Source organism: Lytechinus pictus, chromosome 3 (assembly GCF_037042905.1).
Source record: "Lytechinus pictus isolate F3 Inbred chromosome 3, Lp3.0, whole genome shotgun sequence".
Lineage (NCBI taxonomy): Eukaryota > Metazoa > Echinodermata > Echinoidea > Temnopleuroida > Toxopneustidae > Lytechinus > Lytechinus pictus.
Window position 1 is genome coordinate 78,125,939 of NC_087247.1, and position 72,089 is coordinate 78,198,027.

The 72,089-nt window shown below is 37.1% G+C and overlaps 1 protein-coding gene and 1 long non-coding RNA gene across 2 annotated transcripts; both read right to left on the bottom strand.

Annotated features, from left to right (window-relative positions):
- Window positions 1-1,685: 1,685 nt before the first annotated feature.
- LOC135153786 (uncharacterized) lies at window positions 1,686-3,968 on the bottom strand. The gene is made up of 3 exons (XR_010293292.1): window positions 3,840-3,968; window positions 2,847-2,991; window positions 1,686-2,467 (listed from the first exon to the last, which is right to left on the bottom strand). It is a non-coding gene; the product is annotated as an uncharacterized LOC135153786 (long non-coding RNA).
- Window positions 3,969-19,757: 15,789 nt separating this feature from the next.
- LOC135153473 (cubilin-like) lies at window positions 19,758-38,430 on the bottom strand. The gene is made up of 6 exons (XM_064096101.1): window positions 38,417-38,430; window positions 37,904-38,080; window positions 31,995-32,173; window positions 22,427-22,669; window positions 21,788-22,004; window positions 19,758-21,435 (listed from the first exon to the last, which is right to left on the bottom strand). Exons 1-6 carry the CDS (start codon window positions 38,428-38,430, stop codon window positions 21,297-21,299), a joined length of 969 nt encoding a protein of 322 aa, XP_063952171.1. The 3' UTR covers window positions 19,758-21,296.
- Window positions 38,431-72,089: the final 33,659 nt, after the last annotated feature.

Genomic DNA, 72,089 nt, shown 5'->3' on the forward strand with positions numbered 1-72,089 from the left:
TACAGGGAAATACGGTTTTGTAAATGACCAGCTCAGATGTCTGATACGGGTGATAATAGTTATTATTTAATGAATAATGATTATATAACAAATAATTGTTCTTTATAATATTGGTACAATCGGCGTCTCATATATAACGTGGGATCTAACTCAGCTCGACTCACGTTATCTTGCTCCATGCTACCGATGCACGTCGTGTCCGACCGCGGCCGGGTCCGGCCGCCTTGGGGCCATTGCATGCAGGCATGTCCGCATATGGGAATGATACGATGTAATATCGATGTGGTAGATATGGCAAGTTCCGACTCGGAGTCCTCGTATAAGACACAGTAGAAGTCCGGATCTATTCTAAGTTAGTTGAGCCACATGGCTGATTTGCTTGTTTGTTACATGTATGTTAAAACAGTAGTCGAGTACATTTCATTTTAAGGCACTTAATTGCCGGCTTAAAACGAAACTCGAATTTCAATTTCATTTTATTTTCCCTGCATGTCTGTCCCATTGAAGACACCGTTTAAAAAAAATCGTACCGAAATAAAAAAAAATCGCCAAAAATTCAAAACGCGAGTGATTACGAACCCGCACGCGACGCGAGTGATTATAAACTCCCGGTAAATATACCGATATTTATTATTATTATTATTATTATTATTTAATTTTAAAGAATTGCAGCTCATCTCCCTATTGATATCATGAACACAAGCCTCGAGATTGTTTACAGTATCAATGGCATTGGTCTGGTTAGGTAAGAATGATGTCTACAGTTGGATATCATCTGCATAACAATGATACTTAAAACAATGGCATCTTAAAATATGTTTAAGACCACCAAAGTAAAATGAGAAAATGGTTGGGCCTCTGACTGATCCCTGCGGTACACCGCAAACTAATTCAGCAGGACCGCTCTTTGAATTATCGAAAAAGACTACTTGAAACCTTTCAGATAAGTATGACTTAAACCACTCAAGAGCTATCAGCCCCAAGGGATCTCAGAGTGTTTAGCGTAATTGTATGATTGATAGTGTCAAGCACTGAAGAAAAGTCAAGTAAGAGAACAGTAATTTTCCAATTACCCATGTCTTTCAAGATGTCATGAGATGGATTGACAAGCAAAGTCTAAAAGCTATGATACACTCGATTTGCTGACTAGTGATTGACCAGAGATCGTTCTCTTGCTTATATTCTGATAGCCTTGAAAAAGGCTATCACACACATCACACTAGACATGCCAATTATTTGTATATTCCTTTGCTAAAATATCAGACTTTACGAAAGTCAGTGAAATATTCCGGAGTAATAACTTGGAATGCAATACCAGTTGACATTAAAATGTCCCCATCTATAGCCTCATTTAAACGAGAATATAAAGAACATGTCATGAAGGAATATTAAGTATCAGTAGTAATGTAAACAATTTCCCCATCACAATTGCATATGTACCCCCCTCTTTATTTGTACTACTCACTATGGTATTGGAGCTCAGCCTGTGAAAGGCCAATGACCTATGCTGGCTCCCCCATATCATTGGTATTTTATTTATATGTCATATGTTTTATATTGATTGTATTATATATTTTACGAGAATTGGAAATAAATGAAATGAATGAAACGACAGAAACTAGAAAGAATTGAAAAGCAAGCCTCTAATCTAAATTTAAAATAACCAAGGAAAATGGTTGCTTTGTAGACGAGAATGAAGATAGAGTCCTTGAAAAAGCCAAAGAGATCATGACCAATGAGAACAATGCCCTCAATAATATCACAATTTGATGAGGTCAGGCGAACGTCTGAGATCCCTTCCCTGCAGAAACCCACGCTTCGTAAACTCTTTCGTTCCAGTTTCAATCCGTGCATTTAATAGCCATACTTGAAATTATATATACCTCCCCCCTTCCTGCCTTTATCTTAATTTCTCTTATTTTTGCTTTTTGATTTGTCTGTTTACTATATGTATCTTGTAATATTTTGTGTGTATCACGTGATATTCTAAATCATTTTGTGCGAACAAATTGAATTTCCATTTGTACCCGATTGCAATTGGACAATAAAAATATCTGAATCTAATCTTGCTACGTAAATACGGCCCTCTCCATCCTCTTGATCTCAAATATAGTTATAAAGGAGACATGTACAGCACGTACATCACCAAGATTGATCACACTTATATACATTTCGCCGACACATGCTTCCATTTTCACTGACTTGTAAATTAACGTTTTCCCATTTTTGTAGGCATCATAATTGATAAAAAAATATTCAGTCGATTAAATGCATTATGCGCATGATGCAAAAATGTATCGTAATAAACAGATTTCGTCTAATGGGGCATAGTTTGGTTCAAATAACTCACCCTTAATACAAGTACGACCATCCTCATTTAATAGGAAACCATTTCCACAGAGACAGGTGTAATCATTAGGTCCTGCTCCAACACATAGGAAGCTACACGGGTTGCTACTACATGGCGCTGTCAGTATGAACAAAAAAGGTTCCATTAGCTGTAATATTAATAAGTATTTTACCACAATAGACGTTCCTATTCAAAAGTAGTTTTAATTTTCCCTTAAAATTATACATCCCGAATATATGTTTCTTGCACGTTTTTAATTTAATTTTCATCGATTCCATGAACAATAATACTTCCGATAGACTATACTTAATTGTCAGCTTTCCAACCAACAAGTTTTTATTAAATTCTTAACCATGGTAACACTCACATTATATCACATTCAAGATTTATAAATTACTATAATGTTGATAAAGTTGTATTTTTTGCCATACTGTATAAGGTGATTTCAGGCAGCTGAAAGTTCTAAAATGAAAAAATAGATCGAATATAAACTTACAATATTCTTGAGGCTGTTCATCCGGAGCGTATGTTACAACACTGTATGGATCATAATCTAGATTAAGATTCAGGAGTTCTTCACCACTAGCTTTCATAAGTACTATCATTTTCTTGATGACCTTTGCTGTAGTGTAAATGAAGTTCTTCAAACAGAAAAACAAAAACTTGACTAATACACTGAAAGAGGGTACTAGTCCTTATTGAGCCTTTAAATCAGACCAAATAATCATCGAGAATGGTTACAATGGTTATATAGGCCTACTGATGTGTCCTGTCGAAAATATTATTGTTGACATTTTGATACATTCAAGATGGCATTAATACCAAAGTCCTTTATGAATGCCTTACAAATGCCAAGTCGTTCTTGCAAACGCCGAAAGAACCCTCTTTAAAAAGCTGAAGGCGTTCTTATTAACATCGTATGAGTTTAAGGCTTCTAAAATTGACTCTCGACCCTACAAAATAACGCGTGGTTCTTACAATGTTCTTACGACGTTCGCACGGTCAAATTACTAACAGAGATGGTTTCGTGTGACTTTAAAAATCTTGGGCGAGAGACGTTCTACCTAACGATTGGTCTGAGAACGGTATGCGAACACTGGTTTTGTATGCCCTCCTTAAGAAAATCATATAAAATGTTCTAAAATTCGTTCGTACGGTGTTCATAGCAGCTCTTAATTGTATTTATGACCGAGGGCCAAGGCTTAAGCGAAAATCTGAAAGGTCATAGCTTTCATATTTTACATCCGATTTTGATGAAACTTTAAGCGTTAGGCTTCTTTGATTTTTATTTTTTTATTCAAATCAACTTTTTGTTGGGGTGGCCTTGTCCTTCAACTTTTATATACGTAGCAGTTCTGCCTCGTTGCCACGATTTCTTTTTATTGATAAACCAATTACATGTTTCTATTTATAAACAAAAAAAAATTGTAGTTGATCGGGTATAAATTCGAATTTTAGATCAAACTGTACTTTGAGATAACGAACTTACCCCTGAGATGGTCAAATCAAAGAGTCCTATATCATTTGCAGTGTGCATCAATGTCCTTCGATTTGCCCCTTCAATGCTACAGGATTCGATGCGGTTGGAAGATGGTTCAGTATCAACCCAAAATACCCTGTCATCACGAAATTTAAAAAATATCAAAAAGGAAAGTTGAAGAATTATATTTGAAACACTATAATATAATATAATAACACGATAATATATGTGCTGTCAATATCCTTGTCACAACTTTGCGTACTAACTGACTAATATCTGGGTAAAGAATGAGATACAAATACTATTCTTTTTCTTTGATAATTTTCTTCTTTGATAATTGTAAAAGTAATTGATTAAGAATAACTATATATGTGTGTGTGTGTGTGTGTGTGTGTGTGTGTGTGTGTGTATACATATATATATATATATATATCTACCCTTTGGAAAGGGTAGATAGCTCTGGGGAACCTTGATTTAAGCTACGCCTACCATTGTTCTCTTCATCCATTTATTTAAGAATAAAATAAAAGAGTTGCCAAAGCTGTAGTACATGTATAACTTCAAATAATTATATATATATATATTGTAACGAAATGAAAGGTTTATTTAATTATCAGTGTTGTTTTGGAACGGCAAAGAATGTAGAATAATTTTTAACCCATATTTATAGTTGTATAGCGAAATTCAGTAATCGCTTGTAATCGATTATGTAGTGATTTTCTGTAAAAATGTAATTATGCCTTTTTGCTGAGAAGTATCGAAGTTTACAACTGTATAATTGTTTTAGCTCTTTATGTTTAATAATTTCACACTGTTTGGATACACAAAATAAGTGACAATCACCATTGTTTTACTGAAAAGATTTATTCTATGATTTTAACTATTTTTAAATAGTGATACAATTTTATGGCCTGACAAGCTCCCTCCTCAATCGATGAGCTAGATCGATATAGGTCTTCTTTATGCTCGATCACAAACCAGGCTCCTAGGCCTACAAGTCGTATTTGCTGCCCGAAACTCTGCTCAAGTTCTGTTTGATCCTGCTGCGCCAGGGTGAGCATGTATTCTAAGTAAAGTTTGAAGATAGAAATACTTTGTTGTTATGCCTATAATTATGTTGAGTACGGAGCTACAGAATGCATGGTCTGAAAAGCAGAAGCACGAAAGTGTTGGAAGTACTGACTGGAAAAAGTGAGAAGTACGGAAAATACTGACTTTACCGAAGTACGGAAAATACTGACTTTACTGAAGTACGGAAAATACCGACTTTCCTGAGATACTGAAAATACTGACTCGAGAGAAGATACGGAAAGTACTGAGTCGAGAGAATAGACGGGAATTACTGATCTTACCGAGATGAGTGAGGATGCTTGAAAGTTCTTACCAAGATACTGAAATTACGGAAATACTGAATGCTGGGTATTCGGTCTTCAACATGGTTGTGCGGTTCCACGAGATATGATATAAGATATTGTGAAGGAGTAAAGAGTCAGAAGTGAAGAAAGACGGACTTTACACCAACTGGTTGTATATTGCAGCCGAAACGAACCAGCTCGTCAGGAAAGAAAGTCGGTTCGGCTACACGTGGTGTCAGGAGTGGGATAGTTGGTGTAGAAGTTCAGAAATGGATGTCAGAGGACAAAGAGGGCGTGCGGTATCGCCAGCTGAAGTGATGGAGAGGTTGGAAAGCAGTATGGCGGAGATTGACCAGATGATGGCGGAGTTGCGAACCAGTGTGGGGTTCACGCCATCATGGGGGACTGATGAGGCAAGCAGTAGGCAAGGGCCAAGAGTTCAGTTCCAGTCTTCACCAATTGAAAACTTCGGAGCAACAGCACAAGTACCGCAACCCACTAGTCTTGAACAAGAATTTCACGGAACCAGGCTATCAAATACACAACACAGACCAACAGCACAGTTGAGAACCGAATCAGAAATAGTCCAGGATAGGCCCCATAGAAACTTGACCAAACCTTGTTTTTTTATATATACAATATTTTTTGATGGTTTCTTGTCAATTCGAGGGTGCTGATTACGAATCTGGATGATGCCACTCGTGTAACCTTGAGCATTTTCCGCAAATTGGCAAAATCCAATATGGCCGCCAAAATATGCAAATTACCCATGAAAATCCTAAAATTGTCCGCACATTGGCAATGAAATGCATGAAATCGTGTGGCAGGAGTGAAATACTCTCTGAAAAAATATTTTTTGACAAAATATTTATTTTCCTGATATTCAAAATGGCCGCCATAGGCCATTGTATACTCTATTATGTGCAATATGAATAGGGAAAACTAATTTTCACAAAAATTAGCACTAAACCGCAAAAAAAATAGCGATGTATGAACGAAGTAATATATGCAAATCATCATTACTAACGAGATATATCATTTATTATGTTATATATGGGGATATTGCTGTATTTTGATATCTAAAATACAATGGCAATGGCCAGGGCAAAAAAAAATGACAAGAGTGAGCACTAAAATGCATATTATTAAGATAAACGAGTGGAATGCTGACTAAAAACATCATTGCCATCATTGCCATTAATATGCCATTTATGTGATAAATGCTGTATTTTGACATTCAAAATGGCCGCCAGCCATAGGCCCTATATTTATCATGTACAATGCGAATGGACAAACTAATTTTCACAAGAGTGAGAATCATAAAATGTATATAACTGTGATATACGAGTAAAAATATTGTCTTAAACATGATTTCTAACTAAATACATCACATATTGGTCGTGGAGGTAATAAATGCTGTACTTTGAATCCAAAATGGCTGCCATAGGTCCTAAAAGTATTGTGTACATTGTAACATGGGACATATAACTTTGACAGAATTTGGCTTTGCTTGACTCTAAATATTGCATATAATTGTGAAAGGGTGAAATATTGTCTAAAACCATGGTTTCTACCGAGATATATCATATCATGTGTAATTAAGTTGATAAATGCTGCATTTTTAAATTGAAAATGGCCACCATAGGGCCTTATCGTGTAATATAAAATTTGAGTGGAGATAAACAATGTTCACACAATGGGCATATGGCAGCCATTTTGAATGTTGAAATACAGTTTTTATCACCTAAATTACATAAGATATAATATATTTTGTTATAAATCATGTTTTCAGACAATATTTCATTCATACATCACCATTTGGCCAAGCAAAGCCAAATTCTGTTGAAATAATTTGTTCCCATTCACATTGTGCCTAATACCATAAGGGCCTGTAGCGGCCATTTTGACTTTCCAATAACAGTATTTATCACCTAACTGGCAGAATAAATGATATATCTTAATAGAAATTATGCTTTCAGACAATATTTTACTCATTGATCACTATTACGTGCATTTATGGTGCTCACTCCTGTGAATATTGGTTTCCCACTTTGCATTGTACATAATACTGTTAATGTCTATGGCGGCCATTTTGAAAGTAAAAATACAGTATTTAACACAAACTTGAAACCTGAATGATATATTTCGTTAGAAAATATGTTTTTAGACAGTATCCCATTAATTTATCAAATATATATGCATTTTAGTGCTCTCTCCTGTGATTTCTTTGCTCCTCTTTCTCATTGTGCATCATACTTTTAGGGCCTTTGGCAGCCATTTTGAATATCAAAATAAAACATTCATCACATACATGGCATATTAATAATACATTTCGTTAACAATTACGTTTTTAGTCAGTATTCCACTCGTTTAATCTTAATAATATGCATTTTAGTGATCACTCTTGTGATTTTTTGGCCCCCATTGCCATTGTACGCAATACTGTTTGGGCCAGTGGCGGCTATTTTAGATATCAAAATACAGAAATGTTCCCATATATGACATAATAAAAGATATATCTCGTTAGTAATGATGATTTGCATATATTACTTCGTTCATTCATCACGATTTTTTTGCGGTTTAGTGCTAATTTTTGTGAAAATTAGTTTTCCCTATTCATATTGCACATAATAGATAGAGTATACAATGGCCTATGGCGGCCATTTTGAATATCAGGAAAATAAATATTTTGTCAAAAAATATTTTTTCAGAGAGTATTTCACTCCTGCCACACGATTTCATATATTTCATAGCCAATGTGTGGACAATTTTAGGATTTTCATGGGTAATTTGCATATTTTGGCGGCCATATTGGATTTTGCCAATTTGCGGAAAATGCTCAAGGTTACACGAGTGGCATCATTCAGATTCGGAATCAGCACCCTCGAATTGACAAGAAACCATCATAAAGTATTGTATATATAAAAAAACAAGGTTATGCCTCTTCTATCCTGGACTAAAAATCCTTTGTCAAGTCAACCGAATTATCCTGATGTAAGATCAAAGAAACCAAATGTGATACCAGATCGGTTCGATGGTCGCTCGCCAGTTGAAGACTATATCAACCATTTTGAGGCATGCATTGTAGTGAATGAATGGGGAGAATCCGAAGCGATGAAATATCTGGCAGTCAGCTTAAGAGGTTCTGCTGTTAAATTGCTAACCCAGAAAACGGGAAGAAGACTGAGTTACTGTGAACTGGTTGACAGAATGAGAAAAAGATATGGTCCAGGTGGAAAAGCGGAAGTCTATCTCGCCGAGTTGCGACAGAGACGGAGAAAGCCTAAAGAGACCCTCCAGGAATTAGGACAGAGTGTTAGAGATATGACGGCTCTCGCCTATCCCGAATTCGATGAAGACGGACAAGACCGGTTGGTGAGGGGGCATTTCCTAGATGCAATTATGGATAGTAAGATTCGGGAAGGACTGTTTCGCTCGCAACCAAGATCATTGGACGAGGCAATAGAAGCTGCCCTGAATACGGAGGCGTTCCTAAGGATGGAAGGAGACAGGAGGGACTACCGACAAACCAGGTACAGCCGAGCTGTTTCAGGGGTTAATGCCGGAAACCCTTCCCCTACTGAAGAACCCTCATGGGTTGTGAGAATGAAAAAGTTCCTTAAAGATCTCATTCTGGAAATGGAATCCAAAACTACTGAAAGGCCAATACAGAATACAGCATCTCATGGAGCTGGACAGCAGACCAACCGGGAAAACAACAATTGCTACAATTGTGGAGAATCTGGCCATTTTGCTAACAAGTGTCCACATCCTAGGAAGGAGAAAACAAGTGATCAGACTACTGAGAGACGATGTCACAACTGTAACCAAACGGGACATCTCATCAAGAATTGTCCAAAGTCAAATGCTCACGTCTCCATGATCACATCTGAATCCAACACGGATGATATCCATGAAGAAGTCAGTAATAAAGAGCAAGAGCCGGATGACGGAAATTTAGGAGAGAACAATCCTGAACCCGGCCAGGCTAGAGTTGGAACATCAGAGGATGCCAAGAGACAGGGTTTGTTCGTTAATGCGAAGCTTAACGGGCAGTCAGTAAAATTTCTGATAGATACTGGTTCTTCACATACTCTAGTATCAAACGAGGTATACGGCAACATCATTGAATCAAGGAGACCTCCTCTTCGTAGAATTACAGACATGGTTTACCAGGCAGACGGTTCACCGCTAGAAACAATGGGGAGAGCATCGATCGTCTTAGAAATTGGAGGTATGGCGGCGGCCTCCGAAGTCATAGTAGCTGCGCTGAAGAATCAAGGAATCATTGGACTGGACTTACTCATCCAGATGAATGTGGTACTAGATCTCAGAATGTTGGAGTTGAGAACTCCGAAGGGAACCATAGCATGCCAAGATCACGAAGGGAATTCATTTTGCTGTAGAATTGTTGCACAGCAAACAAGTACTATTCCGGCCGGCTGTGAAGTCATTCTACCAGGCGAAGCTAGGAACACTAAGTTCCTTAGTGGTTCGGCTTTACTGGAAGGACCGCGAGATGGTACGGAATTACTCGGTAAAGGTTTGATGGTTGCACGAGCTGTTGTAAGCGCCGAGGAAAAGATCCTCCCTGTACGGATTCTCAACACAACCCAACAACATAGAGTCATCAAGAAAGGAACTTGTGTAGCTAGTATGACATCTCTGAAGAAAGAGGAAACCACGGGCCTGGACTCATGTGGTAAACAACCTACGACTGGCATACCAGAACACCTGACTGATCTATTCGCTAGAACCATGCACAATGTCCCAGTAGAATATCAGGAATCCATATCACAGTTACTAGGGGACTTCAGTGATATCTTTTCGAAGGGTTCGTTTGATATTGGGAGAACTGACTATGTGCAGCATAGCATCAACACCGGAGATACACCACCGTTTCGACAAGCACATAGAAGATATCCAGCCCAACAGAGGGAAGAGATTGAACGGCAAGTTCAGGATTTGCTGCAACATGGTTTGATAGAACCTACTTCTAGCCCATGGGCATCAAATGTAGTGTGGGTATCCAAGAAGGATGGAAGCAAGCGGTTTTGTGTTGACTACCGCCAACTAAATGCTAGCACCATTAAAGACGCTTACCCGCTACCAAGAATAAGTGACACCTTAGATGCGTTAGGCGGGGCGAAGTGGTTCTCCACATTAGACTTAGCCAGTGGATATTGGCAAGTGGAATTGGACGAACAGGCAAGACAGAAATCTGCATTCTTCGCGAATGGAGGGTTATATACCTGGCGCGCTATGCCTTTCGGGCTATGTAATGCGCCGGCCACGTTTGAAAGGCTGATGGACCGAGTGGTAGCCGGTTTAAAGTGGGAGATCTTGCTTGTGTATCTGGACGATGTCATCGTGTATGGCAGAACAATAGAAGAAGAACTGACAAGGCTGAGAATGGTATTCCAACGGCTGAAAGAAGCAGGCCTTAAACTGAAACCATCAAAGTGTCATCTGTTCTGTAGAAGTGTACGATATCTCGGACACGTCGTCTCGGCTGAAGGTGTGAGCACAGATCCAGAGAAGATAAGCTCTGTACGTGACTGGGATTACCCAACTTCTGTATCAGAGCTCAGGAGCTTCATGGGTTTAGCATCCTATTACCGACGTTATGTCAAGGGATTTGCAGAGATCGCCAGACCTTTGCATCAGCTTATGGAAAAGAACAGACACTTTGATTGGACAGAAGAATGCCAGTCAGCTTTCGATCAGCTTAAGGAGAGACTCACCACCTCGCCCATATTAGCATACCCTGAGCCCGATGGACAGATGATTCTGGACACTAATGCTAGTGATTTTGCAGTAGGTGCAGTCTTGTCTCAGATCCAGGATGGGCAAGAGAAAGTAATTGCGTACGCAAGCAAGACACTCAAGAAAACTGAAAGAAACTATTGTGTCACTAGGAAGGAATTACTTGCCATCGTCATCTTCTTGAAACATTTTCGCCAGTACTTATATGGACGTCATATCACTGTGAGAACCGATCACGGATCTCTCAGGTGGTTGACAAGTTTCAAAGAACCCGCCGGACAACTTGCCCGCTGGCTTGAGGTTATTTCAGAGTACGACATGGACATCATTCACCGACCTGGAAGGAACCATATTAATGCAGACAGTTTGTCCCGACGACCATGTAAGCAGTGCGGGCGTGAAGATAGCAAAGCAGACTCAGATCCAGAACAAGTACGGATATTGATACTGAGGAAGAACAAAAAGAACTCAAAGACCAACAGAGAAGTGATGTCGGGATCAAGCCGGTAGTACAGGCCAAACTGGATGGGCAGAAACCAAGCGATGCCCAAACATCTGCCTGGCCAAGAGAAGCTAAGCGTCTCTTAGAATACTGGGATTCACTACACATCAAGAATGAAGTGCTCTACCGCAGGTGGGAGTCAAGTGATGGGGAAATAACCAGGTGGCAACTTGTGGTGCCCCGAGTCATGGTACAAGAGATGGTGAAAGAAATGCATTCTGCTACTACCGCAGGCCATTTCGGCATCAAGAAGTGCCTCGAGAAAGCACGATTGAAGTATTTCTGGGTCGGGATGACAGAAGATTTCCGATCTGGAATACGCCAGTGCGACATCTGTGCAAAAAGAAAAGCTAGCGGAGTACATACCAGAGCACCCTTGCAACAACAAATAAGTGGATCTCCAATGGACCGTATAGCCCTAGACATCCTTGGTCCGTTACCCGAATCTACAAATGGCAATAAATATGTCTTAGTTGTTGGGGATTATTTCACTAAATGGATGGAAGCATTTGCTATACCTGATGAACGAGCCGACACCGTGGCAGAAAAGCTAGTGAAGGAAGTCCTCTGTAGATTCGGAGTCCCCTCAGTCATCCATTCTGACCAGGGCCGAAACTTCGAGTCGGATGTATTCAAAGAGGTATGCCGCCTGATGGGTGTAAAGAAGACTCGGACAACGCCCTATAACCCGAAGTCCGATGGCCTAATTGAAAGATTTAATCGGACTCTTCTCAACACGGTTGCCTCTATGATGAATTCAGAGTCGCATTAACGTGACTGGGATAAATATATCCCCTTTGCCACAGCAGCATACCGGAGCAGTCCTCAAGAGTCCACTGGAGAAATTCCGAACATGCTTATGCTAGGAAGAGAAGTCACCTTACCAATAGATCTGGTAATGCCGCCCACCCCACTAGATGAAGAAGTTAATACGGACTACGCCTTCAAACTCAGAGATACACTACGGACAGTACATGAAAGAGCAAGAAGAAACCTAAAGGATGCTGGAAGCCGACAACGCACTCTATACAACAGAAGGGCATCCGAGGCCGACTTCAACGTGGGGCAATATGTGTGGCTCAGAAAGAAAACTAGAAAAAAAGGAGTATCTCCAAAATTGGAACCCCGATGGCTCGGACCGTTTCTTATCGTTTCGAAGCTCTCTGCTGTCACATTTCGTCTTCAACAATCTCCTAGATCTCTACCACTTGTGGTCCATGCAGATCGCATGAAGAAATACCAAGGTGTTGAGCTTCCAGTATGGCAATTCAGAACAACCAATAACAACTAAACTTACAACGACCACAGTTGATGATTATTCACCAACAACAAACGTATTTCTGCTTTGACCATGCACTCTGTCGCTTAGATGTAAAATAAGATGAAGAATATGAAATTCAGCTGTTTTGTTTCACGCTACAAATTAAATCAAATATCGGGCCCAGAATTATGACCAATTTTATGCTCTTCTCCAATTTGCATTGCAGAAGATGGTGAGTGACGACGAGATTAGCATTTCCAGCAAAGTATCACACAATGAATTCTCCTGTGGGGAATGCAGCAAAACGTTTGAGAAACTGGCACAGCTTAATCGCCATCACCGGGAATGTCATGTGAAAAGATTCAGATGCACCAAATGCGATTACAGATGTGGAAGGAAGGGCGACCTGGAAAGACATGAAGCGACCCATGCAGAGCCAGTCCCAACCAGAAAGTATGGAAAAACTCCAGTTCACACTCCGGCATCTAGGTCCCGTCTAGATAGGTCACCAGTCCGACACCGGAGCCCTAGATCTCCTAGGGATAGCGGAAGATATTCCCACTCAGCACCTAGGCCATCAAGAAGTCCGGAAAGGTCTGTAAGAAGTGTCATTCGACGAAGAAGCAGAAGCCGCTCTCGGTCACCCGCATCTAATACACCTAAATCTTCTCATCGGAACGACTGAGGGAAATCTCACCAAAGATTTAGATCTGCAGAGAAGACTCCTTCAAGGTGCTGCGACGCCAGTTGCCAGACAGGAAGACGGAGAACTCCGGAAGCGCGTCAGGAATCTGACAGCTAAGCTGAGGGAAGCTGGACATGATGGGGGATCGGTTTTGGAGTATACCACATCATCCATCAAAATACCCAGAGATGTGATCCTTACACGTAAAACTGAAAGATATATCACCAAACAAGGAGAGCTCGTTGAAATTTTCACAGAAGAAATCAAAAGAGTGCCGGATGAACCATAATTCTATATAAACTGAAAATGACTCTCAAAAGACTCTTGCATAAAATGCAGAATTAAACAAAACGGAAAAGGACTCTTGAGAAGAAAATTCTGCATCGTTTGTTGTAGCCTTTTAATGTATGATGATGTTAACGTTTGTGTACATAGAAGTTGTATGTAGTTTAGTTCATCTTTAGAAATATTGTTTACAAACTCAGATGGAAGGAAAAAAAATCATCTCGAATGTTATATCCATAGGAAGTTTGAAATTAGAAAATGCGGAGTGGTTATCTTGCTCATATTAAACATGATAATTTCTTATGGAATTGTTACAAAATTTAAAGAAACTGAATTTGCAAGTGTTTCTTTGCTAGGAAATTGGACAGCTCGGGGACCGAGCTTTTCGAAGGAGGGAGTTGTGTAACGAAATGAAAGGTTTATTTAATTATCAGTGTTGTTTTGGAACGGCAAAGACTGTAGAATAATTTTTAACCCATATTTATAGTTGTATAGCGAAATTAAGTAATCGCTTGTAATCGATTATGTAGTGATTTTCTGTAAAAATGTAATTATGCATTTTTTGCTGAGAAGTATCGACGTTTACAACTGTATAATTGTTTTAGCTCTTTATGTTTAATAATTTCACACTGTTTGGATACACAAAATAAGTGACAATCACCATTGTCTTACTGAAAAGATTTATTCTATGACTTTAACTATTTTTAAATAGTGATAAAATTTTATGGCCTGACAAGCTCCCTCCCCAACTGGGCGTTGTGGCGTGCGCCTGTAATCCAAGCTATGTGGGGAAGTTACAAATTGATGCAGAGGTTCGAGCCCCTGGTCACGTCTTTCGGATGGTGACGTTAAAGGTCGGTCCAGACGTAAATAATCATATCTGATTGATACACGTCTGACAAAACTCAAATACACACACACACACACTCAATCGATGAGCTAGATCGATATAGGTCTTCTTTATGCTCGATCACAAACCAGGCTACTAGGCCTACAAGTCGTATTTGCTGCCCGAAACTCTGCTCAAGTTCTGTTTGATCCTGCTGCGCCAGGGTGAGCATGTATTCTAGTAAAGTTTGAAGATAGAAATACTTCGTTGTCATGCCTATAATTATGTTGAGTACGGAGCTACAGAATGCATGGTCTGAAAAGCAGAAGCACGAAAGTGTTGGAAGTACTGACTGGAAAAAGTGAGAAGTACGGAAAATACTGACTTTACCGAAGTACGGAAAATACTGACTTTACTGAAGTACGGAAAATACCGACTTTCCTGAGATACTGAAAATACTGACTCGAGAGAAGATACGGGAAGTACTGAGTCGAGAGAATAGACGGGAATTACTGATCTTACCGAGATTCCGAGATGAGTGAGGATGCTTGAAAGTTCTTACCAAGATACTGAAATTACGGAAATACTGAATGCTGGGTATTCGGTCTTCAACATGGTTGTGCGGTTCCACGAGATATGATATAAGATATTGTGAAGGAGTAAAGAGTCAGAAGTGAAGAAAGACGGACTTTACATCAACTGGTTGTATATTGCAGCCGAAACGAACCAGCTCGTCAGGAAAGAAAGTCGGTTCGGCTACAATATATATATATATATATTGTGAAAGAAATGGACAAAGAGAACAACGGTAGGCGTAGCTTAAATCATGGACCTATAAGAAATGGACGATTAACGCGGGCATTCTTTTGATGCAATCATAGTCGCCGTATCCTGATTATGTGCATATTAATGAGAACATACAGGTGTTTTGACAATAGCGGCTACCAAGGCGAATCTAATCTTTACAAAGAAATCTTTTTCCTCTTCTTGGCGTTTGTTGGCTGATGTCCTGTAACAGATTATACCTTTCAATTACGATGGTTCAGTTTTGGAACAGCAAATTGAGAAGCAGACGATTATTGTGCTATCAAATATATTATTATCGATTTGCACACTTCTGCACACTCATAATGACCTTACTAACAACGAGAGGGGGACGACCCCTACAAGAAACCCACCATGTTTCCCTGGAATATTATGAAGAAATTTTTAAAATGTGATTATAAGTTACAATCAATCAATTTCATTTCAGCCTCTATCTCGAAATATTCATACATTTTCCCAAATAAAAACCATGGAACTAAGAAATTTATTTATATACGAGAACTGTACATTAATTTCAGAGAATTTAGGTAATTTATTACCTTCTGCGCATGCAATTTGTCTAATGTTAAATGTCTAATCACCGAAAGCTTCTGTAACTCATGTTTAAATTGACGGCGACCATGATGGTATCACAGGAGATAAAATATGAAGAGAATGTTATTCACATGACAATAACAGTCAGATGTTAGTGAATTCATTAACTAACCGATGAATGTCCAGCTTTCATAGGTCCATGCTTAAATCAAGGTTCCCCAGAGCTATCTGCCCTTTAGAAAATTTGGCAATGCCGGTGCCTTAACCACTAGACCACAGAGACGGGTTAGTGGCTAGGGCGACCCCGATCCGATTGACCGTCAGATAGACAGATTTATATATATATGTGAAGTTATACATGTACAACAGCTTTGGCAACTCTTTTTGGCAACGCCTACCATTGTTCTATTCATCCATTTCTTTAAAAAAAGAGTTGCCAAAGCTGTTGTACATGTATAACTTCACACATTTGTATACTTTCTCCCATACATGTACTGTATCAAAGCAATAGCTTTGATCCAGCTGAGGCATGGCGGCTTGTCATTGTTCAAAACCCACCTTCACCCGACAAAGGAAATTATAATTGGTATAGTGTCGAATATCTGTCTATCTGACGGTCAATCGGATCGGGGTCGCCCTAGCCACTAACCCGTCTCTGTGGTTTAGTGTTTAAGGCACCGGCGTTCAAAGCTGGGGGCCCGGGTTCGATTCCCGGCAGAGACATATTTCGGCATCACTAATTTTTCCAAAGGGTAGATAGCTCTGGGGAACCGACTGTCAACATTTGATATCTCTACTATTTTATCAAATAAGTTTTATCATTCTCCAAAAATATTAGGGTAACCACAGCTACTGCTGTGCGATGCATGCTTATGAAAAGAATCATAGGCAGACTTGGTGGGATTCGACCCCTAAGGGCACTCCAGTGGTCTAGTAATCCAGAGGTCGTGGGTTGGAATCCCACCCGGTCTGCCTATGATGTTTTCATAGGCAGGCATCACGCAGCAGTACATGTGGTTACCCTTGCGGTATTGTTGGCAAAAGATATTTCATTATATTTATCGACCAACGAATGAATCCTTCGATTGATGTCTACTATTTTATCTTTAGTCCGGGTTATAACTGAGCAAGGTGCCACTTGGAGAAGGAGAAATTTTCATATAGTGTCTCTAGACCAGTTTTTTGCGCTGAATATGAATATATGAAGTAAACAGGCTGTATCCTGAAAATTAACCTGTGAGGGCGCTTTTTTCAAAATGGCCGCCATATTTTCCGAGAATTTGAATTTTCGTACATAGATTTCGACATAAGCGCCTTTTTGCCTCAATGGGGGCTCCAAAATTGTGAATTTTCAAATAAGTAAGCAATAATGACAAAGGGGCGGGGTGATTTAAACAGCCCTCTCATGGGGATATGCTTTTATTTTCGAGCATGTCTTTATAATAATAATAATAATAATAGACAGTTCTTGTATAGCGCATAACACATTATAAATAACGTCTCTATGCGCTTCCAAAGGACTTGGATATTATTAGCCTGACTTTAGCCCCGCAGCCTTTTACAGCGCTGGGGCATTTCAAGGAATAAATTCCTGCCAGGTACCCATTCACCTCACCTGGGTTGAGTGCAGCACAATGTGGATAAATTTCTTGCTGAAGGAAATTACGCCATGGCTGGGATTCGAACCCACGACCCTCTGTTTGAAAGTCCGGAGACTAATCCACTGGGCCACAACGCTGTTTAAAGCAAAGCCTTTATTCTTTTCTCTCCAAGTGGTTTCAAGGGTGAAAAAAGGCAGGACTATATATCAGAAATGCCTTTTTGCCTCAATGGGGGCTCCAAAATGGTGAATTTCAAGAGGGGGGGGGAGTAATTTCGACAGTCCCCTGAAGGGAGCAGGCTTTTATTTGCCGGCGCTTCTTTATATGTGCCTGATAAGGCAAAACCTATTATTTCCTCCCTAAATGGTTTCAAGGCAGTAAAAGTGGAAGAACTATAAATCAGAAACGCCTTTTTGCCTAAATGGGGGCTTCAAAATGGTGAATTTTTCAATAAATATGCAATAATGCAAAAGGCATGGGGTGATTTCAATTGCATCCCGGAGGGGTAGGTTTTTATTTACCAGCACTTGTTTATATATAGCTGATAGAGCAAAGCCTACTCTTTCCTATCCAAGTCATTGCAAGAAAATAAAATTGGCTGTACTATATAGTTGAAAATGCCCTTTTGCCTCAATGGGTGATTTAAAATGGTGTAATTTCCAATACACAGGCAATAAACATAATATATAGGGGGAGAGGTTGACTATGACAGCCCCTGAGAGGGCTAGGTTTCGATGTGCAAGCGCTTCTTAATAATATGTACCTGATATACCAAAGCCCATGCTTTCCTCTCCAAGTAATAGCAAGAAAATAAAATTGGCTGTATGATTATAGTAGAATGCCCTTATGCCTCAATCATGTCAATGGGTCATCCAAAATGGTGAAATTGCCAATAAATTTGCAATATACATGATATAGAGAAGGGGGTGGGGTGACTTAGACAGCCCCTGAGAGGGCTAGCGTTCGATGTGCTGCGCTTATTTATGTAGCTGGTAGAACGAACTCTACTCTTTCAAATTAATAAAATAAATAATAAAGCACAAACGCTTTTTTGTCTCAATGTTGGGTCCAAAACGGTGAATTTCCAAATAAATTAGCAATAAGCAAAAGGGGAGGGGTGACTTTCACAGCCCCCCCCCCCCAAGAGGGATATGCTTCGATGTGCTACTTCTTTAGATGTAGCTGGTAGAACAAAGCCTACTCTTTTCCTCTCCAAGTGGTTTTAAAGTAATTAAAGTCGATGTACTGTATAACAGAAATGCCTTTTGCCTCAATGGGTGCTCCAAAAAACAGTTATTTTTCTAACAAATAGGCAATATACAACAATATGATATAGCAACGGGGGGGGGGGAACTTCGACACCCCATCCCCTAAAAATGTTAGGCTTCGATGTACCAACATTTTTTTTTATGTAGCTGATAGAGAAAAGCCTACTCTTAAGTCTACAAGTGATTAACTAGTGGATATAAAAAATAGCATTTAAGTTTTAACTATACATTATACATACATGTATTATACATGTTATACGTATTAATCAATGGAAATGCATACAAAAAGCGACATTTCTGAAATTGAAGTATTCAAGTTTGATACCTTATAAATTTGCTAAAAAGAATGATACAGAGTTGGAATTTCATGCACATGATAATAATATATTAATAAAGTTTTCAGGAACATTTCAAGGTAATTGATTAATTTTTTATTGAATTATGTAAAATCATGTATTTGTAAAAAAAAAAATTTTTGGGAAAAAATTACAAAAAATGCAGTTTTCTACTTAAAATCTCAGCCAAATGACCTACTTATCCCCTATAAATAGTACCAAATTGTAGGGAATTTATTTTATGGCAATTAAATGCTTATGTCAAAATCTATGTACGAAAATTCAAATTCTCGGAAAATATGGCGGCCATTTTGAAAAAAGCGCCCTCACATTTTAATTTTCAGAATACAGCCTGTTTACCTCATATATTCATATTCAGCGTAAAAAAACTGATCTAGAGGCACTATATGAAAATTTCTCCTTCTCCAAGTGGCACCTTGTTCAGTTATAACCCGGACTACTTACATCGATAGGCAATTCCATAAAATTATCAACCTTTTTGTTAGCCCGTCTACTATTTTTCTCAAGTCTTCCTTTACTTTATAAAATGACTGAGTCTTGGTCCTTTGAAACATTACAGACTGTCAAAAGAACAAGAAATGAGAGACAGAAAATTTCATGAAGGTCCCACATATAGGGGGTCGGAAGCACATCGAATTATCCTGATGTATTTTCTTGTCTTTAATGACCGATTGATTGGACAAACTTTCTCGCCCAGAACGCATGGAATTAGGTATGACGTCTGTATCGGCTTAGCCAACCAATCAAAAAAATCTTATGCTTATTGTACATAAATCCAATATGTTTTTGCTTTTTACATGAATCTCAACAGTCCTGAGTGTGATTAAAGAGCAAATAAATATTTTTTTTAAAGTCATCTACAGTGCGTATCAAAAAAAAGTTTACACTTTGAAAAAGCCCTGGGAATTAAAAAATATACAACATGTGGGTAATTTGTTCACATATATTCCTGGGTTTGGGTCTCATCTATCCAATGAAAGTAAACGTTTTGACAGAATGTTACACTTGAGTGAGCACTGTCCATTTTTGTAAAGCTCGCAGAAAACTATTTGCGCAGAAATGCCCGTTTTCACGCTGTGTCGAGGGGAAAGGGCAAAATCAAACTTATCCTGCAAAACATTTCTCGTACATTTCCCTTGCACTTTTAGTCAATTGAAATAAAACGGATACATTAAAGCATTTTAGAACAATTTTGCCACCAAAATTGAAATTGCAACACTTATTAAGCACAACCTTTACCCTTTTTGTGCCAGCTGGATCTGAGGACATAACTGAATCTTACCAAAAGTTTATATCAGACATCTCTAGCATTTGTTTTTATCATTTAATGTGGGTTAACATTTCATTTTTCATTTAATGCTTGCTTCTCCAGACTTTTCCCTAGCTTGACAGTGATAAACAAAATGAAAATCAAGCATAAGCCATTTCATGTGGAACACAGCTCAGTGCAAAGCAAATACCATCACGATGGTCTTGGTGTGAGGGGGAGTGGGGTGGGGCACAATGCACTCTTCGAAGTGTTTTTGGCAATGAAACAAGTTAAACAAGTAAAAGATATCTTCAAATCAATTTTATTAGCTAAATTCAACGTGTTTTTCATGATTAAGGTCTACTTTTATTCGCATAACTATTTCGAAGTTCTACGCAAATCATTTTTCACTAACTTTTCAAAAGTAAGTGGTGCTCACTCAAGCGGAAATATTTTTCGACAGTTATATCGTCATTTGCTTAAATGGACCTGTACCAATGTTAAAATATGGAAAAATCCTCAGGATATTACAAATGAATAATTTTACATGATTTTTTGTAAGTGTAAACTTTTTTTGATACGCACTGTATATGTAGATGGGCACATACACTTTCACAAGTAAGCAATAATTGTTAAAAGTTAGAATATCGCGAATCTAATTTTGGTAAAATCATAATCCTTCTGGATTGTCTAATTTTGGATCATAATCATGTTTATTTATCCACTCGTATTGAGAGATAAATTCATTTTTGATCAATTTTAACGCATTTTGCTTCGGTGAAATTACACAGTTGGGGTCTATGTCATGAACTTGTTAATAAATTGTAAAACACGTAAAAATTGTTCATCAAACTTAATCTCTACTTTAATTAGAGAGCGGTGCCTCCCAGCGAGCGAAATCTCTTATTCAAAACTTGACCATTTCTCTTTAGGTTCCGTTTTTAATGTACTTACAAGTCATCTTTGTAATCAATTGTTATTCCAGAAGGCCTTACAATGTTTGTAAAAACCATCTCAAGACGACCTTCTCCTGCTAGATTACTCCTTTCTACTTTTGGTCTCGATCCCGAGTCAGTCCAAAATAGATATCTGAAGGTGGGAAGGTTGAAAAAATGAACTCGTGTTTTTTATATGTTATCATAATTATGAAAGTCACTTTATAAGTATTTAGATACGAGAATTGGGATAAATACAACTGAATTTTAAAGTATCAGACAAAATACCACTGCCTTTACATGAACACCCCCCACCCCCCCCCCTCCCCCCCCCCCCCCCTCTTTATTGCAAACTTATCCTCCGGTCGGGGAAAAGTTTGTAATAATTCATCATGTTTATTGCAACTTACTGTACATGGTTTGTCAAAGATTTACATGACGTTTCACCGTACACTTAGTGATATATTTTGTCGCAGGACTTTTATTAGTCATTAATATTTTCCTACCCTCTTGATGGATGAATGGCAATGCCCGTAGGAATATCAAGATCTTTATCAATAATCAGTGCGTTACGCGTTCCATTTGCGTTATTCATTATTATCCAATCATATGCTGCGTCAGTCCAGTACACATTGCCTGTCAGCCAATCAACTGCGACTCCTGTAACGCTAGATGATGTAAAAGCGTAGTAGATCTTTGCTGTTCGGTTGCTACCCATAGAGCCTGAAAAAATAAATAACACACATTGAAATAAATTTAAAGGCCCTTTTCGCTAAAATCTGAAGTTTACTAGTTATCTAAATACTTAATTAGATATGATTACAACACACATAAGTTGTGATAATGGTTACTTTTTATACGAAGGCCATTGTCATAAATCAAACACATTACAATAATGTTTATTGCGATATTTCTTATTTAAAGGATTGATATCATATATACAAACATACATGTATTGCGATATTGGATCAAGTTTACAAATATAGTTCCTAGCACAAAGGTTGATTGAGAGATCATCCTCTTTTCAAATGCGCCAAAGATCCATCATTTATACCGCCATCATGACATAACTCTTTGGGCCTAACATCCTCCATACCCTTTTGAGCAAGTACAGACTTTTGAACAAACTGAAGAATGAATATTACCCTTGATCATGGATTTCCTTAGACCACCACTCCAGATGAGTTCATGCTGACCATATCGCGTTGCTAGAGCGGTCCAGTTACCACTTGCAGCTTGGAAGTAGAAGGTGGTTGTGATGGATTCCATTACTGTCTGATCGGCATTCAACATCTCTCTTGGATCTGCAGGAACACTGTTTAATCGCACTTCACCCGTCGAAGGTTTTACTTCACTCCAAATGACTCGTGAACCTAGAGCTAAATCAACTTCAGATCATAAAGTGTAGTAACAAACTAAATAAGTCATTTATCAGACCGGTGAATATATGGTTTGACCCTAAAGAAATTGAAACAAAAGTTTTTTTTCAAATTTTTCTGGCAGTATTTGACCTCAGGAATAACATACTAAAACATAGCCGATATTCACTGGAAATGGATATAATTCACTCATTATCCTTTCTAGAATCCAATCAAGGTTCATATTCCATGGTCCAGGGGGTAAACGAATTTGTTGATTCAAGTAAGAGTGAATATAAACACTTCAGTGTACCTGGAAAATCCAAGATGGCGCCCAAAATGGCTGCCGTAAGCGTAAAATCCACATTTCATCAGTTACTCATTTAAATGGCTTTAATTTGGTTTATATTCAATGGTTTTAAGGGTGAAGTAGTACATCGGGACACATTACAAGGACAGTCAGTGGTCTTTTGTGTCCAAAATCCAAGAGGGCTTCAAAAAATGGAGTTTAAAATGGCTGCAGATATTTAAAATGGACATCAAAAATCAAAGATGGCTTCCAAAAATTGAGTTTAAAATTGTTGCTGCTTCTTAAAAACAACGACATAGTTTCTTTGATATCCGAGAATATGATTTTTGTGTCTATACCATGGTTAAATGGGTCAAATTATACATTGGGACAATTTACAAGGAGTTTCGGTGGTCAAGTATTTCCCAAGACTACAGCCCGATAGTCCGCGTGTCCGACAGTCCGCGGGTCCGTTAGTCCGCGGATCCCGGATAGCTCGCAGTGTGTTTAAAATTATGATCAGGATATAGTCAGAACAAACTCCTTCGAGAGGTCAAAAGGGCAAATGATACGAGACCACGGAGTTCTATAACAGAAACCCCCTGACAACTACTTCAAGGAAAATGTCTCCATATTTTTACCGCCTGGGACTGTTATTCCCCCCCCCCCTTCCCCAGGAAATTTACCCTCTAGACAATTACCACAAATAATTACCTGTAGTACGGAGTCTTTAAAATTCCTTTGACTTGACGACAGGGAAATATTTTTTTTCCCCATCTTGGGCATTTATTAAATTCATAATTGAACATTCAAAATCAAATTACATGTTGTTTTTTTTCAAACAAATATTTCAGATTAAATTAATTTTTTATTTCTTATAAGTATATATCTATGAATACACCAAAACAATTGTAAGGAACGACTCTAGTCCAGTGTTTTGTGAGCTTTAAGTAAAGGCATATTTGTTATTTTGAGGTCAACGTTGCATTCAAACTTTATAGCTATTGCTGTCAAATGGGAAAAGAATCTCTTTATATTTAGATTACACTCAACGACAGCATGTATATTATCTTTGTCCACGCAACAATGCGGGCATCTCCCATCTGTTCAGCTGTTATATTCCATTTTAACAAATTCTTTCTTACTGGCAATACATTATATATGACCTTAAAATTGAATTCTTCCAGTTCATTTTCTTAACAGTAATGCAAGTTACTTTTTTAAAAAAATGTTGTCCAGTCAAGTGGTGACCCAAATTTCTGTTTCCAATATAAACAATATATGCTAGTGCCCGATGCATCTAAAGATAAGAGTCTATAGAATTGTTTATTTGAATTACCAAGAATATATTTAATTTGATTTTTGACTCCTACATTTATTGTAGGACTTTTATTAATAAAGGTTTATTATTGCGATTGGTACAAGGTGTTTTATTATTATTTATCAAAATTTTAGGGATAGCCTGACGTAGTAAAGTGTAGTCAAATAGCAATCTTTGCTTATACTCTTCTGCGATTTAAGAAGGGAATATATTGTTCAGCTTCCTGGTCATTATAGTTCGTTTAACTTTTCCAATCTTTGTTTGCCAAATAATAGTATATATTCAATGATTCATTCTTTATAACATTTTCTCTGAAATCATATCAATAAAACACCCTAACCCTAACCATGGGAATATGAAACTGACTGACTTAAACCTAGAGTTTTGACAATGGTTATTCTTCAAAATTAGTAAAAGTTCGTTAGTTTATTTTCCCAGTTCAGTTTACGTGCTTTTTCTATATCAGGTGAGATGTAAAAACCTAAGTAGTTTGTAGGAATATTTGTCCATGACAGACCAATATCATTGAGTGACCACTTAGAGTTATTTCTTCCCACCCGCATTATCACTGCTTTGGTTTTATTAAGTTTTGGACCTGCTACATTTTCAAATAACTCAAGCTCTTCATTTATCAACTCTAGTGATCTTTTATCCAACACAAAGAACATGGCATCGTCAGCATATTGTAGTACTTTGACCTCACAATTATCTTCTGGTTTTAAAACAGGTATACCTTTTATGTATTGATTATTTATTATTTTGTTAGACATAAATTTTGCTGCGAGGACAAAAAGTAATGTTGAAAGTGGGCAACCTTGTCTGATTTCCCTTTGTATTGGAAACGACTCTGATATCAAGCCATGTACTGATACTGAGCTTCGAATATCTGTGTACAATTTATTTATCCATGTCTGAAATTTATCTATTTATCTATTACATCGGAAGCTTTAGAAAAGTCTGATATCTTTATAGCACCATATTAGTGTTTTCTTTTCATAAATTCAATAACATCAATTGTAAGACGAATATTGTAAGCAGACATGCGATGTTTTATACAACCAGTTTGTTCTTCGTTAACGATCTGTCGTGCGGCTAAAACTGCGGCCATCATTTTATAATCGCAAATTAAAAGCGAGATTGGCCTCCATTTTTCTGGATCTCTATGGTCTCCTTTCTTATAATTCAGTGTAATAAGACCAGCTTTCAGACATTTCTCCATTTTTGAATCATTTATTCAATAAAATATATTTGATGTCGCTCCAAAAAAGGTTGGTAAAACATGGCGAGATACTTTATCTTGCCATGTCGGCATAATATCCGTATTATGTCGACATGGCGAGGTACATTATCTTGCCAAGTCCACTTTTGAAAAGTTATATGTCGACATGGCGAGATACTTTATTTGGCCATATCGACTTATAAAACGTTATATGTCGACATGGCGAGATATGAAGTGTACAGGTACCGGCGAGAATCAAGATATCTCGCCATGTTGACATATAACGTTTATAAGTAGATTTGGCGAGATAACGTATCTCGCCATGTCGACATAATAAGGCTATTAAGTCAACATGGCAAGATAAAAATATATCGTCATGTCGTCAAGTTGATGGCACTTTAAAAAGCCGCCATACTAGTACTCTAGAAAACTACCTCCAAGGGCAAATTTTAGGCAGATACCCCCACACAACTTCCCCTGAGAATACCCCTCCCCTCTAAAGCTTAGGCTACCATTAAACAAACTCTTAGGCCTGCGTTTAATTACTTTTTTGTTGTTTTATTCTTATTTCATCTTCTATCCGATCATTTCTTATTCATTTATCTGTTTTCTGGGATGAACGAAATTATTATCCCGGTCAATCTCAAAGTATCAAAAATCAATTTGACATTAACCAGTCTTGTCCGAAATGCGATCACGATTAAAAATCAGCATTCAAATTCATATTTTAGCGCTCGAAACAAGAACCTCGACAACCAAATTGCAAATTGTGCCACTCAATTTGACACTATGAGCAATCCTTATCGTTAATCATCTTTTAATCTAGTCGGTTCTTACTACTTCGGTCTTTCTTAAATATAAGCACGAATATCATAAAATCCCCAAAACTAATGTCTTGTGAACCATAGGTCATTTCTTCGGTTTTTTCTACACTCTTAAAATTGTTGCGCAACACACTGTCTACACAACAATTCGTTAATCAAATTCTGGGAAGTTTTAAACCAATAATTTGTGTTTTGGGTGAAAACTACACGGGTATTGGTTAAAAACTAGCCGGAGTTGGATATGTTTTTTTAACCAATTGTTCTTTGAAATATTCCTATAAAAGGATATATTTATAATATCCTGAAGCTTTTTCCACATTTATATTATGGCAGTGGCGCAACTACTGGGGGGTGGGGAGCATGAGGGGGCACATTCCCCCCTCCCCCTCCCCCCCCCCCCCCAATCGGCTGGCCAAAAAAAAAACGGGGAAAAGGAGGAAAAGAAGGCGAAAGGAAGATAAACTTAGCAGGAAAGAAGAAATTATTATTCATTTTAATGTCATATTATTTTTCAATTATGTTATGCTAAATTACAAAAGAAACATTTTTTCATAACTTTAGGAAACATAATTTGCTCAGGGCCTATGTTTTCATTGTTCCTGGTGCTCGCATTCTTTTTGTTGGTTTAACGAGATATATAATCCTGTTGTACTAAAATATCCCGTTTTCATGTCAATATACACCAAACATATATCCTCGCACTTCGAGTTATTATTGTTTTATGTAGTGGCTTATGCTTCGTTTTTATGACTACTTAACGTGATTGCCTCATGTTAACGGAAACCAAAACCCAAGAAGAGAAGCAATCTCATTGGAAATAGTAAAATGAGAGGAACAATTAAAAAAAAACAGTTTCATCAAAATCGGTTAAGAAATAAGCAAGTTATGGATGTATAAAAAGTCTTGTACTTTTTTTATGGGGATCCTCAAAGTGGCAAACATGCCTCAAAATGGCTGATTTCTTGCTTACGTTCGCATTATTAGTGGATTGGTGAGATATTTCTGCTCTTCATGAATTCCTAAAATCAGTCCTTAAAATGTAAATTTTTCTGACCTGAATATCAAATATTCTAAGCTCGCTCTTCGCGCTCGCATCATTTGGTTAGTGAAATACGTCAGTCGATTCGTACAAACAAGCCTTAGAATGCCCCTCTTCATGTCTGAATTTCTTAAATATTCAGCTCGCGCTTCGGGCTCGCAATATTTTATTTGTGAGATGCATATGATAATTATGATTACAATGACTACGAAAGGTGCTTCATGTGCTTAAATGTAATTCTAGCAAAATCAGCAAGCACTTGGCACTCGCATTAGATGACTATGATGAGATATGTACGTTCTTAACGGATTCCTTTAAAAATAGTCCTTAAAATATCCCTGTTTGGGGTCAATACATACAAAAATTTCAGCTCGCGCTTCGCGCTCGAATCATTTGGTTAGTGAAATACGTATGGTCTTCATGGATTCCTACAAACAGTCCTTAACATTCCCCTCCTAAGGTCTGAATTTCCAAAATTTTTCAGCTCGCGTTTCGCGCTCGCAATATTTTGATTGAGATGCGTATGTTAATCATGATTACAATGACTGTAAGTGCTTCATGTGTTTAGATGTAATTCTAACAAAATCAGCCAGCGCTTGGCACTCGCATTAGATGACTGTGGTTAGATATGTATACGTTTAATGGTTTCCTTAAATATAGTCCTTAAAATGTCCCTGTTTGGGGTCAAAATATACAAAAAAATTCAGCTCGCGCTTCGCACTCACCTTATTTGTTTTGCGAGACAGGTACGAATCATGATTACAAAAATTTGCTTATAATGTCCCTTTTGAGGTCTGAATTTCAAAAATGTTCAGCTCGCGCTTTGCGCTCGCATTATAATATCCGTTTAATGGCACTGTCCTTAACATATCTCTATTACGTTAGTATACCTGGCAACTGAGCGCGCTTCGCGCGCTCACTAAGTGACTCGAAATTTTTGCTGGTGCCCCCCCCCCCCCAATGCCGTGACCCAAGGTACGCCACTGGTTGCATTGCTTACATTTGTGACATAATTTGACCTTTCAAGACCTTAAATGACCTTTAATTGGTCTGAACGCAATATAAATGCCTTGTGACTTATATATATGGATTCGATTTTGCATTTTTTTTTTTTGAAACGTTTTTATTTAGTATAACCATCTCATACACATATTACAAAACGAGTTTAATAACCATATAAAATAACAATGTACAGTATGGATAGGTTACATTTTGATAAAAAAAATACATACAAAACAAAAACAACAAAGGGAAAAGAAAAGAAACATAGAGAAGCAATACAGGTCTGTTCGTCTACATTACCCAATTCGATTCGACATTCGATTTTGCATTTGCTATAGTTTGATATCAAACATGCTTTAAGTTTATTACGCTCAATAGAAAATTAACAATTAAGAGGAATGTGAGAAAGTCTGTGTGGTTTATGACGTCACATAAACAAAATTCCTAAGATGCCAAGGTCGCACCCATCAGATTCTTAATATGTGCACCCTCAACGTTCACCAAAAAAGGCATATAATACCTAACTTATTTCTATTTAAAACATGATATTTTTCGCCTTATATGTATTACTTACCATTGTAATGCAATTTGACCTTATACGACCTTAAACTGACAAATGTGTGATCTAAATACCCAGTAATCCACATTTCTATTTGATTTTTCATTAGCTTTAAATTGATATCAAACATGACATGCTTGTTTCGTAAAATATGGAAGTCATATTTAAGAGGTATGTAAAAAAAAAGTGGACGTGGCCTATGACGTCAATTAAAAAAAAAACCGGTCATGTTGTGTGTACACTTTTAAGTAACAACAGTCAATTTAGACCCAATTTTCGGAAGCCATCTTGTTTTGTTTTTTTAACATACCAGACCACTGACTGTCCTTGTAACTTGCCCTAGTGCATACCTGACCCTTTAAACCAATGTTTAGACACCAAACCCCGGGGGGGGGGGGCCACTTACATTGACGAGTGGATACCATGCGCGACCAAAGAAACACGTAAAAATGATCTTTTTTACGATAGGGCACGTTACGTACGTAACTGCACCCCTAGGGGTTCAATTCAAAGTTTAGGGGTGCAGTTTTCAACCCGCAGGATGCAGGGTTCAATCTTCTAACCCCAAATCAGGGGTTCAGTTTTTGAACCCATAGGGTGCTGATTTTGCATCAACCTTTCGGGGTTCAATTTTGAACCTTTATTTCTTAGTGTGTAGCTATTATCCCGGATGCTCATTTTGGTAGATTTGTGGTCGTATATTGACCGTATCTTTATCGTAGCTATTGGAAAGAATAGATGCAAGATCTACTGAAATATTATTATATATTTCAAAATGAATTATAGATCAATTGTCTCTTCCCTGATGATATTACGGCATTTACTATTTAACCCTATCCAGGCTGGGGTGCCTCGGAGCCTCCCCCCCCCCCAAACGCTTGCGCTATATTTTCGCCGCGCGAAATTTTTTGACCGCGACGCTCGCTGACTTCTTACTTTCAAGTCTTACGCAACTTCTGAGACCAGTTTTGCGTCACCCGGGTGCGCGGTTCCAAAATAAAGCAAAATTATGTACGTGCATGTTAGACCAAAACTTGCTCAAAAACGGGATTTCGTGTACAAAGTCAATGGAAACTGTGTTATCACCCAAAAATCATCAATATATGATTATTTTTAGTTTTACTGGTCTAAATGTAATTATTTTATATTTGATGCTGTTACCAACAAATTTCATTGAAAAAAACAAGAAAAATAAAAGGTCCATAAACAAAGAACTACATAAATAATTGCAAAAAGAAATATGATACACAATAAATTTATCTGATCTGATTTTTTTTTTTTTTTAAAGAACACCACAAAGACTTTTAATACCAAAAATTAGAACATTTGGAGCTTTGTTTAGGGAGTTAGAAAGATAAGTATAATTTAGCATATTAATTATGCTTAAATTAGCATAATCACTAAATAGCAATTTGCTTAAAATAAATTACTAAGCCATTTTGTAGATTATGTCCCAGACAACTTGCGTGCCAATTTTTGAAGCAATCGCGCGGTCAACCGCTGAGATCTCAAGGGGGCAAGGGGGAGGGGGGCCTGGAAGGCCCCCCCCCCCCCCGGCCATATGAACTCCCAAAATACCCCGGCCTAGATAGGGTTAACTATACCTTCCATTATCTACATCATTGCAGGCTCGTAGCCAGGGGGTTATAGGGGTTCCCTCGGAGCCCCGCCGTTCGCCAACATGAAATAAGGGGATTTAAACAGGAAAGGGGGAAAGAGAGCGTAGGAAAAATTGAATAAAATGAGGTAGTACAGTGAATGAAACAACCGGAGGCAAATTATAGGGGAAAATAAGGACATTATATAAAACGTTTTTACAAAAATCGCTCGCGCTCCGCGATCCCATTGCCTTGAGTGAGATAATCTGCTCAAGAGGATACCATTGAACTTAAACTATCGTTGTTTTATTTAATTTTATTGCTTTGGTTTCAGCGAGATACACATCCTGATCATGATAACAAAAATGTGCCGAATATGAACATTTTGCAGCTCGCGCTACGCGCTTGCATTATTTGATGAGGGAGATACGAAACCACTTCCTGAATTCACACAAACTGAAATTAACACTTTTTAAATCAGTATAAAAGTAGGCCTATGTAAAATATTTCCTGCACTTTGTTTTCGAATTGGACAGTTAGATATGTTTCCTATTCATTAATACCAAGAGAGCCTAAAATGTCCCGTTTTGGTGTCTAAATGCCCCCCCCCCCCCCCTTAAGAATATGAAAAATCTACTCGCGCTCTCTTCATTTGAGGTAACATCAGTATCCTCTTCATGATTTTCCTACATGTTAAACAGTGCTTAACATGTTCCCTTTCGGGTAAGTATTAATCATTAAAAATTTCAATTCGTGCTTCACACTCGTATTAATTTGTCCTTTGAGATAATCAGCTCGATCATTCTTTCTTTAAATAATTGCTGAAAATGTATAGTTTTTAGGTCAGAATAAATGAAAAAAAATCAGTTCCCGCTTCGCGCTTTTAGTTGGTGAGATATGTAATCCTTCCCATGAGATTCATTTTTTGGAAAAACATAAAGAAATTTCGCATACATGAATTATCAGTCAGTTGAAATGAATACATCCAATGCAATACGTTTACATCTAACACGAACGCCCCCTGGTGACAGATATAGAAACTGATGGATATTCATTGGTAGGCCCTATTTCTTCCTTTGGAAATCGGCTCTAGATCGAGAAAAATCCATCAAAGCATAAAAGAAGTTATTACAATCATTATTTGATTTGTGACGTCATATGCAAGAAGCTTTCCTACATATCGTATGGTAAAAATCAAGGAAATGCTATTTTCTCGGAAAATAAAAAAATGATTTTACTGCAGTGTATGTATATAGACAAATCATTTCACAACCGTTTCTTAAAAAAAAAAAAATCAGTTATCACGAACTTAAAAAAATTGAAATTCATGCATTTGATATGACACAACATGTGGGGAAGCTGCTCGTTTATGACATTACAATTCCAAAACTTGACATTCTAATCACTTTCTTAATATGTAATGGATTTCCCTCACACCTTTTTATTTGCTATTTTAACAACAAACTTTCTCAGGGTGAACTTCCCCTTTAAATCTAAATCTTACTTGATTCATAGGATATGACGAATCCTTGATTGTTTTCCGCTCCTCCCACAGATACAAACTTGATAGTGACCAATTGTCCACTAGAGTTAATCGATGTTGGTGGAATTGTAGAACAGTATTGACCAAACAGTGGTACCCCCGATGTCCCATTACCATCGTACATCCAAAGAGAATCTCCACTAGAAACATAATACCAAAATCATTCCATCAATAAACATACCTAAACGAGACCAGTTTCAATGAAAAGTTTGAAGTATAGGAGGTAGGACAGAGGTAATTCCCTCCATTGTAATATTTTACAGTGGGAGAGGACAGGAGGCGTTTCATTGTCGGTTCTGACTAAAAGCTGCCAGCGCTGACAATTTCAAATTCTTGAATCTATTTGACTGAGTAATACTGGTATATGACTGTTACCGTCTAACTATCGGAGAAACACAACTTGTCGGTGCTGGCAACTTTCATGAAACGGTCCTCTTGTGTAAAAAAAAACAACATGTATTTGTATTTGCTACTTTCCTTAAGGACGTTCCACAGTTATATTTGTGCGCATCATGATCTGCGCATATTTTACATTCTGCGCGCTGACGTCACAATGGATGAACTGGTGATTAATCAGCTGTACTGTGAGCTGATTTTTCTCTATCTTTACTAACTGCAGATCCGATGTGTTATTTTATGAAGCTAATAAACTGGAATTATTCCATGGACCATTTTTGTTATTCCTCTACAATTTCAAAATAGTTTCTCTGAAGTGCCGCAAAGTATAATGAATATGACCCCGAGTTTGAATAAATGGAAAAGTGGTTCGGAATTTTTCCTCACATAAGTATATACAAAGCTTTTGGCGCGTTTTCGGGTGTTTTAAGAGGCGAATTTGCTCTAATAAGAGTGCTGATAGTTTGAAAACAAGCACATTAACCCATATTTTTTAATGTTTGCACCTCTTAGGTATACCTTCCTTTACAACTTTGCAAAGTTTTTGTGAAAATGACATGGGTTTTGACTAAAGTGCAACATTTTTTTTACTTCTCAAATTTGTTATTGAAATTTGAAATTTTTGAGGTTGAGTATCTTTCCCGCAATTTCTAAGAACTGAGAGTGTTGTTAAACTTCAATGAGCAAACAATTGACAGCAATATAAATCAATTATCAATCTTACGGATACAATTATTAATCATATTGCAAAATTTGATGAAATCTTTATAGATTTTGACTGATTAATCGAGCTTTAAACTCATTGTTGTGATCTCGTGAGGTCTAAAAATGCCAAATTCTTTTGGATGCACAATTATTAAGAACATCATCCATTTTGGGTTAACTTTGAAGCTCTATAGCAAAAAATCAAGCACATGGACCCATGTAAATTTTTGTATATTTGAAATATTCAGGTGCTAAAGTATCTATGTGCAAAGTATAATGAAAATGACATGGATTTTCAATGTTTGGGAGCAAGACTACGGAACCATTCGCATTTTAGACGGTATTAACAGACTTTTGCTTGTTTTCGGCGCATTTTGGGCTGTTTCAAGCCAACCCGCAATGCTTTGGACACTGATAATTTGAAAATGAGGACATGGAACCCATAGTTTGAATATCTTAACTTCTTCAGAATATATTCCTCTACAAATCTAGAGAGTATAATGAAAATGACATGGATTTTGAATGTTTAGGAGCAGAACTACGGAACCATTCGTATTTTAGACATTTTGGATGGTATTATCTGACTTTTACTTGTTTTCGGCGCATTTTGGGCTGTTTCAAGCCAACTCGCAACAGTTTAGACACTGATAGTTTAAAAACGAGCACATTGACCCCATATTTTTAATATTCTAATGTCTTTAGAATATATTCCTCTACAAATCTAGAGAGTATGATGAAAATGACATGGATTTTGAATGTTAGGGAGCAAAACTACGGAACCATTTGCATTTTAGAGGGTATAGACTTTTGCACGTTTTCGGCGCATTTTAGGTGCATTTCAATATTTTCAAGCCAACTCGCAACAATTTGGACACTGATAGTTTAAAAACGAGCACATGGACCCCATGTTTTTAATATTTTAACGTCATCGGAGTATATTTCTCTGCAAATCTAGAGAGTATGATGAAAATGACATGGATTTTGAGTGTTTGGGAGCAGAACTACGGAATCATTCGTATTTTAGACATTTCGGACGGTATTATAAGACTTGTGCTTGTTTTCGGCGCATTTTGGGCTGTTTCAAGCCAACTCGCAACAGTTTAGACACTGATAGTTTAAAAACGAGCACATAGACCCCATATTTTTAATATTCTAATGTCTTTAGAATATATTCTTCTACAAATCTAGAGAGTATGATGAAAATGACATGGATTTTGAATGTTAGGGAGCAAAACTACGGAACCATTTGCATTTTAGAGGGTATAGACTTTTGCACGTTTTCGGCGCATTTTAGGTGCATTTCAATATTTTCAAGCCAACTCGCAACAATTTGGACACTGATAGTTTAAAAACGAGCACATAGACCCCATATTTTTAATATTCTAATGTCTTTAGAATATATTCCTCTACAAATCTAGAGAGTATGATGAAATGACATGGATTTTGAATGTTAGGGAGCAAAACTACGGAACCATTTGCATTTTAGAGGGTATACACTTCTGCACGTTTTCGGCGCATTTTAGGTGCATTTCAATATTTTCAAGCCAACTCGCAACAATTTGGACACTGATAGTTTAAAAACGAGCACATAGACCCCATATTTTTAATATTCTAATGTCTTCAGAATATATTATTCTACAAATCTAGAGAGTATGATGAAAATGACATGGATTTTGAGTGTTTGGGAGCAAAACTACGGAACCATTCGGATTTTAGACGATATTATTAGACTTTTGCACGTTTTCGGCGAATTCGATGCCAACTCGCATCACTTTGGACACTCATAGTTAGAAAACGAGCACATGGACCCCATGTTTTTAACTTCCCTACACCTTCGATATGCATTCCTCTACAAATTAGCAGAATTTGATGAAAATGACATGGATTTTGAAAAAAGTGCAGCTTACAAAATACTTTTCAAATATTTGAGTAGATTCACGTCTTTGAAGATTTGCTTTTTCCGAGTTTTTGCACCATTCTTGCCAAATGAGGGCGCTGCTGACTCCAGATAGATATAGTTTTACCAATTAAAAGGCTTTCTCTTACTTTGGTATACACTTTGTTATATATCTTGAAAATTTGATGAAGTTTGATGCGATATCCGCTGAGTGAAGATGATTTAAACTCATTTGGTGAATTCGTGAGGTCTAAGAGAGGCAAAATTCTCTTAAATTGCGCAAGATTTAAATTGCGCAAGATTGCATATCATTCAAATACGGCGACTTTGAAGACCCGTAGAAAAAAAATAAGCACATGAACCTATATTATTTTTTGCATTTTCATAATGCATAAACACCAGAGTAACTCTCTGCAAAATTTGGTGAAAATGACATGGACTTCATTTTAACTGTGGAACGTCCTTAATCTAACCAACTCTTAACGAACGTTCAATCACAATATGAAGTAAATGTTGTCCATGAGAGAACAGCTCTTCGGCTATAGATCTACATCACTTTCTCAAAAGTTTGTAGGATTACGGAGATAAGAAATAATAGAATACCGAAGTGTGACGTCATAAATTTTCACTTCAGCTGTTTTTTATGCCATATTTTCGTAGAGCATGATGAAAAACCCAAACAATCCAAATATGGTGGGAATCAGTCAGTGGGGGCCAAAGATATGACCTCATGAATACATTGACTTCTCTGGGGCTAATTAGGTATTCATGTGATGTCATATCTCAGGCCCCATGAACCGATTTTCACCGAATTTTGTAAGTGGTGGTTTTTCATCCTGCTCTACCAGAATATGGTATCAAAAGTGATGAAAAGCAAAACAAACGTTTCTTTTTGACGCATACATTCGTAATTCCGAAGCTTCGTTATTCCGAAGGTTCGGATATTCCGAAGGTTCGTTATTCCGAAGGTTCGTATTTCCGAAGGTTCGTTAGTCCGAAAACGAAGTGAGGTTCGTAATTCCGAAGGTTCGTTAATCCGATAACGAAATGAGGTTCGTAATTCCGAAGGTTCGTTAGTCCGAAAACGAAATGATTAACGAACGTAATTTCGTTTTCGGACTAACGAACCTTCGGAATAACGCCACAAATGTTCGGATAAACGAACCCTTTTACGTTTTCGGATTAACGAACATCGAGGTATAGGCAATTTACGTGTTTCGGAATTACGAACCTTCGGAACAAAGAACCTTCGGAATTACGAACCTTCGGAATTACGAAGTGTAACCTCTTTTTGACGTCATCACTTTGTTACTATATAGTTCAACTTCATGATATGAGATTGGAACTGAAATGGATAAAATGGCCCCTGAATAAGCACGCATGGACCTAACATGTTTTCAAAATCATAGCCCTGGGAAGTGGGGGTGCTGTGAGTGTTAATTAAATAACAAGTGGCGTGCCTCTTGCATTCTCTCCTGCATTACGTGATTCGATATAGCAGCAGTGCTGAATTTCAGTTGAAAACGAAAATTAAGTTCATTGGCCCTAAATGGCATTTGATCTTGATCATATGAGTGACCTAAGACTTGTGCACTTGATTTCCGTTATTTCATGAACTACAACCGCAAATTTCAAAGTTATAATGTCAATGCCACAAATGCCCCCAATTTCGCCAAAGTTCATTGGCCTTAAATTACGTGCCTTTGATCTTGATCATGTGACTTGAAACTCATGAAGCACATTTACTGATACTTCATTACTTTTATGTTCAAGTTTAATGAACTAGAACCATATACTTTTTTGTCATTTTAAAAAATAACCTTGGTTAAGATTTCCTTTTGATTCCCCAGACATAATCTAAGTTCATTGACTCTAAAACACATTTGAACTTGGTCTTGTGACCATAAACTTGCAAGGGATATCCACTGATACCTGGGACCCGTAACACAAACATGACAAAACGTAGATGATTTTTCTACGATTGATTCCATTGACTGCAATTTACAATCAATCTTAGAAATCAAGCATACGATCATTCACTAACCTTTGTGTTACGGGACCCGGATTACTCTTATGTCCAAGTTTCACGGACTAGATTCATAAACTTTAAAAGTTATGATGGCAATTCAACAAATACCCCAAACATGACCAAAAGTTCATTGACCCTAAATGACATTTGACCTTGGTCAGGTGACCTGAAACTCGTGCGGAATGTTCAATAATATTTGATTACCCTTATGTCCAAGTTTCATGAAGTTGGTTCATATAATTTTTAAGTTATTATGACATTTCAATCCTTAGCCTTAGGTTAGGATTTCAATGTTGACACCGTTTCCACCGTCGGAGAATGGGCGCCTTAATAGTTTTGCTCTGCTATGCAGGCGAGACAAAAATCTAATCTAAATCACCTTTATTTCATATTGAAAACCATTTTTTTTTTTTTTTTTTTTGCCTGTCAAATTTCTCCTCACCAAAATAACCTTCACTTTTGTTGTGAAAACATTATTGTCAAATTTTACCCAGCACCTCCTGCTGGTTAAAATAAAAGTCGTTCCCAGGGGCCTAGCTGTTCGAAATAATTAGGATGAGGGACGACACCTGGGCAGGGCAAACAAGAACTACATGTTAAGTAAATAGTGATGTTCTCGACAATACTTGATATATCAAGGAATAGGAGTAAATGTGAAAAGGGCTTACCATAAACCCGCGTCGCTGAATGCCCCGTACGTCTCTGAACGAAAACTCACTTGAATCAAAACGTGAATGAAAGGGGGCATTTTCGTTCAGGACATTGCAACGATTTGAAAAGAAAAAGAGAAAGCAGACGAGGGAACGGAGAAGAGGTTAATATAGAAGAATGAGACAGCCATACCTGCAGTCTCGAACCTGGAATTTTATTCTGATCATCGTCTCGGCTGCGGAGTGAATGACCCAAGCACATTCGGAAGCCGGTGGATATCCTTCTGGATAATTTGGTGACCGTATCACGCCGGCTCCGGCTTCTATTGTACCCCCACATCTCTGGCTGCAACATAGGGTCAACCGTGTACTGCATGACAAGTATAAAATAAGTAAAAGGATTGCTGTCGGACCCTTTGGGTACATGGAAGTCAGGAATTATTTAAATTACGTAATTGGAGACGATGCAAAGTATAGCAACCCCGGATAGCAACATCTCTCACAAAAGCATTTGTACAATGATTCCTACATCAACTACGCGGCCCTTTCTCCATTATCCATTATCTGACCAATATCGCTTTCAGTAACTCGCTTGTCTAGACCAGCTCCGGCCGAAATGGTAAAATTTTTAGTTTATGAATGCTGCGTGCTTAGATAGCCGGCGCCAGGCCGGTGCTATTTTGACGCTGCTATTGGCAGCACTGACCAGACCAGCGCCATGTGCCCGAGTATTTGATTGGGTGATCTTCAAAGTAGCGCCGCTCTGCTGAACACTTGTGGTGACTATTTTAATGCGGCCTGGTGCAGACAAAGAAAAATCATGAGTTACTAGAAACGGTACAAGAAACCCGAGGAAGTCCATCAGGACATATGATACAGGACAAGAACGTTTGTTGGTTTGAATGAACCAGAGATTGTTCCGTTGGAGTCTGTTTCTTCAGCCTTATGGACTGAATGTGAGTCATATCAGGGGAAATGACAATGTTATTGCGTACGAACTCTCTAGAGTTTAGGCAAATCTAAAAGTCAATTGCCGAATAATCTCATTAGAAACAATAAACAAAACATAAAAAACAGGAAAGCTGCAAACAGGTCATTAACTAGTATCCACTTGATAAAAAAATGTTAATAAAAATAATAATAATTCAACAAGAAAAAGACAATTTTTTTAGTGAATCCAGGTGGTCAAGCAATGTTTTGAAATGAATGTCTATAACAAGTTATTAACAACTATCTTACCTCTTTAATGACAAAATAGTTGTATCAATTACATGGCACAATTCATTCTGTTTTAACAAGTGTATATATTCTAACTCTTACTCTCTTCATTTATTTTTTTTTCAGATTCTGCATTTGTAAACTTGAAGCTGGATCAAAGTTATTGCATTGAAGGGCATTTTTTTATGATTAAAAAGTTCATGTTACTATGGAAACGTTTGATATATTTATGTATATAAAAATACAAAAAGTCTTGGCGAGTTAAGTCACGTTCTTGTATTGGCATATTTTTTTTCATGTGATATTGGAATTCGTAAGGCAAAACTGCTTGTTATTGACTGAAGTTTTCTGCATCTTTTCTCGTAAATGATGCTACGTCTTGACTATACAATTGAATGGATATCTTTTTTGTCATATTCCTCATTCTTCTGAGTGTTATAATGTTATGTTATTACAACATGCTCTTTTAAATGAAAGAAGGTTAACCTGCTATAACTTTCTTCTTTTAAGGGGGAGGTATGTCATCTACATGTGCGATTTTTTTTAGCAGAAGAGAGCGAAAAAAGGAGATCAAGGTAATTTTATGATTTATTGTCTCTATTTCTGTGTTTTCTTTTATATTGTTGATGGAATAATCGTTATATAATCACATGTCTGCAAAATTTCTCTGTTTTATCTACAACTACATACTGCTTGATTTGCCTGTTTCTTCCTGTAAGTATTGTAGCTGCTCTAGTGTCATCTTTGTTGGAGTAAACTCATTAATATTGATAATAATAATAATAATAATTAACATTTATATAGCGCTTAATACAACAGTTTCTAAGCGCATTGGAAAGAAAGAAAAAAAAAAAGTAGCAAAATACAGTGAGAGAGAACCGGATATGGAATTAAGAGGACTGCTTAATGAGCCAAGATTTGAGGAGTGTTTTGAAAGATTCGACAGTGGGTGCATTACGGATGGAGATGGGGAGATTGTTCCAGAATTTAGGGGCAAGAGCAGAAAAGGCACGATCGCCATAACGGGTAAAAGTGCGGGGTCCTAGAGATAGTCGAAGATGATCAGTAGAAGAAGATCGGTGACGTTGAGTTGTAGAGGATGAGGGACATAGAGAGATAAGATTTTGAAGGTAGGATGGGGCGAGACCATGGATGATTTTATAGACAAGGAGAAGGAGCTTGAAAATAATTATATTATGAACCTGAAGCCAATGGAGGGAGTAAAGAATAGGGGTGATATGTTCATATTTCTTTGTGAGGGTTACCAATCTAGCTGCAGTATTTTGAATTCTTTGAAGGGGGGCTATACTAGATTGAGGTAAACCAGCAAGTAAAGCATTACAATAATCTAAATGGGATGATACAAAGGCATGTACTTTACGTTCAGTAGATGATTTATCAAGATACTTTCTTAACTTCCCTATCTTACAAATACCCCATGATGCACAACGACAAACATTTCTGATATGCTGGTTAACCCTAAAATGGCCGGGGGGGTTGAATCAACCCCCCCCCCTCAACATTTTCTGCGATCATTCCGCCGTGCAAATTTTTTTGACCGCGCCACTCGCAGAGTTTATACTTTTAAGTCTCGCGCATCTTTTGAGACCAAATTTACGACGCCCGAGTACGCGGTTCCGAAATTACGCAACATTTTGTAAGTGCATGTCAGACCAAAAATCGTTCCAAAACGTGATTTTGTGTACAAAGTCAATGCAAATTGAGTTTTCTCATCTTATTCATAAAGATATGATTATTTTTACTTTAAACAGCTGAAAGCAATTGATTTTAGCATAATTATGCTTCAAAAAGGTTGTGCAATAAATCTGGTGAAAAAAACAAAGAAAAACAAAAGGTTGAAAAACAAGGAAATACATAAGAAATTCATAAAACAATAAAATACATAAGAAATTTATTTCCAAACCGAAGTTTTTTTCAATTGCGATTGTTAAGAATGCTACAAAGAATATTTTTAACCAAGAATTAGCATTCTAGGAGCTTTATTTAGTGAATTAGAGCAAAAAGTATGATTTATGCATAAATTAGCATAATTAATTCATATAAAATAAAATCTCATTATTTTGGAAAATTCTACCATACAGCCTTGTAGATTACATCGCACACTACCAGCGTGCAAATTTTTGCGGCGCTCGCGCGATCGGCGGCCGAGATATCAGGGGGGGGGTTGAATCAACCCCCCCCCCCCGGCCACAGAACATCAAAAAAAGCCCGGCCTAGTTAGGGTTAAGGGTCAAGCTGTTATCAATAATAACTCCAAGGTCCCTTACAGTATCTGAAGCACTGATATTTCCAGCGAGAAAATCTAAATAAGGTAATTGACCTGAGCTCCTAAACCTAGAGAAAACATACAGCATCTCAGTTTTTAGCTCATTGAGCTGAACCTTGTTGTCGGATGACCAACGCTTGATATCAGCAATGCAGGCAGACAGTTTTTGAACAGCAACTCCTCGATCAGCTGACTTCATGGTGAGATATATCTGAGTATCATCAGCATAGGTAGTATACTGGATACCTGTATGAGAGTTGATAATCCTTCCTAAAGGACCAGTATACAGGATATACAAAAGAGGTCCGATAACGGAGCCTTGCAGGACACCATAGGGCAGAGAAAAGGGTTTAGAAAATGAACCATTCACGACAACCTTATGGCTTCGTCCGGCAAGGTAGGATTCCAACCAAAGAAGAACAGTTCCGCTGAAGCCGTAATCATGTTCCAAACGTTGAAGAAGAACACCATGGTCCAGCGTGTCAAACGCAGCTGAGTAATCCAAAAGGATAAGAACAGCTTCTTGTCCTTTATCCACAGCAAGCAGAAGATCATTCTGAACCTTTAACAGGACCGTTTCAGTAGAATGAAAATGGCGATAAGCTGACTGATTTGGTGGAAACAGCCCCTTTTCATCAAGGTGAGTTCGGAGCTGAGCAGCAACAATCCTTTCAAGAACTTTACTAAGAAATGGCAAATTAGCAATAGGTCTGTAGTTCTTGAAATCATTAGTTTCCAGGCTGGGTTTTTTTCAAAAGTGGCAAAACACAGGCTGTTTTAAAAGACTCAGGAACAACACCAGATGATAAGGAAAGGTTCATGATGAGAGTTATAACAGGCAGGATTTCGTCGAGGCATGCCTTCACTAGCCAAGTTGGGAGGCGATCCAAGCTACAAGATTTCGAAGGAAGTGACTTGATGACACGCTTAACCTGCAATTCAGAAACAAGATCAAATTCTGAAAGGTTGGAGTCATGTGAAATCCCAATCTGTGAAGGCAGTAATAGATCATCAGAAAAAGGGACGTTGAATGAAGAAATGATAGACGCGACCTTATTCTCGAAGAACTCCCCAAATATGTTGGCTAGGTCCTCATTAGAGTCATGATCAGGAAATGTGGTGGACTGCAGAGGTGAAGACAATTTCTTCACGATCTGGAACAGCTGCTTTGAATCTGATCCTGCGATCTTACCTTTGAAGTAGCTTGACTTAGCCTCAAAGAGTTTACTGTAGTCAGAGTCACATTCCTGCTTGTAAAGCTGTTTATGAATACAAAGTCCAGATTTCAGCATCAGTCGCTCAGCACGACGTCTGCACCTCTTCGCTTCCTTGATTTCTTCACTATACCATGGAGCTTTGGGCTTGATTGTGATGACCTTGCTTTCAACAGGAGCATGCTTATTGAGGAGATCCAACAATTTCATATTATACATGTTTACAGATGCTGTAGGACAAGACGATAACAAAGACATGACTAATGAATTCAAAATGTCTTGTCTGAAGGAGCAGATATCTATACTCTGTAACATCATGTACGTGATCCGCTTCCTTAGATTCCCAGAACTTTCGGTCTTAAAGGAGAATGAAACCCTTGAAACTAGCTGAATCCATATCAAAGAGAAAAATCAAACAAACATATTGTTGAAAGTTTGAGGAAGATTGAATGAATAATAAGAAAGTTATGAGCATTTGAATATTGAGATCACTAGTGCCATGTAGATCCTCCCATCGGCAATGCGACCAAGATCTGTGATATCACACACGTACAACTCCCTCATTACTTTAGTACTTATTTCACTTATATTCTCACTTTTATATAGTCTATCACAAGGTTAGGTGTTTTCTTTATGAGATGACAAGTACAGAGGTTTCACAAAATTATATCATTGATGAATCGTTTGTCATATGATTAGAATGAGCAAAAAGAGATGTTTTGGGGTATATTTTCAATGGGAGAGTTGTACGTGTGTGACATCACAGATCGTGGTCGCATTGCCAACGGGAGGATCTCCATAGCATTAGTGATCTCGACATTCAAATGCTCATAACTCTTTTATTGCTAGTCCTATTTTACTCAAAGTTTTGTTGATCTTATTCTTTGATTTTTCTGCTTTCACAAAAGCTAACTTGCTCCAAGAGTTTCATTCTCCTTTAATTCTTGCAATGACAGCAGAGTGATCAGAAGGCAGGTTGGACAGAAGATGGATACCAGAGACTATGTCATCAACTCTCCTTGAAATGATTTATTCTATGGTATGTCCAGCACGGTGAGTTGGCTCCTGAACATGCTGCTGAAATCCAAGTAAGTCCAGAGAACCGAGGAAGGTTCTTACGTAGCTTGCGCTAGTGTTATCAACATGAATGTTGAAGTCCCCAACTATTAGGGGACAATTATCATCGATAGCTGCAGACTCCAAGAGAGTGAAGAATTCAGATGTGAACATTCCGCAAGTCAGTTTGTTCGAAGAAGAAAGTGGCGGTCGATAAACTGCAGACAGATGCAGAACTGACGACGGTGATAAACGGATGCTAAAGTCCAGGAGGTCGAAAGATGAAAACTTGTTTATTTCCTTTACGGATGTGGTGGCAAATGATCGATGGATGACACATATGCCTCCTCCTCTAGAGGTCTTTCAAGGACAATGTAGGATTTCATAATTGGGAAGCATTGACTTTAAGTCAGCTATAACAATGTCATCCCTACAATCTCCTGTGAGCCATGACTCTGTAACAACTAGTACGTCAAGGTTGTTATCCAGGATTAGAGCACATGTGCACACTGATTTATTGCTCAAAGAACGTGCATTCCAAAGGCCAATGAGAGTCTGATTTCCTTTCTTCAGACCTTTATTACATACAAGACTAAAGTCTGCCTCACCAGATGAAATGCAAGTCAATGGAGTGTTTTTAGTAGAAGATTGATCATAAGGAGATTTATCATCAGGGAAAGTGGATAAAGATGAACGCAAGATCTTATTCCTCCTTTTAATCCATGCTCTCTTACTACGTTTTGTTCTCTTCTTGTACGAGATTCCAAGGGTAGTAAGCTTCGTCCACAGTACAGGAGATAGACGCTGGTGGCAAATATCATGATGGGCGACATCATACAACTGTTCCCTGGTATAGGTAATAGTCTTTGGCACTGTATCACAGCTGCCGCAACCAACATCAGGCCCAGGATTAGGAATAATATCGCCATCCTTCAAAAGGGATATTTGGTAAGAAGCATCTGAATTCGGGTAATAGTTAATTCTTCTACCGTAGAATCTCCTAACACATGCAGAAGTGGACAAGAACGGTTGTGGTACAGTACATGTAGGCTTAAGTACATGTTTGATAAAATGCTGACCATTATCATGTCCAAGGCACAGTCCAAGAAGAAACACAATAGTAAATCACTTGACTGCATCAATTGTTGTGGACAGTCCTACTTGTCTGTTACAATAGGGCATTGGTAAAGGTGATAATCAGGCTTGAGTGAGTATTAATACTACTGAGTACACTGTGCAAGATCAACAACATGGCTACATTACAGCAGTGAGAAGTTGCAAGTAAGAAAAAGTACAAGTCCAGATCTTTACTGTTGATAATTTGGTTCCAGATAACAACAAAAGTCACCCAAATTAAGCAAAGAAATAGAGAGCAGATATAGAGAGCTGCCAACAGGTTGAGCGCTCCTTAAAACCACTATTTATGAGGAATGACCTGTGCTGACTACCACCATAATTTCGCCTATGGTCCCACACCTATATTTTTTGTGGTGGATGTGCACTCTGCATCTACAGTAGCCTACATGTCCCGCTACATGTATATGTAACATAGGCCTCTTGCTTACTCGTGCTCAGCCACCAATGCCAATGGAGATCATGTTGAAGCTGTTTTTGTTGGCCCTCCCCTTCGTCTGGACGACAGACTGTATTGTTAGTGCCTGCAACACGATACACTTGAAAGGAATTATTATCCAAATAGTTATTCAACATTTCGTTGCTTGTTATACACTGCTGGTGACATCGAATGCAATCCTGGACACCATCCGACGCTTACTGGAGTGTGTGATGACAACATAAACATTAATAGAGGAAGAAACAAACTGTTCTCTTGTACATTATTTAATGCAAGGAGTGTAAGAAGCAAACTGGTTGAGTTTTTCTTCAGACCTTAAAACAAGGCTTACTGTGCAAAACTGAAGCTCGGTTGGGGCTGACACTGATGACGGTGCACTTGGTTTTCCCCGATGATTATTTGGTACTGCGTCGTGATCGAGATGGTAGACGTCGGGGTGGCGGTGTTCTCCTTCCTGCGCAACATTCCCTCAAGCCGCAAGTCATTACTACTGCTATTCAAGGTGACAGAGCAGAACTTTTATGGGTATCGTTATCCTTTACCCCAGGATGCTATTGGCTAGTTGAATTGATGTAGAGGCCTCCGAACAGTTCAAGTTCCTGCTGGAATGCCTTGAGAGCTGAGATTGAAGCTGTAGGTGTTGACAATTATGATGGTTGCCTACTGTTGGGTGACTTTAATGTCAACATGTCTGCCGGTAACTTCTCTTCTAATTGGAACCAACTGTCAGAGCTTATGGAGGAGTTCAACTTTAATCAGATGGTGAAGCAGTCTACCAGAATCAGGGTCTATGGAGATAGCGTTTCAGGTTCCATTATCGATCTTGTTCATACGAATCGGCCTTATTTCTTGATCCATCCTAATACTGCAAGTAACCCAATGACATCTGATCATGTTGTTAACATCCGTATCCGTTCTCCGAGACATTCGCTCCCAACGAGCCACTTTGGGGTCCTTTCTACGGGTTCTTCGTGGAGATTTTGCGAGACTTCGATACCTCATTCATCTGATCCCATGGCGAGCTATTTTATCAGGAACTGATGTGGACGAGTGCAACGAAATCTTCAGACTCTCTTGATGCTGCCATTAAGGAAACTATCACACAGGTGCACAAACGGAAAAATCGCCTCTCTCCTTGGATCACACCCGAAATCAGGTCCCTGATTAATGAAAAACATTCTCTGTTTAGACTTACTAAGAGAACTCATAATCATGTAGACTGGTCAAATTATAAAGTTGTCAGATATTTCAAATCCTGGAGAGATTGCAGATGCTTTCAGTTCTTATATTATTTATTATGTATTCAATCATCAATGTACTCTACCTGGTTATCCCCCTACTTCTTTCACATTTCTCTGTATCTGCTTCACAGGTTCACTTGGCTCTTCTTCGTCTGCAGAGAAATAAGTCTCCTGGACCTGATGGCATTCTTCCCAGTTTACTTCGTGAAGTTGCAGAAGAAATCTCACTTCCTATTTCTATTATTTTCAATACATCCTTAGGTTGTGGCAAAGTTCCATTGTCCTGGAAACGGGCACATAATACACCCGTAAGAGTGGGAACAAATCACTTGTCACGAACGATCGTCCTGTTGCTCTAACCTCAGTTCTTTGTAAACTCCTTGGGGTTTCATCGTTAAGAGCATTCAGGAACAGATTTATGCTAATGGACTTCTCAACCCTGGGCAGCATGGTTTTGTCTCTGGTAAGAGCTGTGTAACACAGTTGATCAATGTTTATCACCAGTGGAGTTGTACCTTAGACAAAGCCCATGCACCCAGGATTGATGCAGTCTTCTTAGATATGTCGAAGGCATTCGTCAGAATGCCACACACACACAGCTTCTGTATATTAAACTTGCCAAATCATTTAACATTCAAGGTAGTTTATGGAACTTGATTCACTCAGCGAGTTTTGTTTTTAGGCTCTTCATCGGACTGGATTGATGACCCGAGCGGCGTCCCCCAAGGGAGTGTCCTGGGCCCCACACTTTTTAACTTGTTTGCCAATTATATTTCCTATAATGCTCTCATTGTGTTCTATTTGCAGATGATGTTCTTATTTTTAGGAACATATATTCATCTGCAGATGAACGTCAACTTCAGTCAGATCTCGTTGCTGTCAATTCATGGTGTGCAATAAATGGAACGACAAAGGTGATGCATATCACAAGAAGTAGACAAGTTTAACTATTATTTAAATAATGCTGCTCTAAGTTCTGATTCTTCCATCAGATACCTGGGACTGATCATTTCTTCCGATCTCTCCTGGAAAACCCACATTGACTCAGTTGTATCACGTGCTAATCGTCTATTTGGATTCATAAGACTAGTGGCACGTGGTGCTTCTGCATCCTCCATATTCTGTCTACACAAATCAATAGTATTACCGATCTTAGAGTATGGTGTGCCTGCATGGCAACCCCCAACCTCAAAACAGGTGGATAAGCTTGAGCGTGTTCAGAGGACAGCCACTAGACTTGCCCTTAAACAGCGTCGTGGTGTGATATCCTTCGAAGATGGGCTTAAACTTCTCGACTCGTCTTCATTTGCGACGAGATTATCCCCTATGTTCATTTGCAATTTAAGTGTCTTCATGGAATTTGCAACTGTGAACAGCTCAGTGCAAATATCTACATATATCAACCCCCGCCATCCTGAAACACTTTCTTTCCGTTATCTGCCCTCCAGAACTCAGTTTTTTTTTTTTTATTCACCCTCTAGGCGCCTTCCAAGCCTTCCTCTAGGACACTCTTCCTCTAAGTGTAAGAGATAATGCTGTTTCAACTTCCCTCTCTTCATTTCTTTCTTTTCTAAAGGGAGCACTCTTTTCCAACTCATAAATACCTTCATTTTCTTTCCACTTTATTTGCTTTCTTTTCACCTTATTATTTTTGGTATTTTCTTTAAGAAATGTTTTTGTCTGCTGCAATATACAGTGCATGTATCCCTTCCCCTCTTTTCTCCTCTTTTTAGTCGGACCTTACCTCCAGAACATTTATACCAAATTAAGTTTTGCCATTACACTTTTCTTGAAATTTGATATGCTTGCCATATAACCTATATAATTACATGTACTTTGTATATTTCATTATATGATGTGCATCCAAAAACTGTGTTTCCTGTATTGTAATTTGATTCGATTGTCTGTCAGTAAGCATTTAGTATATAATTAGATCTTACTTTTTTTATTCAATTAATATTTCAGAATAATGCTTCGCAGTAGTACTAGTCCAAGAGCATTAGGCCAAAACTGTTCTTCCCCGTGGAAGAACAGTACTGTCTACGGGCAGAGCTGAACTGGGTGTCCTTCCGACTTAACTATTTCTCATGTCTATTTCATATTGCTGTTTTTTTTTTTATATATCTGTTCTAATTTGTTATTTGTTTTTTATATATATTTTGCTTTTATATGTTCATTTGTACATTTATTGTGAATTTCGGAAAATAAATAAATACAAATACAAAATACAAGAAAGGAAATTTCAGGTAACAAGCTGATTTTTTCAGGATAGGTCCAGAAATATGTCTAGAATAACATACTAAAAGTCTTCATATATCCTCTATGAGGGTTTTCCGTAATCCAAGATGTCGTCCAAAATGGCCGCCATTACAGAAAATCCACAATTCATCTATTGTTTATGTTAGTATCTATAATTTTGTTTCTATTCAATGGTTTTAAGGGTCAAGTAGTACATTTGGACATGTTACAAGGACAGTCAGTGGTCAAGTATGTCCCAAAATCCAAGATTACTTCCAAAAATGGGGTTTAAAAGAGCTTGTATTACTTCCTAATGGACAAAGTACACTTAATATCTGCCTAAATAGGTGTCTAAACCATGGTTCGATTAAAGGTCAAATAATACATTAGGACAGGTTAAAAAGACACTCAGTGGTCCAGTATGTACAAAAATCAAAGACGACTTGTAAAATGGAGTCTAAAATTGACATAATTCATCTAATATTTGTCTGGGAGATAATATTTTGGTGTCTAATCCATGGTTTAAAGGGTCAGATAATACATTAGGACGGTTTAAAAGGACATGCAGTGGTCCAGTATGTTAAAAAAACGATGGCTTCCAGAAATGGAGTCTAAATTGACTACTGTTACTGAAAAAATTACATACTTCATTAAAAATCCATCCGAGAGATGTGATTGCTGTGTCTAAAGTATGGTTTAAAGGGTCAAATAATACACCAGGACAAGTAAAAGTAAAAAAAACGTGGAGTCTAAATTGACTGCTGCTACTGAAAAATTTGCATACTTCATTAAGAATCCACTTGGGAGATATGATTGTGGTGTCGAAAATATTGTTTAGAGGGTCAAATAATACACTAGAAAAACAGGACTGCCAGGGATCCAGTATGTCCAAATATTAAAGACGGCTTGTAAAGATGGAGTCTAAAATGGCAGCTATTACTTACTAAGGGACATTAGTATATTTTACATCCGCGTTAGAGATATTACTAGTATTTTGGTGTCTATAGTTTCAGGAATAAAAAAATACTTTGGGACCCCTCACAATGATATGCAATTGTCCATTTTGCATTAAATTAAAATCCAAGAGGCCTTCCAAAATGGCGTATAACTCCCATCACTTAAAGCGGTCATACTTCATATCCACCTGTGAGAAGTGAATTGGCAAATATAGGACAAGGATGTTCAGCTAAGTGCAAATATCCAAGGGGGGGTTGATTATTGAAAAATGCCTGCTGTTACCTGCTCCTGAAACCATAAGCCATAGGATCAGTTTTCCCCAATGCATTTAAGCGTTGATACCGGATTTATTCCTCACAGGTGGATATTGTATGAATTAACACTACTTTCAAATGACGGGAGTTATTAAGACGCCCTTTTGGAAGCCATCTGGGATTTTTAGGCAAAATGGAAACTGCATATCATTGTTAACAGTCAAAAATATTATTTGACCCTTGAAAACATAGTATAGACACCATAATCATATCTCTCAGGTGGAATTTTAATAAATTGGTCATTTTTTTCAGTCACAGTCAATTAAGATTTTATTTTTGGAAGCCATCTTTGATTTTTTGACATACTGGACCACTGGCTGTCCTTGCAGCTTGTGTCAATATATTATCTGGCTCCATAAACCATTGTTTCCACACCCAAACCATATCTGCCAGGCAGATATTAAATGAACAAAGTCCATTAGTATGTAGAGACGGCCATTTTAAACTCCATTTTTAGCAGCCGTCTTTGATTCTTGGACATGCTGGACCACTCACTGTCCTTAACTTTTTCCTAATGTATTTTTTGACCCTTTAAACCACAGTATAGACACCACAATCTTATCTCTTAAGTGGATGTTTAATGAAGTATATGTCCATTTTTAGTAACAGCAGTCAATTTAGACCCCATTTTTAGAAGCCATCTTGGATTTTTGGACGTACTTGACCACTGACTGTCCTTGTAACCTGTCCAAATGTACTCCTTGACCCTTAACACCACTTAATAGAAACAAAATTAAAGATACTCACATTAGTAAACGATAAATTATGGATTTTCAGGCTTTGGCGGCCATGTTAGACGCCATCTTTGATTCTTAGAGATACTGGTCTGCTTATGTTCACTATAACCTGTATCAATAATTTTTTTTAACACCACTTAATAGAAACAAAATTAAAGATACTCACATTAGTAAACGATAAATTGTGGATTTTCAGGCTTTGGTGGCCATGTTAGACGCCATCTTTGATTTTTAGATATACTGGTCTGCTTATGTTCACTCTAACCTGCATCAATAGCTTTTTTTTACACCTTTAAACTATGAAATATGCACCAAAATTGGATGTCTATGGTGGATGATGAGTGGGTTATGTCCATTTTCTGTGAATGGCGGCCATTTTGCACGCCATCTTGGATTACGGAAAACCCTCAAGGAGGATATATGATCTCTTTATTTCTTTTATCTTGCCTTGCGTTAAATACTTTTTTCAATAAAAATGAATGTGTTTTATTAGAATTTTAATAATGTGGAATTTTCTATACTGGAATGTGCAATACTTTCTCAATAGTTTTTTTTTCCATTAGGGCTCGCATGCCTCTAGGCAATGATAATAATAATTGTGATATTTTGTTAAGCGCACATGCCGTCCAGAGACGCGCATGGCGGTAGCCCAGCAATAGTTCATTTGGATATACAAACAACAAGAACAAATATAGACAAATGAAAAAGAGATCTTAACAAATACAACCGAATACATAATTTCAAAAAGGAACAGTTTTGTATCACCCACAGGAATGAATAGTATTGAATTGTACTTTTGCGAGTCCTGGCCCATGGAAAAACCATTTTCTTACGCCTTTCTTCTTTTTTTTCATTTCTACTTTATCCATATTCAATTATACAATTTCAAATTGTATTTTTTTTATAACATTGTACAATTTTTGTATGTTTTTTATGGCCAAATAAATAACAATGAATAATGAAAATAATGTTGTTCATAAGAATGAAGCTTATAACTGTTACGACAATATGAGCCAACACAAATCAGCTTTGAGCGGCCAATCGGGGAAAATGTAGATGAAAATATTTTTATCAAACACCCCCCCCCCCTACCTTGGTGGAAGCTGGATCCGCCCCTGGATAATGGTTTAACTTACAAATGGGTTCCTGTTTTATCTAACAAATAAAAAAAAAAACGTTGCTGCAATGTACAACTGGTTGGTTTTTACTACATGTTCACTCTTTTACATCTTTTTATTAGCTTAAGCAAAAATTAAATTTCTAAACGTATCAAATTACAAGACATGAGTGACAAATCGGCAATCTGGGGCTACCTAATGAATGACCTATCAATGATCACTTTGTCACCATGGAAACTAACACGGTAACAGGGCAGGGAAGAACCACCAATTAAGATTTTTAGTTTCCAAGGTAGTTACTATAAAACCTTAATTGCAAGTCTTTATGGAATTGCATTGTACTGAAATAAATTGTCTTTTGGAATTTTTACACGAGAGGCCTGTTTATCATAAACCAGTGATGCTAAGTGTCAGTATTCTAAAATGTTAAGGTCATTGACCTTTGTCAGCTATCTAGGGTCAAAGGTCAAAACTTATGATACACAAAATTCTCCCTAGGATATGAGGATACTTCAATAGTCAATGAAAAAAACATGTGTATTATAAACTAATGAAGCAAATACATCAATATTCGGAATTCGTTGACCATAAGTTCTTTGACCTCTAGAGGCCAGCAGACGTCGTCTCTAATTTAAACCCTACTTTCAAAATGAAGTTCATGGCAAGATATGACGATGGTAGAATTTCAATGCTTTAATCATGATTCTTAAAAAGTGCTATGATCAGACCAGTGTTTGTACTACTACCAATAATCAAGAAATTCTCACAATGGCCGCTATTTGGATTTATGCAAATTAGGCGTCTTTCTACCCTTTGGATTTTTCTGGACTTTTAGTATGTCATTTTGGGGACGTCATTGAATTGCACTGTGGTGAAAAAAAAAATATGTTGCAATTTTTTTGAGGTTGACCCCCAAAACCGGCTTTTTTTTCCTGGACTTTAATGACTTCATCAATTCAACTTTTCATCAATGTTTTATACTACTCATGCTGCTCGCCGAAAAATCAAATTGAGTAAAGGAAAAATTATGATAAATTTCATTATGATATTTCTATCACTGAAAATGGTAGAATCAACAATTCCCAGCTTTAATGTCCATTTAAAGAAGGGCATGAGATGGCATTATTGACAATATCATTTTGTGTGATAATGTTTGCCAAGATTAAGTTTCATAGTTTGATCGTGCTAAATAACCTTTCTTTTGGGTATGTCCGCTTCAAACTGTTCCGAGAACTTGCTTTAAGTTTTTATTTTAGTTCTTTGTGATGCCTACATATTTTGTTGTGCTTGAACTCATGTCTCTAAAAGAAAACAAGTGGAACGCCTCTGGCAGTCTCGCCTGCATTACGCAATGCGATATAGCAGCATTGCTTCCTTTGAAAAACAGCTAATGAATAATTATTCACAGAACAAAACATTAATAAGATAATAAAATATTATGTCCATTGAAACAAAAATGACATTTGACCATGATCATGTGACCTAAGGATTGTGCAAAACTACTATTCATACTTGATTACCCTTATGTCGATGTTTCATAAACAAGTACCATAAACTTCCTAAGTAATGAAGCCAATTCAACACATACTCCCAACACGGCCAGAGTTCGTGGACCTTTAAATGACATTTGACCTTGGCCATGTTTCTGAAACACACACAGGGTATTCAGGGATACATTGCTGCTCTTATGTCTAATTTTCAAGAACTAAATCCATAGACTTTTAACGTTATGATGACAATTCCACAAATACCCCCAACATTACCCAAGTTTGTTGACCCTAAATGGCCTTTGATCTTGTTCATGTGACCTGAAATTAGCACAGGATGTTCAAGGATACTTTATTGCTCTTATGTCCAAGTTTCATGAACTAGATCCATAAAATTTCAAAGTTATGATGACAATTCCTCAAATACCCCCAATATGGCCAAAGTTCGTTGACCCTAAGTGACCTTTGACCTTAGTCATGTGACCTCAAACTCGCACATGATATTCAGGGATACATGGTTGCTCTTATGTCCAAGTTTCATGAACTAGATCCATAAACTTTTAAAGTTATGATGACAATTCTTCAAATAACCCCAACATGGCCAAAGTTTGTTGACCTAAAGGGACCTTTGACCTAATCATGTGACGTGAAACTCAGGCAGGATATTTAGTGATACACTTTTACCCTTATGTCTAAGTTTTATGAACTAGGTTTGTATACTTTTGAAGTTATAACAACATTTCAAAAACTTAACCTTGGTTAAGATTTCGATATTGATTCCCCCAACATGGTATCAGTTCATTGACCCTAAATGACTTTTGACCTTGGTCATGTGACCTAAAACTCAGGCAGGATGTTGAGTAATACTTGATTATCCTTATGTCCAAGTTTCATGAACTAGGTCCATATACTTTTTTAAGTTATGATGACATTTCAAAAACTTAACCTTAGTTTAAGATTTCAATGTTGACGACGCCGCCGTCGCCGCCGTCGGAAAAGCGGCGCCTATAGTCTCGCTCTGCTATGCAGGCGAGACGAAAACTATTCGTTTTCATTCTAACTTATCGGCCTTCCAAATTGTGTTTATCTCTAAAGAGAAAAGCTATCTTAATAGCTTTCTTTTCTTTTTCCCACTCTATCACTTGGTCCAATGCTATATTACAAGTTGCACTGTCGAACAACACTTTCATTTTACAAAGTTCGAAAATATAAACAGACGAAGAGGAAATGAGAACATCTGGATATTGATCTAAATAACAATCGGACAACATCGATAGGAGTAAAGTGGTTTTAAGTAAACCAAGTAAATACAACACTCTTGATTATCGAAAAACATGTGATAATTTCAGATTTGGTTACAGACCCTGATTATCTGGGCATTTTATTTCATACATCACCTCAAAAATAATAGTACTGTTGACCACTGAAATAAGCTCAAGGGCATGGTTTTCAGATCTTGTTATCCTTCACAATGGAAAGCTGTGTAAACGAAAAAAAAAAATTAGTGGTTTTATGATAAGCATTCCAAACTCTCATTTGGAGGCAATCCAAGACGTCTCTCCCTTACTACAGGTTTTTGATAATAATATTACGTTGATAAGGAGCGTGATATAAATATTTCAATTAGCCCTGATCACTCGTTTTTTAGACCACACCCCTACTGAGAAGAATACAGTGCCCACAATGTATTCCATAGTTTGTTCACAGTGTGGAGCACAATGTGTAATCACCTTAACACTCTTAAATTTGAGCCTTTAAACATGCAGTGTTATTACATATTCACATATGTGAACACGCTGTGAATAGTTACATTGTCGAGATGTCCACGGTATGAAAATAAGCCTATATATATTCACACTGTTGAATCTGAACATTTTAGCAGAGTGAATAATATTTTCACATAGTCCACAATTTGAAAAATAAAGGAATAAAATAAGGAATGTTTGTAATAATCAAAACGACACCTTGGCACAACAAGATCGTGCCTGACGGACTGCCTCGTATTTTTCGAATGGGTTTTGTTTAGATCCTGAAAATAATTTGGGTAGTATTCTGGTGCGAGTCCATAAACACATTTATAAACAAATATACAGCGCGTCCCCCAAAACCGAAACCGAGATTTATCGATGATTTATCATAACTTAATCTCAAATACAATAGACAAATGACCTACCATTGTAAAGCTGAGAATCCCCTCTTTCATCTGAAATTACTTAGATTATTTCTCATTCACGCATGACTGAGCAAAAACAATTTGAAGAGGGGATACCAAAAAGTCCTTTGGCGGGCTGTATCTGGGTTTCAAAGGAGAAAACCACATTTGGAAAAAGTTCAATTTCTGCTCTTTAATTTGATACCTCAATTACAGAAAATGGTCAAGAAATAACAAAGTTCTGGTTATTTGAAATAAGGCTTGAAGTTCTACAGGCTAGCGTTCAAACTCACTTGACACTCCGTTTGTTGACGATAAGCCATGCATTACCATGAGATAGCTTCTGTGGGAAACCGATGAAAACATGTTTATTTAATGAAATTATGGAAATACAAGCATTTTTTTCGAGGGAACATAAAATTTTTACTTCTTGACCATTTTTGTGATTAAGGTATCAAATAAAAGAGCAGATATTGAACTTTTTAGGCACGTGATTTTCTCTTTGAAATTCAGATACCCTGTTGCACCCACAAATGTAATAACGCCCACAAATGTAATAACACTTTACCCACAAATGTAATAACGCCCACAAATGTAATAACACTTTACCCACAAATGTAATAATTTCACCCACAAATGTAATAATGCACTTTACCCACAAATGTAATAATTTTTGATCGCCCACAAATGTAATAATGACTTTACCCACAAATGTAATAAATTTGAAGGGATTTTTGGCGAATCCGTTCTAAACTAAAATCCTGTAGTAATGCGTTCATATAGCACAAAAGTGCAGTCTTTTTTCCAGACCCGGTTAATTAAACATTATAGTACAAGTCCAAAGTCTTTTTCCAGACCCGTTTGTTTCAAAATTATAATATACGTCCAAAGTCTTTTTTCCAGACCCGGTTGTTTCAAAAATTGTAATATAAATCCAAAGTCTTTTTTCCAGACCCGGTTGTTTCAAAAATTATAATATAAATCCAAAGTCTTTTTTCAGACCCGGTTGTTTCAAAAATTATAATATAAGTCCAAAGTCTTTTTTCCAGACCCGGTTGTTTCAAAAATTATAATATATGTCCAAATTCTTTTTTCCAGACCCAGTTGTTTCAAAAATGAAAATATAAGTCCAAAGTCTTTTTTTCAGACCCGGTTAATTCAAAAGTTATAATGCAGGTCCAAAGTCTTCCAGACCCGGTTGTTTCAAAAATTATAATATAAGTCCATACTAAGATGCGATAATGATATTCCAGTGGAATAAAAATGAGAATCGAGCTTAGTCTTTTCTCCAGACCCAGTTAATTAAAACTAGTGGAATTAATGTCTTTGTTGTTGTTTCAACTTATACGGCGTATATTGTGAATATATGCGCTAAGAGTCAATTGAGAATCAAGCGTAGTCTTTTCTCCAGACCTGGTTACTTAAAACTAGAAACTAAACCCTATAGCAATGCGTTCATATAGCACAAAAGTGCAAAGTCTTTTTTCCAGACCCGGATAATTAAACAATTACAATATAAGTCCAAAGTCTTTTTTTCAGACCCGGTTAATTCAAAAATTATAATGCAAGTCCAAAGTCTTTTTTCCAGACCCGGTTGTTTCAAAAATTTTAATATAATTCCAAAGTCTTTTTCCAGACCCGTTTATTTCAAAAATTATAATATAAGTCCATACTAAGATACGATAATGATATTCCAGTGGAATAAAAATGAGAATCGAGCTTAGTCTTTTCTCCAGACCCAGTTAATTAAAACTAGTGGAATTAATGTCTTTGTTGTTGTTTCAACTTATACGGCGTATATTGTGAATATATGCGCTAAGAGTCAATTGAGAATCAAGCGTAGTCTTTTCTCCAGACCTGGTTACTTAAAACTAGAAACTAAACCCTATAGCAATGCGTTCATATAGCACAAAAGTGCAAAGTCTTTTTTCCAGACCCGGATAATTAAACAATTACAATATAAGTCCAAAGTCTTTTTTCCTGACCCGGTTGTTTAAAAAATTATAAGTCCAAAGTCCTTTTTTCAGACCCGGTTGTTTAAAAAAAATTAATATAAGTCCAAAGTCTTTTTCCAGACCCGGTTATTTCAAAAATTATAATATAAGTATAAACTAAGTTACGTTAATGGTATTCCAGAAAAAAAAATAGAATCGAGCTTAGTCTTTTCTCCAGACCCAGTTGATTAAAACTGGTGGAATTAATGTCTTTGTTGTTGTTTCAACTTATAGGGTGTATATTGTGAATATATGCGCTAAGAGTAAATTGAGAATCAAGCATAGTCCTTTCTCCAGACCCGGTTACTTAAAACTAAAAACTAAACCCTATAGCAATGCGTTTATATAGCACAAAAGTGCAAAGTCTTTTTTCCAGACCCGGATAATTAAACAATTACAATATAAGTCCAAAGTCTTTCCTCCAGACTCGGCTATTAAAAAATGAATAAAAAACTTCAAATCTAAGACCAATTTTCCAAAGTTTCACCCAGTAAAAAGGATATGTCTTTACCCCACACCCAGTTTCTTTAATAATACTACGACCCCTACAAAACATTGTAATAATGCATGGGTAAAGCAAACATCCTTCCTCCAGACTTGATTATTTTTTGAAAAAATAAGATAGTTTTTACAAATATTCTAAAACGAATACCCAATAATCTAATTACTGTGGAATAACATGAAGACCGATTGTCGAAGATCGACTTTCCTCCAGACACAATTACTTCAAGAATAAAAAATCAATAAAACCCAACCCCCAAAAACGATTCTTAGAACCAACAATCCTCAAATTAAGACAACGCATGTAGAAAAGAACATGTTTAGAGCGTTGTCTTTATTCCAGACCCAGTTATCTAAAAATGATTTAAACAATCTTAAAAACAAAACACTTTGTCATATTCTTATTCTTGTGGAATAACACGAGTATTATGCTTAGTCTTTCGTCTAGACCCGGTTATTTAAAAGATAAAACAAATATTGATAAGAAAATCACAGCTAATTATAAGGCCAGTCTTCAAAATTAAACCCACTTAAAATGCTTGGGCTTAGAGTGTTGTCTTTACCCCTCACCCAGTTCTCTTTAAAATACAAATTAAGCGAAACATTAATCTTAAAACGTAGACCCCAGCATCTTCCAAACTATAAAACCCTTGTGATAACGCATACTTAATTTGACCAGACCAGTTTATTAAAAAAAACAGGAAAAAAAATTAACCCTCTTCCAGCCTAACATCCTGTAATAAATGATGTAATTAAACATTCATTTTTTCTTCCAGGCAAAGAAATTTATAATAAAAAAACAACATCAAAACTTAGAGCCCGGGCAGCATTTCATGAAAGGAGTTGTTGACTGACGTTTTATCCGACACTGGTAGCACTGCTTTTTAGCCAATCAACATCAAGAACAGTTGTCAGATCTGACAACTTGTCGGACATGAATTTTGATGAAATACTCTCCCAATCATCTTATTCATGTTGAACAGGCACAAGAATATGATTGAGTCTTAGTTATGAGGATTTCATTTATCTTATTTTTGAAATGATAAGGTCTGGAATAAAAAAAACTCTCTAAACTTTTATTTATTGAAGGTTCTCAGTTTGAAGGATAGTTGGGCCTTAGATTCTGTTATTCATTTTTAATGATTTTTGTTATTTTGAAATAATTGGGTCTGGAGGAAAGACTACGCTATATTTCCATGTTTTTCAACATAAAGAGGATCGTGGGTCTTTGTTTGCTTTTTTATTATTACTTATATATCATTAACATTATTCATTTGTTATTTGAAAGATCTGGGTCTGGAGGAAAGACAACGCTATATTTCCATGTTATTCAACATAAATACGATCGTGGGTCTTTGTTTGTTTTTTTATTATTACTAATTTATTATTATTATTATTATTCATTTGTTATTTGAAAGATCTGGGTCTGGATGAAAGACTACGTTATATTTCCATGTTATTTAACATTTACAAGAGAGTTGGGGTCTTTGTTACTTTTCCACCAGTTTTAATTAACTGGGTCTGGAGAAAAGACTAAGCTCGATTCTCATTTAATTTTATATACTAGAATATCATTATTGTATCTTAGTTTGGACTTATAATAATTTTGAAACAACCGGGTCTGGAAAAAGACTTTGGACTTATATTTTAATTTTTTAATCAACCGGGTCTTAAAAAAAAGACTTTGGACTTGCATTATAATTTTTTAATTACCCGGGTCTGGAAAAAAGACTTTGGACGTATATTATAATTTTTTTAACAACCGGGTCTGGAAAAAAGACTTTAGACGTATATTATAATTTTTGAAACAACCGGGTCTGGAAAAGACTTTGGACTTATATTGTAATTTTTTAATCAACCGGGTCTGGAAAAAAGACTTTGGACGTATATTATAATTTTTTTAACAACCGGGTCTGGAAAAAAGACTTTAGACGTATATTATAAGTTTTGAAACAACCGGGTCTGGAAAAGACTTTGGACTTATATTGTAATTTTTTAATCAACCGGGTCTGAAAAAAAAGACTTTGGACTTGCATTATAATTTTTTAATTAACCGGGTCAGGAAAAAAGACTTTGGACTTATATTATAATTTTTGAAACAACCGGGTCTGGAAAAAAGACTTTGGATTTGCATTATAATTTTGGAATTAACCGGGTCTGGAAAAAAGACTTTGGACGTATATTATAATTTTGAAACAACCGGGTCTGGAAAAAGACTTTGGAATTGTACTATAATGTTTTATTAACCGGGTCTGGAAAAAAGACTTTGCACTTTTGTGCTATATGAACACATTACTATAGGATTTTAGTTTAGAACAGATTCGCCAAAAATCCCTTCAAATTTATTACATTTGTGGGTAAAGTCATTATTACATTTGTGGGCGATCAAAAATTATTACATTTGTGGGTAAAGTGCATTATTACATTTGTGGGTGAAATTATTACATTTGTGGGTAAAGTGCTATTACATTTGTGGGCGTTATTACATTTGTGGGTAAAGTGTTATTACATTTGTGGGCGTTATTACATTTGTGGGCAATTATTACATTTGTGGGTGTAACATGCCCCCCGTCAAAAGAGTTTTTGGTATCCTTTCTTCAAATTGTTTTTGCTGACTCACGAGGAATAATTTAAGTAATATCAGATGAAAGAGAAGATTCCAAGCTTTACGTTGGTAGGTCATTTGTTTATTGTATTTGTGATTAAGTTATGATAAATCATCGCTTAATCTCGATTTCTTTTTTATGGGACGCACTGTATATCGAAAATAAATTATTCTATACTTGAAGGTCGTCCACTATATTTGAAAACATTTCTTTAGATGGGTAATTATGTGACATCTAAGGATCAAACGGGCTGCTATTTTTTGGAGTTTGGTAATTCGATCCACATGAATCTAAAAACAATTTCCCCATATCTCACAACAATAATTCATTTGTGATTCAATGAGGCACATATATACTAATTTCTACAAAAGGACGAGTTCTTTTTAGCATAGCAAGTCCAACAAATACTTTTTTTACAAACAAAATCTACTTGATCATGCCAAAAAAGGTGTCTATCAAGTATTACACCTAGACATTTGATATTAGAGCATTGACTTATCTCGTCACCATTATCATGATTATAGGTTATGTGAATACAATACTTTCTATATGAAGTTTTTGTTTACTCCCTAAAACCATGACTTTTGAATTCTCTGTATTCCGTTATAATCTGTTGTCTGAAATCCATTTGCATATAGAATTAAATTTGTAATTTATATTCTACTTCTTGAATAGAACTACTGGTGACCTACAGAGTGGTATCATCTGCGTACATGTTACATTACCATCTTTTAGGACACGGACCACATCGTCGATGAATATTAAAAAAAGAGAGGTCCGAGGATCGAGCCTTGGGGAACTCCTATGGAAAGGGAACGTTCATTTGATACCGTTTGTCTTGTTTTCTATTCGTAAGATATGATTTTAACCAAGATAATGAACCATCAGACAAACGTATTTTCTTATAATATGACATGTTTATTCTTTAAACTAGGAAATTCATATTTAAGAGGTGAGTGAAAAAGTGGGCATGGCCTATGACACCAATGAAAAAAGTGCCCAAGGGTGCCCAGGTGGCATCCTTCAGATTCTTGAAGTAGACACCCCATACTACAATTTCCAGCAAACAAATCGCAGTTATGCCCAACTTGACGGTCATGCAATAAGTTTGATCATATCTACCCGACTAGCAGGTCTTCGTTTTTTTTATTGTTTTTTTTTAGCGTATCTCAAATGGTAATCGGGGATTCAATTCAGACATTATTCCTATGAATCAATGGACACCAAACATGACATGAATTTCATAGAAAAGTAATAATAAAAAAAATCAAGAAAACATCATTAAAACAACACTGTACATTATAATATACATGTATAATTTACATTTTAGATGTCATCAAGGCTTTAAGATACGGATCCTAGGGGGCACACCCCGTATAAATTGAAAGAAAAGAGAAAGAAAAGAGCAGACCCCAGTTACCTTTACATCTAGGAGTGATGACATTTTTTTCTTCCTTTTTACTTCTTTTTTACTGGTGACCAAATGCCCTTAATTTCTTAATGATGATCATTTAGGGGGGTCAGAAATAGCAGAGACTAAACGCAACCCCTTCGGAAAAATCCTGCCCTCGGCTAATATCCATTGATATTTCTTCTTCTTCATATAATAACTAAATAAATGAAAATGAACGTACCTTTTCTATGTAGAACTCAGCAGGAGAGAACATTAATGTAGTGTGCGATAGAAATTATTACATTTCTTCTACAATTGTACAAAGAAAATCAACAGAACCACCTCGTGGATTATTTCAGAGTTTGATTCCACTTAAATGGAAAAGAAAATGTGTATGCCAAGTAGATCGAAGTGTGTTACACACGGCTTGTTCTGTTTGTGGCACCACAGACAATAAGCTGAAAAGGCATTTGCCTTTCTATTTGCGTGTGGGTGCCTGATTATATGTTGTACAAGAAAATGGACTTTTAGCTCCGCCCTACTCCGGATATTTTATTGATGCGCAGCTTCCCCCCAACCCCCCCCCCCCCCCCCCCCCCCCGTTCCCCGTGATCTGGTTTATTGATCATGAACTTGTAATTATGGAGAAGGATTATACATCATCAATTTTTATTCTACTCTCATGGTTTATCGCATTTTAAAAGGATATTATCAAAATCAAGGGTTCCAAATTATTTTATATTCATAGAAAAATTTGTTAGACAATAAGTCCCGGGTCGCATTCCTATAATTGCAAAATCGCGCCAAGTGTAAGAAGATATTCAAAAGAATTTCAAAATGTTCAGGTTTAATTCGATCAGCTGGATTTTTATTCGCCATTTCCTATTAATCCCATTTCAAAAGCTTCGTGATTTTCACAGTACTTACTCAAACGTCCATGAATAGCAAAGTGAATGGGACCACGATTTGTTGAAAGTAAGACGCGCAATTAATTATTCTTTCAAAATTCATTTACAGAACTGTTTATTTACTTGAATTGTCATTATCTATTAAAATATGATATCTTTTAATACTGAACATTCTTTCATAAAATCGTTAACCCAGGTAAGGGGACTTGCTTTGTTAATGGGAGAGCTTGTAATTTATTATTTTGTGCTACAGAGGTTCTGGTGCCTTTGAACAACGTGAATCTCTTCCTGATAATTAATATTGTCCTGTCAAGCACAAAATTTAACTTTTTCAAGGAATCAATATCCCTTTGACAAAAAGAATTCATATCTTTCAAAGGTATCATAATCTTTGTTGCACATAATAAAATGATTTTTAAAAATAATAATTTACAAGCCCTCCCCATTAACAATTTAAGACTCCTAGCTTGGGATGGCAAAAAAAATAGTTTTTTTCTTCTGAAGGCATATTCAAAGCTAAAAGATAACCTATTTTAATGAAAACAAAAAATAGTTCTGGTCAGTGTAGGGAAAACATGAGGGCGACCGGCGATTTCGCCCTCATGCCAGCCAAAATCGCCCTAAAATGTGGAATATTGGATGCTTTGGGGCGACCATCTTTTCTAAAGTTTCCGCATTATCTGTCCAATCAATATTCAAGAACATTATAAAGAAAAGCAATAATCTATTACATCAGAATAATGAGATTTTCGAATTTTCAAATTTCTGAGCGAAGGCAGTATTGTGACTTGTCAATCAAACCCAATCAAAGCACTGCATCGCAAAAAAGAAACTACGATGAGTGCATGACAATTGTATTATATACGGAAGTGCTTGAAAGGTTACGTAAGCTCCGCCCCTCCAAAGATGTTTTGGAGGTCACCCCTTTCAGACGTAAAATTCGAACCGTAATTTGAGTGAAACTGGAATTCACCTTTGGAGTAGAATTTGAATTCGTGATTGTGATTAGCGTTCGTGATTCTAGTTGAGTTTCACACGTGCTACAAATTCGTCATTAGAATTATTTTTCACTTGAATCATCATTCAAATAACGATTTTGGTACAGTGTGAAAGGGCGGTAAATCGCACACGAATGGTTAAATTCACTGGATTGTATTTTTGTATTCTGTGTTGTGGTCGAAATTTCTAAATTTCATTGAAGAATTTTTAACATTTCTTTCTATGTTGCTACAACTTATTCCAGTTTTAAATGAAATTATGATACATGCATAAAGAAAGCCCAACTTTTATCCAAGTTCTTTAACATTTCACATGTCTCTGTTTATTGGTTTTGTATTCATATGCCCTTAGTACCAGCAATGGAGTCCATTATAATTTTGATATTGGGAAATGTACACTGATGGACACAAATGTTATACCTGATTGATGCTCATTCAATATTTCGCTGATATTATATCAACTGCATTCTTGTTCCCATTAATATTATGTTAAGTTACTGAGGTCAAATCAATTTACTTGATTCACTTAAAAAAAATAATGTAAATCCGGTTCCACGAGTAATATTTGCTTTCATTAAGCCACACGTGTGGGCGTCTTCCATAGTTAATTCATCCTGCACCTTACATATTTTTTATCATGTTAATGCACTGATTCCTCCCTCATCAAACAAACTACATGTATGGGGCCGCGAAACGGGGGCGGGGGGGGGCGCTTGGGGGATTCAGCCCCCTCTCCACTTGTTTTTAATAATCCTGAACAAAACGTGAAATTTACCATCTGGTTGGTTTCAAAACTTTCAAAACCGCGCGTTTAATACTTATTTCCCTTCATAACGGCTTAAGATTTGAAGGACATGGTTAGATCAAGGAAATTTCCCTGATTAGATCTTGTAAGTTCAAAGGGGATTGACATGCACAAACTACAACATAGGAATCAGCTATAAGAAAACACTACTGTTACAAAAGAGATTATGTAGTCAATACCCTCGAAACCGAGACGAATTCGATAGAAGTTGAGGAATAAAATGATATTTCGAATTATGCAGATTTTCTTGAGAATATTTGGTATTTGATAAATGCACCCGTAGGCCAGAAGGATACTTTGCGGTAACACGCGGTAGAATGTCTTTTTGTTTATTTTGAAATACTAAATGTAATTGACTAAAATATAAATTTGTCTAGCTCGTTTGATTTGATTTTATTTCAGCATTTTCCAACAATAATTATTAACAAACATAATGTACAACATAAAGAAAAAATAGTGATACATTTCTTTTTACAAAAATAAGTACAAATAATCATTCATTGGCAAAAACACCTTCCTCATTTCGTCGATCGGCTTCTCAGCTCAGTCTGCCAACCCCCCCCCCCCCCCACCCCCTGCAAGTGAAAATTACTGACCACACTAGAGAACTTTCGTGTATTTCATTATGTTGAGTATGTTGACTGGCTCCGGTCTGCAATTCACGCTATTAATACATGACGCATTATACACAAATGTCGAGAACTGCACTTAAACTGAACAAGAATGGATTTAAACTCTATGGACGTGAGGCATTAACAGAAAAATACATTTTAAAAAACACATATGCACTTTCATTGGTATACAATCGACCGAATAATTGGTGATCTGAAGACAAAACCATCTAAAGAAAAATTGTTTTTCCTTCCTTTTTAAACTTGGGAAAATAATAAGGGAAATTCCCGTAGTTTTGTTGCAATCAACAGATGGGTCAAGATTATTTTAATGATATTCCGCTTTACAAACGACCTAACATGCCTATAAGTGCCAAATACGAACATAAATCTTAATTTTATCTTGCCATGTATATACACTTATTTCAATTCATAATTAAAAGTGAATTTGATAAAATAATGTAAAGCAATGTTGTTATTGGTATATGAAATTATATGAACATGAATTTTCTCAATTAATATTGATTACATCGTTTTACTTACGCCTCACCACGATACGTTGGCCTCGATTTAATTACCTCGTGTGAAATGAAAAGTGACATCAATGCTTTCTGTTTACAAGCTAGATGAAATACAATCCTGTTGTGTTCGAGCTTTAGATAAAATAAAAGTGTTTTACGAATTTGCGAATATCTAAAATATGGATTCTCAAAATGAAGTACAATTTGAATTTGAATATGGAAATAAATGAATTGAATTGAATTGAATTGAATTAAATGACCATAAGTTTTTTACATGGAGTTTGAAAGTAGTCATAATGATCATTTAATTTCTGGTAATAGATATTTGCAATTACCATGATAATAATCAATATGTTTAATGTAAGTAAAATAATTGAAAACCCCTTTAATAGTTTATGTTGTACCTGCTCCCATGTACTGTCTAATAGCAGGTACCTTTAGATTCATTACTAAAGCTCCTTCTGTATGACGCGATTATTAGGCAGATATTGCTATGCTCTTGATTAGAACAGCTTTATCTTGCGCATGACTTGTGCATAACTATTTTTTTACAGTTAAACACAGAAGATGCGTCACAAATATAAAACTGACTAATGACGAGTTTTGATGTTTGTTATTCTCTTCACTAGAAATAAAAATCATATTGCAGCACTTTCAATTTTATATCAATGTTCTTTTCCCCCACAGAGACTAAAAGGGACTAAGGTTTAGTTCATAAAATTTAGGTATGAACAGTTTACCTGGGTGAAAAACAAGTTTTCACTCGATATCCAAATACGTAGAGCTCGAGCACGTTTCGATTCGGATGTGCTATATGAGCTCAGTTTCCTGTAATTATTTCATTACACTATATATGAAAGGTAGACAATCCGCTACAATCTTGCAAAGCAGGAAAAATATACTCAACTAAGTCCGGGTCATAAACCTTTAGAGGTCTAATATTAAAGTGATCATTTCACTTTGTTCTGATTTAAAAAATTCTCCTTTTGGTTCCTGAAAATGGGCTAAACATTAGGCTTATAGTGTAAAAATACCGTCCCAAAAGTTTCAAAGTATTATATTTACAGGGTCATTTTTAAAACCTTGGAGATGTAAACCAAAGTTTGAAATAATTGGGAGTTGGTTTCAATGACTATGTGTATACAGGGAATCTGTGCACCACAACACATTAATTCTAGATGAACACAGCATGACCTACATACAGTGTGTGTACAAGGTATACTCTGAATGTACAGTGCAGCTAATAGTGTGTGTATAAGAGATACACACAACATAAGGCAGTCAAAATAGCCAACGGACTTTTTGAATTGGAGAAAACTGGTCATAAGCTGAACCCGTCTACTAGACGGTTCTCAAAATCAGGCTAATAAATTGCTACTTGTATCTAAATTAGAGTTTTTCATCCTATATTGTGGTCTGTTTCAGGGTTTTTGAGGACAAATACAGGCACTCATACGCACGTTTCAACTCAGTTTGAGAATTTTTTAAATCAGCTGCTCACAAAGTTAAACGATCCCTTTAATGATATGTCTTTGAATATCGGTGATAAAGATGTTCCCATCCACGGACTCTCATGGTGGGGGGGGGGCTCTCCGGGAGTCCTACTACCAAACTCTCAACTATCTCAGATAGCACCTTAATTGGCGTAATCGAGATAACCAAATATGCAACTCACATCATGTACATGGGGCAAGTCTTCTAAGAAATGCCATACTGAATGGCACGAATAGGAATATCCACTTATTATAGTGGCTTGAACGGAAATATCCCTAATTTGATACCATTAACCATAGGCGGATCCAGGGAGCCAATGGGGCACGCCACCCCCTCCTCCTTTATTTGTGGAGCAAAAATAATACTTAAAAAGCAGTAAAGAAAAAAAAAAGGGAAAAGAGGGGAGAAAAAAGAGAAAAAAAGAGAAAAAAGAGGAAGAAGTCGAGTGAATGAAAAAACGCGATGGGAAGAACTTAAAAAAAAATCATGTCACTATATAAAATATCTTTGTCAATAGGCTGATATGGAGCTTTAGATAAGTTTTCAAGTCAATATACAAAACATATTTCAGCTGTAACATCGAGTTTATATATATTATTGATTTACAAATTAATTTTTTTACAACTGCGCTCTTGCATTATTTCATTTTGTCAAGTACCTATTCTCTTCGTGTAATCCATAAAGTTCTCAAAATATCCCTTTTATGAAAAATTTCGATTCGCGATTTGCGTTTACATTGTTTAACATATATTCACCCATGCATCCTATTTATTATTAAAATGTCAAGTTTTAAGGCCTGAATAACAACAAATTTCGCGATCTAATTAAGCTCATTATAACTAACATTTCATGACTTCCTAATATTTAATTTGTCCCTTTTTTAGAATGGAATATCGAAAAGTTTCATATCGCGCTTCAGAAGAGGAATAGGAAGATAATGTTCATATCAGGCGCGGATCCTGGAGGAGTCCGAGCCGGCCCCGCCCCCCCCCCCCTCTTTTTTGACAACCTGCAGAAAAAAGTGTACTCTTTAACTTGATAGAAACTATGAAAAACAGAAAGAAAAGTAAGAAAGAGGTATCATACCCATGATGTGTAGTTTACAGCCTCGTAACGGCCGGCCCGACCCCGAAAGGAAACAAAAAAAAAGTGAGGGGATCAATTGGAAAATAGACTTTATATAAAAAATTTCGCTCGCGCTTCGCGCTCGCATTGCCTGTGTAATGAATCCCATTCAATAGGATTAATGGCACTTATATATCCAGTTCTGAAATCAATTTGCACACAATATTTTAGCTCTCACTTTCATTATTTCATTATTTTGTTTGATTTACACAAATTGTTTATATATATCAAAATTTTCAGCTCGCGCTGCGCGCTCGCATTATTTGATTTGTGAGTTACCTATCCTATTTGGAAATTCTTACCAAAATTTGTCAAAATGGTCCTTTATCATGTCAGTATATCAAAAAATTAAGCTCGTGCTTCGCGCTCGCATTTGATTGTTTGTGAACACACAGAGTGTTCTTTATTTAAATAAAAACGCACTTAGACTGTTCAGTTTTCAGGTCGGAATATCAAAAATTTTAGCTCGCGCTTCGCACTCTCATTATTTAATCGGTGGTACTTGTATCCTCTTCATTAATCACTAAAGAACAGTCCTAATTGAGTCCCTTTTCACGTTACTATAATAAAATTTCGGTTCGCGCTTCGCGTTTGCATTGTTTAGTTGGATACTTATCTTGTTTCATAATTGTAAAATCTCCTCAGAATCTTCAGGACTTAGGACATAAAATATTTAAAAAATTTAACTCGCGCTTCACGCTCGCATTATATATTAAGGTTGTTCCACAGTTATGTTTGTGCGCATTTTGATCTGCGCATAGTTGACACTCTGCGCGCTGACGTCACAATGGACGAGCAGGTGATTAATTAGCTGCGGGTATGAGCTGATTTTTACCATCTTCTGCACTTTAACTGCAGATCCGATGCGTTATTTCATGAACCTAAAAAATGGAATTATTCCATGGACCATTCAAAAAAATATTTTCTACAATTTCAAAATACTTTACTCTGCAGTGCTGCCAAAAATCACGAATATTACCCCGAGTTTGAATAAATGGTAGAGTGGTTTTATATTTTTTCTTTACATAGATACTAAGCATTCGGCGCATTTTTGGTGTTTAAAAAAGCACATTTGCTCTAATAAAAGTGCTGATAGTTTAAAAACAAGCACATGAACCCCTATTTTTTAATGTTTGTACCTCTTATGCGCCAGTATGTTGTTTTCGTATCATAATGATGATTCGATGTTGCAGTTGCAAAGTGTAAGCGCGCCACCTTGTGTTGGTCTCTTGGCCATGGTTATTAAAGACAGTTACACGTAACCTCAATGTTGTGTAGTTTATTTACTTCTTTTACCTTAAGTTGTGCCTTATTAACCCATGGCGTGGTGGCAGCTGGATTGTATCCACCCATCGATTATAAATAAGCCTTCCTAAGTTAATTTAACCCTATAAATTGGGGCTAGGCACGCCGTGTTCTATCGGTGGTAGACGAGAGGTTGGGTCTCTTCCCGAATATAAATTTGTGTAGTCCCACATATACCATGGCCAGGGCCGCGTTGACCGCCGCGGCAGCCGTTCACGATGCGTCGAGCTGGCGTTCGGCTAGCAGGTCGTCGCAACCAGGGTTGCGCCAGTTTTCTGCTTGCAAGCAGATATTGAATAAGCCTTGTTTTTGTGCCCGCACAATTGATAATTCGCGGATTAATGTTGAATTGAAGAGCTGATCACAGCTCAATTTAATCACTGAATCTGTAGCGGATGATATTGGTGTTGAGATTCTAGTTGATGATTTTGGTTTTGATGATTATTTTGTTGATGGAATTCTATTACCTAGTCTGATTGATCAGACCCACATTGTGGGTGTGACTCAGTATAGATATATGGACTGCTTTGAGAGGCATGGTTGTTTCTAGAGGCTCAAGGGGGCCGCAGCGCGACTATGCCCGAGGGCTTTGCCCGAGGGCATGGTCTGGCCGATGCGGTACCTGCGAGCCGAAAGAAACAACCATGTCTCGAATATAAAAGCAGTCCATATATATTTTATGAACCGAATTAACGCTAGATCTAGATCTTAAACAAGTTTTAGGCCTAAAAGCCCTAAGCCACAGGCTAACATTACATTAGGCCTAACGTTAGGCCCTAACTTAGCCCTGCCCCTGACGTTAGGTCTCGAAGTCGAATACTAAACTAAAGCATTCCATACCAATTAGATCTACTGAGTACTGCCACTAGGCCTATTTAGGAACCAAATTAGAGTCTGAACTAGGCTACCCCAAGTTAAGTTTACTGACTTAACGTTAAATCTCCATTAACGTTACAGTCTAAGTTAGATCTAACCGACGTCATGAACGTTAGATCTCGGCTACGTCAAATCCAAAGTAAGATTAAACGGAACATTAGGCCTAACGTTAATTAGATTTAACTTAGATCTTGAATCTACTCTTAACTCCTATAAAAGCTAACGGTAGATTTCACGACCTAACGTTGTCGTTTGTCATACCTAACGAGTAGTCTAACGTTAGACTCTAACGTTACTTATAAATCTAACTTTAATTAGAAAGTGCAGTGACCGTACGGTATTATCTTTTCATTCGACTCACCTTTTGCGAGCATGCATTTCAATGAAAAACTGCAACAAGACTTGATGGTTGATACATCCGTTATGTCCTTAATAAGTTAGTCTTCTTTTAAATAATGCCATATATTTTAACAGGAATCAACAAGCAAAAGACAAAGATCGGCATCTTTCCATCGATGTGACATATCCGTTGCGCGCACTAGCGCTATAAGCGCGTAAATGCGCGAATTGTCTAAAACTTCCGATCAAATCGCGCGGATATTTATGGTATCCGCAATCACCGCAGAAAGCAACATTTTGCATGCAATCAAATGGGGATCTCGGCCAAATTTTGCCATGCCCGTCGTTAAGGGGTGGGTCAGGGGGCAACGGGCAGAAATCTTGTTAACTATGCCCGTTGCCCTTGGTTACCACCTTAATTTGTTGTTTTGAAGGCATGGTCGTTTACATGACCTCAGTTTTGACCAATCAGAGGAACGGATTATTCGACATTCTTAAAGAGAGGTTTATAATTCACATTATTGTATGATGATTGTGAGCTTTGGTTTGATGGTGTGGTAGTCCATGATGACTACTTGCGTGGTTCTCGCAGTATTGTTGCTGGGGCTCCATTCATGGAGCAGAACGATATTTCAGTTCGCCCCTCCAAGCAGTTGATAAGGTTTGGAGACGGTACTGCTTTCTGCTATGGTTTGTCATCTCGAGCAGCTCCGCCATGTTTTCGTGATGTTGATCTCGCTGGCATACATTCAATTATAAATCACATTCTCATTGATCGGGAGCATGAGATGAATGAGAGTGAAATGGATGATGGTCATGAGATTGATAATCATGTTACATTAGGGACCACAGTCACACCAGTAAACACTAACATACACAAAGGAGATGATGGATATGAGACAAGTGATAGCGAGTTGAATGAATCTCAAAGTAATGATTGTAGATCTTTTAATGAAGATCAAAGAGATGAGACTAGTAATGGTGAGGTGCTTGAAATCGACAAAGGTGAAATGAAACCATGCAATGTAGATGGATACAAGAGTAGTGATGGTGGAGGTCATGACTCTAACATAGTTGATGTGAAACAATGTAATGCAGATGATGGATACGTGACTAGTGATGATGAGGTGAATGTAACAAACAGTGCTGACATGAAAGGATGGAATGAAGAGGTTGAGTATGCAGCTTGTGATGGTTTGGTTTATGAAAGTGACCAAGGTGATGTAAAACAATGAAATGAGGAAAATGGATATGAAAACCTATGTTGGTGTGGTTAATAAAGCTAATGGAAATGATGTGCCTATTGATCAC

Excerpts from the sequence above, each read along its gene's own strand:
- LOC135153473 (XM_064096101.1), bottom strand. Across the intron at positions 22,005-22,426 it reads AAGGAAATCCATGATCAAGG|GCTCTATGGGTAGCAACCGA; the intron begins GTAATATTCATT and ends TTATTTTTTCAG. Across the intron at positions 21,436-21,787 it reads GCCATTCATCCATCAAGAGG|ATATCTATTTTGGACTGACT; the intron begins GTAGGAAAATAT and ends TCCCACCTTCAG.